This window comes from Macadamia integrifolia, chromosome 7 (assembly GCF_013358625.1).
Source record: "Macadamia integrifolia cultivar HAES 741 chromosome 7, SCU_Mint_v3, whole genome shotgun sequence".
Classification (NCBI taxonomy): domain Eukaryota; kingdom Viridiplantae; phylum Streptophyta; class Magnoliopsida; order Proteales; family Proteaceae; genus Macadamia; species Macadamia integrifolia.
The window spans coordinates 26,862,980-26,934,424 of NC_056563.1; the positions used below are offsets into that span (position 1 = coordinate 26,862,980).

The 71,445-nt window shown below is 40.6% G+C and overlaps 6 protein-coding genes across 8 annotated transcripts in view; 2 read left to right on the plus strand and 4 right to left on the minus strand.

Annotated features, from left to right (window-relative positions):
* Positions 1 to 2,731: 2,731 nt before the first annotated feature.
* LOC122085200 (hippocampus abundant transcript-like protein 1) lies at positions 2,732 to 9,957 on the minus strand. 2 transcript variants are annotated; one of them, XM_042653671.1, is made up of 14 exons: positions 9,521 to 9,957; positions 7,983 to 8,094; positions 7,795 to 7,907; positions 6,288 to 6,410; positions 5,971 to 6,179; positions 5,714 to 5,789; positions 4,555 to 4,641; positions 4,358 to 4,438; positions 4,223 to 4,255; positions 4,091 to 4,144; positions 3,967 to 4,008; positions 3,527 to 3,605; positions 3,368 to 3,438; positions 2,732 to 3,249 (listed from the first exon to the last, which is right to left on the minus strand). In XM_042653671.1, the coding sequence occupies exons 1-14, from the start codon at positions 9,692 to 9,694 to the stop codon at positions 3,157 to 3,159; spliced, it is 1,347 nt and encodes a 448-aa protein (XP_042509605.1). In that variant the 5' UTR covers positions 9,695 to 9,957; the 3' UTR covers positions 2,732 to 3,156. The 2 variants fall into 2 exon arrangements, with proteins under 2 accessions (XP_042509605.1, XP_042509606.1); XM_042653672.1 differs by lacking the exon at positions 9,521 to 9,957 and adding an exon at positions 8,209 to 8,231.
* A 10,992-nt stretch (positions 9,958 to 20,949) lies between these two features.
* On the plus strand, positions 20,950 to 22,331 carry LOC122083056 (24-methylenesterol C-methyltransferase 2). Its single transcript, XM_042650727.1, has one exon. The coding sequence runs from the start codon at positions 21,023 to 21,025 to the stop codon at positions 22,091 to 22,093; it is 1,071 nt and encodes a 356-aa protein (XP_042506661.1). The 5' UTR covers positions 20,950 to 21,022; the 3' UTR covers positions 22,094 to 22,331.
* Positions 22,332 to 28,311: 5,980 nt separating this feature from the next.
* Positions 28,312 to 29,804, plus strand: LOC122083665 (thioredoxin-like protein CDSP32, chloroplastic). The gene has a single exon (XM_042651534.1). It carries the CDS (start codon positions 28,434 to 28,436, stop codon positions 29,334 to 29,336), a length of 903 nt encoding a protein of 300 aa, XP_042507468.1. The 5' UTR covers positions 28,312 to 28,433; the 3' UTR covers positions 29,337 to 29,804.
* Positions 29,805 to 36,078: 6,274 nt separating this feature from the next.
* On the minus strand, positions 36,079 to 37,145 carry LOC122084235 (uncharacterized protein At1g76070-like). The gene has a single exon (XM_042652322.1). The coding sequence runs from the start codon at positions 36,995 to 36,997 to the stop codon at positions 36,296 to 36,298; it is 702 nt and encodes a 233-aa protein (XP_042508256.1). The 5' UTR covers positions 36,998 to 37,145; the 3' UTR covers positions 36,079 to 36,295.
* Positions 37,146 to 38,397: 1,252 nt separating this feature from the next.
* Positions 38,398 to 51,326, minus strand: LOC122084234 (DNA-directed RNA polymerase II subunit RPB1). Of its 2 annotated transcripts, XM_042652320.1 has the most exons (14): positions 50,998 to 51,326; positions 50,607 to 50,870; positions 46,118 to 46,417; positions 45,840 to 45,998; positions 45,427 to 45,588; positions 45,119 to 45,339; positions 44,518 to 44,659; positions 44,090 to 44,425; positions 43,702 to 43,988; positions 43,363 to 43,621; positions 40,216 to 43,277; positions 39,864 to 39,935; positions 38,955 to 39,008; positions 38,398 to 38,831 (listed from the first exon to the last, which is right to left on the minus strand). In XM_042652320.1, the coding sequence occupies exons 1-14, from the start codon at positions 51,079 to 51,081 to the stop codon at positions 38,732 to 38,734; spliced, it is 5,502 nt and encodes a 1,833-aa protein (XP_042508254.1). In that variant the 5' UTR covers positions 51,082 to 51,326; the 3' UTR covers positions 38,398 to 38,731. The 2 variants fall into 2 exon arrangements, with proteins under 2 accessions (XP_042508254.1, XP_042508255.1); XM_042652321.1 differs by lacking the exons at positions 45,840 to 45,998; positions 46,118 to 46,417; positions 50,607 to 50,870; positions 50,998 to 51,326 and having other exon boundaries at positions 45,438 to 45,582.
* A 16,996-nt stretch (positions 51,327 to 68,322) lies between these two features.
* Positions 68,323 to 71,445, minus strand: part of LOC122084860 (T-complex protein 1 subunit eta-like) — an 11,986-nt gene continuing 8,863 nt past the window's right edge. Inside the window, exon 11 of the mRNA XM_042653283.1 lies at positions 68,323 to 68,552. Within this exon, the coding sequence (XP_042509217.1) occupies positions 68,323 to 68,552 (230 nt within the window). The remainder of the gene's footprint in view (positions 68,553 to 71,445) is intronic.

The following is a 71,445-nucleotide window of genomic DNA, read 5'->3' on the forward strand; positions in this document are numbered from 1 at the left end:
AAAAAAAAAAAAAAAAAAAAAATGAAGAAGAAGAAGAAGTTACCCTCAAAACTGAAGAGACTTTTCATTCCTTAACTCGATCAACTCCAAAGTTCAAAGCTGGCGGCTTAATAGAATGAATAGGATTAGGATTAGTGGGTGGGAGTAGCTTCTTTACTTGCTAATCCTACTAATCCTCCACCTGATTTTGTAACAACTTTAAATGTTTCGTGGTCTTAGAAACATGGTTTGAGGAATTGGATCAAAATTAGCCCTGACTGATTTTAATTATCGATCGATACCGTATTAATAGATCTATAAGGATGAAGGACAAAAGAGTCTAAAAAGGAACTTCTTTTTTTTTTTAAGATTAAAAACAGAAGTATTTTTGTACGATCTTAATGTATCTAAATTGATATCAACCTTGATCGATCCATCCCCATTACCAAGTTCACGAACCATACTTAGGACTCATTCAGGTTAAGAGTGGAGGAACCAGGAACTTATACTAGGCAAGGTTCAAAGGATTAGCCTTGACCCACAGTCACATCATGGAGCCCACAAAGGAAGGCTGGAAATGTTCCGGGGATAATGACAAAGACCTTCTCACAAACCCATCACTTTCACGGACTTGGATCCTTTACGACGCAATAGGGAGTCTGACATGCATCCAATGCCTAGAAACTCGTTGGACTGTGTGCAAATATCTTGAATTCTATATTTAAACATTTCTAACCATTAGATGCACATCAGACGCTTCCTCACTTTCACTGGTGCCTTACATTGATGATTTTTCTCTTTTTTGCTTTTCGATGAAAGCTTTCTTTTTCATCCACTGTGATTTGACCTTGTAAGAGAGTGAATCATCAATGTTCCTAAAAAGGTCAAATCATGGCTGAAGAGATTCTTTATTTTCTCGCCTGACCCATTGCCACCGATAAAGAGATTCACCTGGCCAGTTGCTACTTGCTATTTGCATTAGCACTATGCGAACCAGGGATTCAAAAATCAGAATTCGACCTGACCCAGAGCGATTTGGGTCAGAAGCAATCGAGGCCGATTCCTAGTCTGGCCAATTTGAATTGGCTGATCCCTGTACAGAAACTAAGATTAAGGCAGATTAAGGCATAATGAATTGGTGTTGACCAAAAAATAGTGGGAGGATTGGTGGGGGTAGCTCCTCTACCTACTTAGGAGATTACAATTGAAAGATAAGAGAATATTAGAAAAAGAACCACCAAGAATCCAAAGAATTCTCAAGTAATCAGGGTACTCACCCCAGCTGGATACATATACCATAACCTGTCCCCTTGCATTTGTGACCTTGAAATATTTATATCCCTAGGTGGAGACGACCAGTCATAGAGTCCAACCCCAAGTAAGATGCTAGCCATCTAATATCTAGAACGCCCTTTGGGCTTACCTTCAATTACTAAAATTTTCACAAAAGAAAAAGGAACAAAAACACGACTTGCTCATTTCATAAATCAAAACCTATTTTGCGAAAAGAGGAAATAGATAATATTTTTATATTAATAAATAATAAAAAAATTTCTACAAAATCATTTTGATAACAAATCTTTTTAAATTGACAGTTGTAGGTACGTGTACACTTCTATAATTGTCCAGTCACTGGTAACGGAACATTAGTCAACAAGATTAACACTCAACATACACGAGGTCTTTCCATGGATGGATTCCATAGACCTTATTTGTACTGACCATCAAGAGACTAGTCCTCAAGTCTCCCATAGTTTGAACAATTTTGACCTTGTACCCCTCCAACCCATCACAGTCCAACAATGCATATGTAAACACATAATGCATCATGATAGATGCGATCAAGTGAAGGACTACACCGTTGTTCATCCGGATGATCATCCATAAACCAGTCAACTATTCCAATAGACCAAACAACAATGGTACCATTTAATCAATTCCATAAGCGACGAAATATACATGTCACATATCACATGCCAAAAATAAAATGAAAATGTCCAACAATGATGTGTAAAAATAACACAAATAAAAATGTGTTGGGACACAATTCCAATAGAGAAAGCATCAATGAAGAGACAGTGAGAAGGTGTATGATACTGGCAATATGCCCATCATTTTCTTTATTATTTTAAGCAAGAGGGTTCCTTGAAAGGTCGTGGCCTCGACACCAACGCAAGGCCGATGGGGGTGCACAGAAGCCTGAACTAGGCATTGGAGTTTTGCGATTCATAAAGGGTGGGGTGATCATTTTGCCTCCCTCTTTGTCTTGATGTAAGGGTCACGTTACCTTTTAGGCTTTTTTTTTCCTTATTTCAAGTAAAACACAAAGGAAACTGCATCTGAAGTGAACCATTGAGCAGATGGATATTGTTTCAAGGAAAAAGGACGTACATGATGATATCCATTTGCTATATGGTTATGGTTTTGCTTTCATGCTTCGTCCCTGTGTTTCTCAGCCACTATTTTGTCAAAATCTATGGTTCATCCTTCATCACATCTTAGCTACCCATCCTTTTCCCAACCTTCTTCTCAATGTTTGACTTTTCCACCACTTCATAGCACTGCGTGCCATCTGAGCTGATATTTTACCTAACTTATCCTGTCGTTATAATTTGTTAGTTTGGTATGATTCTCCATTACTCCTCCAAGTTGCTTATTGGATCACTTTCAGAAGGAATAAAAAAAAGATCTAAAAATCAGTCATATACCAAATAAAATTAGTCTTGGTTGGAGAGAAAAAAAGGAGGACAAGGAAGAACTAAACAGAGGCATTTATAAACACAACATAAGAGGATGCAACATAAAAGATTTACATGACTAACAGCTCCCAGTCAAGGAAGGCTTCTTTCTTTTCCCCTTCTGAAAGTAAAACCTGAACAAATTGATCTAATTTCCACAGGATGGAGAAGACGCCAACCACCAGCTGCAGCCAAGCATCATGAACAGTAGAAAGATTCTCTAATAAATACAATTGGGTGTGGGAATGCAAACAAAGGCATTGATCAGTTTTTGAGATTGTTCGAACCAAAAAGGTAATGCGTTTTCAAACTCAGCTCTCTTCTACATATAGTATGGCTTTGACCATTGGAATGAGTTAAGGGTGTCCCCAAGAGCAAGATGGCAGCCTCAACTAGAGGTGTTGTTCTATGTTTGAAACTATTTCTTGTTGAATTAACGCTAGGCCTCCATATGGTTGCTGTTGCTACTAATTTTGTGGCTTGAAATTGGAGGAGCCACTCTAATCATTGTACTCTGTATGAAGGCTATCAACTGCGCAGAAAGTGTTCTTTGTCAAAATCTACCCTTGACGGCCTTTCCTTCTTCATGATGATATAACTATTCTAGCATCATAAATGAAGCAACCCCGCTCTAGAATGGAAAAACTTACCAGTGAAATTCCAATGGACATAATGCTAAAGCCTGGGAAGTGAAATGGTGCATTTTTAGATAGGAACAAAGCTGGAAGAACAGAATGGTTGATTGTTAGTATACGAGTCTTTTTATATGCCAAACGCAGTTTTATGGTTTAAATCGGTTTTCCTGTTACCTGTCAGAGGAGTCAAAGCTAATGGAGAAATAATGTTGGCAAATGAACATATGCCTGAAAGACATCCTTGAGCTTTCCCCTGAAATAAGGTTTGATCAGCCATAAAACTGAGTTATGTGTAGCGAGACATATGAGATCAATGTCTATCCTCAATAGTATACCGATGGTATGCATATAGAGATCTTCTCAGGACAGAATATTCAATGGTCCCTAGCTTATTGATCTCAGATTCTTCCTAATTGGATTCGGATGGCTAAGATCATAAACTATGAATAATCAGTACACATGGAAAAATGTAACAATTTTCTTCCAATTTTCAGTGTTCCATAAGAAACTTCTAGACAATTCAAATTGGTGAATTGTATATGAAGAAATTTTCAGCAATCAAAGTATTTAACTAATATAAATTCATCAAACTAATCAAAACCCCCTATAGGTACCTGCTCAGTGGGACCGACTTGTTTTGAAGCAATGCTCCTTAACTGCACAAATTAGAAACGTTGCATCACAAAATGTGATTCCCCACCGAAAGAATAGAAGTTTTGGCAAATGTGAGGAACTCACAGATGGAGGTGCAAAAACAAACAAAATAGAGAACATAGAGGCGACATATGGAACCTGCAAGTAAGTAAAATGTCAAAACAGAAATGTAATGTAACATGTGAAGACTGCTGATTTAGTTCCAAGGAAGGTTACCCAAGAAGACCATGCTATGGCATAAAGAAACATCTGCATTGTTCCAAGAATAGATCATTACAAGCAGGAAAACCAATGGTGTCAAATGATTAACTTGCAAGTAAAACGGGCAACAGAAGGGAACTGGGTACTCACATGTGTGCAACTAGCAAAAAGCCCTATCATAAGCAACTTTTCCTCTCCCAACAATGGTGCTAGTATGGGCATAAGAAGCAGCTGCATGATGAATCATGAATCAATTTAAATAACATATTTCGACTGCAATATCTTGGTAAAGGAGATTGGCAGAAGGATAAAATTGAGCTTCAATGAACAATTTTATGGAAAATTACCTGCGATATGGCCCCTGCGAACCCTGATATCAGCAATAAATCCGCAAATTGATCTTTGCTAAAGTGGAAACGAGACTTCAAAAAGTACTGCACAGTAAGAAAACTTTCACTTATTATTGAGAACCTTTTGAGTATACATGTGAGAACAATGGCTCAAATTATAGAGTGCTGTTAAATGCTTCAAATATCTGTATAGCAGAAAAGAAATAAGGGAAAAGGCTGTACACACTGTCGTTATGTAGAGTCCTCTCACAGTCTCTCCTCCAACTCATTTCCCTCTCATTTTCTCTCTCTTCAATCTCCCCCTACTTGACAAACTGTCTCCTGCCCCCTCATTGGTGAGTTGTGCAGATGCCAATGCAGACAGGTAGCATGTAGATCCCCTGCCTCAGAATAAAATGCTTATACTAGTGTACTTTTTTGTCCAATATGTCCTTGCCAGGAATACATAAATCTCAATATTGTTTATGAGCTTGGGATTCATTGTAAATAATTTTTGGGGAAGAACTAAAGCTTCACTTTAAAATCTATTTGATATCAAATATCATGGTGATCAAAAACAAAATATCAGGGTGATCTAGAGACAACATGTAGTGAAGGTTTTATGATATGAAAGAAAAGGAAAGCTAATATTAATACTCCCATATAGGAAAATTAGTATGTGGAAGTTGTGATTTTTAATTTACTGCTTGACATTTATAAACCATCCCACTTCTTAAGATCCTTCACAAATCAAGTCCGATTAATCTGACTGTTGATATTCTTGATCAACATTAGATGACTTATCATTGTGATGGTTGCTTTCTATTTTTCCACTCATGTGTGTTTCCTACTACTTGAGTTCTACTATATTTTGTTTATGGCATTCTTGTACCAGCACCTCTGAATTAACACCCGAAGTATTAAACTGATTAACACACTCAGTAGTTATTCAAGCAAACGGTAGACAAATATTACTACTCGGTGATCTACTTAAACAGTAAGCACGATTAATGCAATCAGCAATAATGATTTTAGCAGTTGGGGAAATTACAAATGTGGTATCCCTTAACCTGTCAATAACCATATAAATTCTTCCAACGTCAAAATAAAACCCCAAAGAGATTTGTTGTAGATTCTTTAATTTAATTCCTACTAGGGATTCATGGTCAGGAAGTACCAATAAACAAGACTGAAGCCCGCCCTCAGCAAGATTGTTGAAGAATGCAACAACTGCTGCTTGTGAAAACGTTGGGCTGCAAAACGAAATTATATTTCCATAAGACCTAATCTTAGATACTCTGCATATTTGATGGGCGGGTTAAATAACTTAAATTGAAGAAAGCCAAATTCAATCAAGGAAAGCGAGGGTTCCAGTAAAGAGACCCAGGTGATGGGTTGAAAATTTGAACGTTGTGGTGAATAGAATGCAGTTACCTAATCCTTAACAAGTAAAGAATCTCTTTCACCGACGGGATTCTACTAAACAATTGTATCTTCCTGGAGGAGTCGTCATCAAGGTGAACAACAACATTGTTTGTTTTCTTGGAGATTTTCCGCAGCGAAGCCGCATCAATGCCGCCGATTGAATCTCTGAGGAAAACTTTCATGTACAAGGCTGCAACCACCGCTACTGCCGCTGAAACCTGCAAGACATTTGAAATTTCAGCGAGGAATGAACACACAAAAGATCTTCAGTTAGAGAGAAATGGAAATTTAAGCAGAGAAGCGATCGAGGAGCAAGAAAAAGAGACCTGAAACGTCAAAGCAGTGGAGAGGAAGCGAGCAGTGAGAGTTCCGCAGATGAAAGCTATAGAGACAATTCCCGATAGAATCCCGAAAGCTGACGCTCGTCGACCCTCCGGAATGTTGTCCGCCTGCGCCGCAAAAATTTTATTCTGATGGTTGCACAATACTAAAATGCCATATCGGGTCCAAAGAACCATACTGGGCCCTAAGGGTGAAAGTTCGGCCCCGCAAGCCCGAGCCCACCTAAGCCTAATCTGAGCCTGATAGAGTATGGGTTGGGTTGTTTGGCCCATGGGTTGGGCAAGGATTGAGATTTTCAGGCCTGGCCCAAACATGGGATGAGGTCTTGGTCTGAATTTGTTTAAACCATATGAAAATGTATATAATTACACATACGTAATTAAATAGGGGTGGGTTTTTGTATTTCACAAGGATGGGACTGTCATTTCACCCATGTGTCTAGGTGCAATCATCATGTGACTTGGCAAGATCTTTTCCTGAAATTATATTTAGAGTTAAATAACGCTACCTCCTAGTGTAGGGTTAAAGATGTCCATGCCCTGTCTCTATGTCTTTTTTCATTATATTTAATACATATATAAATTTTGGGATTAAGTTTCTTGTCTGGTTGTATAGGGTACACTATTGCCTTCTTGTTTCTATCACTCTCCTCCCACATTAAGGGGTAAATATGTCATTTCATAAGAGGATAGGTAAGAGTGATAGACATAGGGAGGCACTAGCGTATGCTCACATTCGTAGCATGGGAGAAATTTTTCCATGAAGCTAAAGTGCAATTTCCCTACAAATAGATTTTTTTTGGGGGGGGGGGGAAGGGGGGAAGAACACTCCCTAGTTGCGTGGCCCTTATGCCAACATGAGGGTCAATGAGCTTGCACGTGGGTGTCAACAAGGGGGTGGATTTATTGTATTTCACAAGGGTGGGGCAACATTTTCCTCCCTTGCAACCAAGGATCGTTCTTTTGACTTCTTTTGTTCTGAAAATGTGTGTGAGCCCATGTGGTTGATCCACTGGGGTGGAATGCAATTTCTTCCTCCCACTAGCTTTGTGGGGAATCCTCTCCTTAAAATTATACATAATTACGTCATACATAGGAACTGTCACAGTGAATCAGGCCCAACTCAGCCTAGCCTGGCCTAAACAAGGTCATCAGTTCTGGGTTGAGCTAAGCCTGAAATAATTAGGCCTAAGTTGAGATATCCCAGCCTAACTTCTTGCTGGGCTGGGCCTTGGCTAAGTAAGAGGAGGGACCTATGGTTGGGCTCAAGTTAAAAAGAAAAAACTGGGCCCAAACCAGTCCAGTTGCACCCCTAACTGGCTATACAGTGATAGGACAAATCTGACTAGGCTGGTCCGGGCCAGAACCAACCACAGAGCTATAATACTTTAGTCATACCAGCCGCGCCTGAGAACCAGCAGTTTTAAGCCCATTTTGATATAAAGGAATGAAGGTGGTGGTTAAGAGTCATGCATGAAGAGTTACCACATACCACATAGGCAAGGGAGAGGCATTGGATGCTGCCTTCGCAAAGCATAGAAGTGAGAATCCTGAGCACATAGTATGCATAGAAGAACTGCTTCGTCCTTCTATAAGCCAAAATCGCTGTAACCAAACGTTATTATTAAGGAAAGTAAAATTTATAAGCCCCCATGAAGGAAGAAAATGGAAATAAAGTACCTAAGGGAATAATGGTGAGAATCATTGGGAGTGCTAGCAATGTTTTTCTCCCATATTCATCTGATAAGTTCCCAATGATAGGCATCATCACAAGAGTTCCTAACCCTATGATCTGCATCAAAATACAAATATGAAACAGAATAGAAAATGCACCAAATCCATACTTCTATACCACAGTTTCAAAACAACCCACAGAATAAATAAGAAAACACACACACACACTTACACAATGAATACGATAGGATTCGATCCCACGACCTCCTCCCCTGGGTGGAGGCTCCACAAGCCGAATCTACCACCACTAGGCTATCCTAGTGTTCTTGAAAATGCTAACCTAACACTTATATAAGTGTTGTATAGTGGCGTGCGATGGACCCAGATGCTACTTTGGATTGGAGAGATCATTTGGAAGGAAATTCAAGGAGAATCAATAAAAGTTCAATTTTGCGGTTAAATTTTCTCTAAAGCTCTAGCTGGTTGCAAGTAAAGAGACAAGTGGAGAGAACTTTTAAAAATTAAAAGGAAAACTTCATAATCATAATTGGGTAACCTATTTAAAACTCTCGTCATATTTGATAAAGGGTGTAAGTGGGATCTGATGCATGATTCGATTTCATTATTCCACTATGTCTAAAATCATATAAAAACATTCCACCCAAGTGTTCCTTTTATGCCTTTTTTCAACTTTATATGAGCCAAAAAGATACGGTCACAAATATAACTAAAATCCTTTCTACTATTAGATATGCTAAAAGGAAGGTGTTCATGCACGGTAGTCCAAAGGGCATCCATGATTTTTATTGTCCTCATCCAAAGGTCAGGTGGGTGACCATGCTATTGAGAAAAAAACCTTTTGTTAAATACTATAAGAACTTGTGAGAATGCTCCCACTTTGATCACTATCCACTTTAATGGAGATCTTCTTAGCACTTTCTAAATGCGTATCACCTTTTATGTGCTCTTTGTCACACATGCTAAGGTTCTGCTTTTTCTTCTTCTTTTTTTTCCATTGGATATGCTTAGGTGTATGAAGTAGATTCACAAATGTATTGGGACATAAGATTTACCAAAATTGTACACAAAGCGGTACTATAGGTTTCCCTTTTCTCAAGGCCTTGAATTGAGCATGGGATTAGATTTCATTGATTTCGATTCAATCAATCATTCGAAACTCTAAATTTACATAAGAAAGAAGAAATAAAGACTTTTTGTATTTTTTTATTTTTAAAATAAGTTTCATTGATATTTTTACTAAAAGAAATTTGGAAAGGAATATATGTTCAATCATTGCCTCTGTTTTTTTGGATAACTATGATCTATTCCAAAAAAGATTTTTTTAGCCAAAAAAAATAAAAGGGGGGTTTTGAGTATTGAGCATAACCATATTCGAGGTTGGTCAATTCCACTGATTTTGATTCACTTTGGCAAGAACTTAATAATTAAGGAAAACCACTAACCCAAGTGAGAGAGAGGAAGAAGAAGAAGAAGTGAAGAGAGAGAGAGAGAGAGAGTTTAGTTTGGATGAAGAGAAGACATACCGCCTGTTGGAATCCAGAGAGGTAGATAGCAATGGAGCATTCATCCATAGAAGGGCAGAGAGCAGACATTGTAACGTCAGTGATGGCTGGTGTCACCATGAATGTGGCCGAGTAGTGCAGAAACACAGTCACAAAGAGGTGGCTCAACCCTGCAAACACCACCACCACTCCCATCTCTTCAAATCTGATCCTTTTCTTTCTTTCACTCAGAGAGATGAAGAGAAAGATGAGAGACACCAGGAATAATGAACACTCAGACCCATATAAGATCAAAGTAATTAAAGAGAAGGCAAAGTGAAAGAGAGAAAGATACAAATTCCCAACAACCCAAATCTTTAGCAGAGATTCAGTAACGGTAAAAGCCCAAATGAGTGTGTCTTCAATGGTGTTTTAAGGACAAGTCTCTGTAGTGTTGTTTACTCTGTACTGCCATTGTCTGTACTCCACAAACTACTACTGGAGTAAAAAGAGAGTGGTTAAGTGATAAATGAGATTCCAAGTCTCTTTCTTCTTTTCCTTTTTTGTTTTGTTTTCTGTTTTAACTGACCAATCAATTACTAAAGTCAATATGGCAAGTTGGCTACCATGATTGATGGTATCGTAGCTTCCAAGGGCATTCAGGAATTAACAACCAGGGAAGTGGCTCTCTATCATGGAACGCAGCCTAAAACAGGGGAAAAATATCATCTCCAATGTCAATCATTTATCTTCCACCTATTCAATGGTTGGGACGATCTAGACACGAATCCTATGTGTTAGCAAGTGTTTGGACATGTGTTCAAGTGTCCCGATCGTTTGATGGGTGAGAAGGAAATGGTTGAACGTCCAAGTTGTTGGAGAGATCCAAAACGAGGGGCAAAGATTTTTTTTTTCTCCACGAATTTGAATCCTTTTCGCCTGGTTATACCATCCAAGTTTCAAACCCCATCTTACACCATCCAGTCCAAAGGGTGTGGGATAGTCGGTGTTTATTTTTCACATGGGAAAGAAAGAAAGAAAAATACACACATGAGAGCATTGGCATTTAATTTCCCCAACTTCAATTACCAAACACTCTTCTACATACTCTTTTGCCTTTGGATTGTCCAAATGACACCTCTATGGATATATGTGTTAAATTTGAGACATTCTTTTGATCGTCCCTTATTTTAAAAAAGTGTTTTAAAAAATAATATGAAATAACTTATCATTATCAAAAGTTGTCATTGTCTTACATATTTTTTTTAATGTAGAATTATTTTTAATCTCTCATGTGTCTATCTCTCACTTTCATTATTGTGAAACGACATCTTTGCCCTTTATTGGGGGAGGAGAGAGAGAGATATAGGGAATGCTGCCGTAGGCCACACTCCTTGACAGAGAAAACATTCCTTTTTTTTTTTTTGATATACATCTGAATAACAAGTCTACCCTCACTGACAAAATATAATTATATTAAAAAGGTAAATAGCAAGAATATAAATTATTGAATAAGAAAATCCATTTACCTTTTGTACCTATATCTCGTTTATGTTTAACCCTCCCCTCTTATTGTATGGTCCGAAATTCCGAATCCACTCCCTCTACTAGGGATAGGTAGAAAACCAATTCCTCTATCTAATTCTCTCAGATTTTTTATTTTAGTAGGGGAGGAGGAGAATGGATCTGCTGTTTGTACGATCACCTGGTTGTACGAGTCAGAGATCAACACTTATCATTTTTGTTATTAGATATACCCCTCTTTATCCTTGTAATGAAAACCAGTGAAAAATAAGTTGTAATCTTACTTGTTATGTCCTTTTAATATTAATTATAATCTTCTTTTATAAGAGTAAAATATTATCATTTCACATGTGTATTTGTAAAAGTACGTGAAACAATGACAACTCTTAAAAATGACATAATACTAACATACTGAAAATTTTATTTAATGAACTTTTAGAAATAACAAAGAGAACTCCATTTCGTATTACTCTTTACACCGCCCATAGTCCCATATGCTTTGGGACTAGAATCTTCCTTTCTCAAGAGGGCACACTTATTTCCTATGGGTTAATTATCTAGTAGTTTTAGTTGGACCTATCCTAATTAGAAGAGAGAAACGCTACCTAACTATGGAGTATTGGTCCACCCTTGTGTTAAAAATAGGTCCCACAAAAATTCTGCAAGGAAGAGTTCTGCATCTGGGAGCATGGTCCCTATATCAGTGCAAGGCCAATGGAAGTGTGCGTAGAAACATCAACAAGGTGGCATTTTCACCGTTCATGAGGGTGGGGCGATCATTTCACCCCTTGTATTTAGCACAGTAGGTACCCTAGCTTTTGGATAGACTCCTTTTCCTCAAATTCTGTTTGCAATCCATCCATTGTTGGTTGCTCCACTATACCAGATTAATGAATAATGATCGATACTCTTAAACTTTGGTTTCATGGATCTAGATGATTGAATTGGTATTGTGCCATCAACATTCTGAGAGTTATATTGATGTACCTCGATATTTGCTTGTTTAGGTCCTTGTTGCTTTCATATAATTGAGGAACTCTTTTCATTTTATGTCTTAAGATTTGTGTTGGATTTTCTTAAAAAAAAAAAAAACTATTATTTCTTATTTATTTATTTATTTTTTATTGCAATAGTTTGCTCAATCATGAAAACCTTTCATGATTAAAGAGTTCTATTCTTAACCTTTGAGCCTTTTCTTATCTATTTATTCATTCTTTGAGATGAATGTATTCCAACTGATCTCTCCACAAATTTCAAACCCTACAAAATAAAGGTAAAAAAAGAATAATGAAAACCAAAAGTTAAAGCCATATGGAGAAAATAGTGTTCCTGGATGTATCTACTCTACCAAACCCCAAGAGGTTATTTCGTTGGAGAATACCAACACCTCATGATTAAGAGGTCATGAGTTGAATTCTCCTTGGGGTCTACGTAAAAATATAAAATAAACTTCTAAGAATTATTAAAAATGGTGTTTTCACATTTTTTTTGTTTATTTTTTGAGGCGTAAACTAATGCATGAAACTAGGTATGTCAAAACCTAGCCTAAACAAATGAAACTAAATCAAATAGAATTGAAACCAATATGAGTTTATTGGATCATGTTTTGGACTGTGGTTTTTTGAGACAGAAATCAAATATAGTTGCACTGAAACCAATAAGAAATTAAAATTCATTAATAGAAAAACCTATGCACTCTATTTACAAGGTAAAATCAAAACCAAATCGATAAGAAATCAAAACGTATGCACTCTTATTGGATCACATTTTGATTTCACCCATTTTCATTAGTACATATTTTTGTAGGGACCAACTGATATATAAAGACACCTAAGGTCTTAAAATTAATTAATATGAAATTATTCCCAATAAGATCAGTAGAAAACTATAGAATCACAGTTAAGTCCCATGTCGCATGACTCACGAAATACGCATATAAATGACAATTTTCTTTACACTTCAAGACACGATTTAATTCTGTGAAATGGCCCACTTGCCTGCCAAAATGGACAATATCAAGAAAAAAATCTAACGCAATTATAGAGAGAGAGAGAGAGAGAGAGAGGGGGGGGGGGGGGGGGGGAACAACAGGACATACTCACAAGATTAACAAAGGAATATTGCTAAGGAAACCTAGTTGAGACTCCAAATTTTGCTTTCCTCACATGATGATAGGTTAGTGACAAGTATTAGAAGTACATAGGAGAGAGACGCCTAGTGTTTGGATTTTGGAATGAGTTGTGGTTCTCATTCACTCATTCTGCGACAGGAATGATAAAATCCACCTCAGGGTCTCAGGCTCTTTTCAATTCAGGGCCCTCAACTCCTAAGGTGTAGGTTCTACTTCTTCCGTATTTATTGTATGGAAGTCCTTGTTAGCTTGCAATTTATAATGTGAAGAGATGAAGGAAATGGACTCTTCATCAATTTAAGAGTCAGAGAGAAGGGTTTGATTGATCATGTGACATGTGAAGTGTGTCTAGTGGTTCCCTTTACTTTTAGACACTGAAGGCACCCATGAGGCCATGACAATCTAAAGGACCCCAAAGATCAACTCAAGTGGATCACCTCTTGTTTCTGTCATGGAAATCACAAAGTAGTGAGAGAATCCGAATCTTATCTAGATTTGCCATGCCTGGAGAAAGAGTGTCCATCACATTTAATGGGTAGAGTGGTCTCTTTCAAGGATTGAAATTTTCTCCAACACTAACATCCTTCAATGATTCATTCAAGGGCTATAAAGGCTTGGAGACACATCCCTCGGTGTTGGCAAGTGTCAAGATAATGACTACGCCCCTCCCCCAATCCTTGGATGGTCATTGAACGGACGTTGGAGGATGCAGTCATCGAAGAGGAGCCCAATCTCTCTTTTTATGTTGGAGGATTGAAATCATTGTGGAGAGAGTTCCTCAGGTATTTGAAGGCACCAAGGATTTGAACAAACATAAATGGAATTAAAATTCTAAACATCTAAGCACTCCCCCTCATGTACAACTTCGACATACTTGACTCTATGTGTAGAGAAACAACTAAAGTAGATAACAAAGGAACCTAGGTTTTGATACCATTTAAGAAGTTCCAAACGAAAACCTTGAGACATCAAGTGTAAAGAGTTCCTCGACTATATAAAGGCATCATTTGAACAAACTGATGTCAGATTATAAGAGAGCGGTTCAGGTTCACGTACGAGAATGTATGAGAACAATTTTGATCCATGGACATAGAATCAATTTTCTCTATCTTCATTTAATATAGAATCAATTTTCTCTGTCTTCATTTAATATATTCTATATCCATGGATCAGGAGTGTATGAGAATGTTCTCGTACGTGAACCTGGTCCGTTCACAGATTAAACTCTTTAACTCCCAATATTTTAACATTTTAATTAATACTGAACCTTTTCTACTTATTCATTATCCCTTTTGTCAACCGGGCTATGGATTTAGGTCCAGGCCCAATATAAGGATGAGAAACTGGCTTGACGCCCCCGTCTTCCAAGTTAAATGTTGCTCCCAGGCCCACATGGCTCAATCACAATCCTCGTAGCCCATTCTGTTCCCTACAAACCCCAATCAATCCCAACTTTTGGGCTCCATTAATCCTTTTGTTTCAACTTAGAATATAAAGAGGGGTTCCCCACGCCAACGCGGGGGAATCTGTCACATTACAGCAATGATGGCTTGGAGAATGTTGTTATTCATATGGGGCCTACATGATGGGTGGAAGAGTGGAAAAACAAATGTAAAAAGGTCATAATACACTGACGTCATGGGAAATTTTTTTTCTAAAGATTCTTTTATATAGAATTTGTTAAAAATCAATGTAATTAAATGAGAGGGGGAAAACTTCTCGTTACCAAAGGGTAATTTCTCTTTTATCCATAATGTGTGTACTTGTTGTATCCAATGTGAATTGGAAAAATTTTTGTTGTTGTTTGGGTTGTAGTCAAGTAGTTGCAACCCCTATTATCAATCAGGGGGAATGAAATCCTTAGAGGTATGAGTGGAAAAATTCTCTACCGCAGTGCAGATCAATCTGGATGGCTAAGAGCACCTTCGGGGTGTGTGCCCAGGTGCTCCTAGCCATCCAGATCCTCACCACACCAATGCAATGCAACAGAGAATGACTGCTCCATGTTTTCCTCTCATGAATCTTGTGCTAGACACATTAGCATGCACAAAAGTTACCATGCAAACCCAATTCCAGATTTTTAATCCGAAGCAAAACCCTATAATAATAATAATAATCTAACCTCTTAGCCTGTCAGCCGCGAATCCTATAGTGGGCAAACAAGCTTTGTTGTGGATCCAGTACATAATGCTCTGTTTGAAAGACAAGCGCCAAAAATGTAACTAAGAGTATTAATGGTCTAATGATCAATTCGTGTCATATATGTTTTTTTTTCTTTTCCTATCATTCCCCTTTCCCCTTCCTCCGCCTCTTCTTTCTAGTATGCGTGAGTTAAGTCCCTTGTGCAGTTACAAAGACTGTAATAGCTAAAAAAAACCTTGTTTAACTTCAGCTTGCGATGAGATAATTTCGTTTTGGGAAGAGAGAATTAAGAATTCCATGGAGAAGAGGTTGACAATGGGATCGATCATGGATATCCTTCAACAGACACTCTCTCTCTCTCACGAGTCACGACAGCGACATGGCAGATTTGGGTTTCCTAAGCTAAAGTTAAAAAGCTGATCAGAGAGGATAGAAAAAGAAACAAACAAGCAAAAGAAAAGAGAAGAAGTAAGGTTCCTGTGTTTCCTTTTTCTCTCTTTTTTAAAGTTTCTGGGGAACCGCCCTTTTTCTTTATCTCCTTTCTGCGTGTAAAGTGTCAAACGAAAAAGGCCAAAGAAAGGTTCACTGACTTCCACCACTCTTATGCGAGTGTTATGATCCCGAAGCAAAGTGTCGTTGCTGCGGCTGCTTATATAGATCTGGGCCTGGGGTCTCCGAATTGGATCTCTCCCTCTCTCCTGACTCCCTCTCTCCTAACTCCACCTGGCCTCCTCCATTATTATATAATGTTCTTCTCTGTAGAGTGTAGAGTTTGGTGTAGCACAGAGTAGTGTCGCGAGGTTCTTTCTACCCAAGGGATTCCACAAGTTTGGTTATTCATGACTCATGAGATTCTAAATATAACTATTCTTTTGGATGTAACAGTTCAGCTGGCAAGCCTGCCATCATGTCTTCAAAGAAACCTTTGCCCAAAATCTTTATCCCTTTTTGGCCTTTTTCCCACTTGGAAAGAAGATCGTTTCTGTGCAAAGTGAAAACGAATGGACACACGATGTATACTTTTTTTTCTGTCGGATTTTATCAAGGTCGCACAACCAACTAAGTGGTTGGCGTCCCAACTCAAGAAAGGGCGGCCAGGCCTATTAGGGTACAAATGTCAATCCATCAAGTTGGGTCAGATTCAGTCAGGCTTAATCGAGTTTCTTTCATCTCATGATCTTTCAATATCATCGGATATTCATATGCGAGGTATGATCTCCTTTATAAAAGGTCGGTCTGATCTTAATCTTTAATCGGGTTAAATGGGCTTTAAATAAGATAGTCTGACAGGCTTAGTAAATAGGTTCTATCTGAACTATAAATAGATTCAGCTCCTCTTCTTAGCGCCCATCGTTTAGGTCAGTCCATAACTACTTGCGTAAACACCACATGGTAAAACTGTTAAGTTTGTCTCGAATTCTTGACCGTTTTGAAGATTGACACGATTCGACATATTTTGGTGGCTATCCGAATGGGAATTTTTTTGAGATCTGTTAAGATCCGACATATTCTGTGACTTTCTCGCATGGGGGTGCGGGGGTTACGCCCCCGCGGTATGATTCGATCGGATCGATCGTGACCCAATGGGTCGATCCACGATTTTGAAGTATATATAATGTATTGTTGCTTGTTGAGAAAGTCATTGTATTCTAGGGTTTTCACGCAGCTAGGGTTTCAGGGCGAGTTTTTCCTCGCCGCTGTTAGGGTGTAATCTCTATTCTGCATAGTGAATCATCTTCTTCTTCGCCTGAGGACATAGCACACCACCCTGGTGTGTGAACCTCGTTAAATCTCTGTGTCGTATGGATATATTGTCTCTTTATTATTCGTGTTTCTTGGCGTTTGATTTAACAAAAACAATGATCTAACAATTTGAGAAAAGTGCAGAGAATGAGGCGTTGATAAGGGTTCGTAAAATGAGATACCAATAACCGCTCAATCATCATCTCACCCACGTGGCATTTGCCCAAGTGATTATAGGCCGAACTTGGGTGATAAATACTAAGAAGAAGAGGAGAATCCACTACAAATGAATCGTAAACATGTCGGGCCAAGTCAGGTTATTAATTGATAAGTCAAATCTACATATAGTTATTCCGGTAAAAAAAAAATCCTGCACACCCTAGATCCAAGTATGGATGCTAAAATATAACCCGCGCGCACCTGCAATGCTTGTTCATGTCCACCTTATTTATTCAAGTTTTAAATTAGAAACTACAAACTGTTCACAAGGAAATAGTGGTTTTTGGGGGCCAGTGGGATTAGGGTTGGACTTGGGGGTTCGCCTGTCACGTTTAGCCCCCATACAGCTCATATACCTCCAAATCTGTAAGCCATTGTTGCTTAACTGGGGGACACTCGCTAATGAGCATGTGCTGAGCACGAGCAATCTAACATCACATATTGGAGTAATCTCTTGTTTAACCCCAGAAAAAACAATCTCAATTTTTATTTATTTTATATTTTAAATCAAAGAAGGTGGAAAAGCGCAAAATTATTGAAAAACTCTAAAAAAGTCTTCCCTAATCTGTATTACATGAGTTTTCGAATTAAAGCAATGGGGTTGGTAGCTTAAGGGTGAAAATGTTCTTAATTCATCATCGTTTGAATTGATTGGTTATGGGTTTGAGTCTTGGCATGTCCACTATCGCTCAGTGGGTACGAAAGACCCGCTTGCCGTATGGAGGGCAGTGATCATTATCATAGAGAACCCTTTAGGAAAAATTAATGATTATACTTTTTCTATTGCCGCTAGGTACAAGGAAAACTTTCTCCTAAAAAAAATTTGTAGTAGAACAACTGTGATGCTAAGTTGGCAAAACGGCAAAAGTTGATTCGTGTATAACATGGCACATGATTTACAAAGTTTCAACCGTATGATGAATAGAGAGGACTTAGGAGGTCCACTTCGGATCAACCGTTGTGGTTGTGTGATTTTAGTGGTTTGACACACCACGTGGACCCCATTTGCATTGGTTTGTCCATTGGAATTTATAGCCAAATGGGTAATGCGACCTAAGTATATCAAATTCGAGATTTGGAGGAATTAGCATGCGGCATAAATAAGTGGGCCCTTTTGCTTAAAACCTAGCAATCTGGTGCGGGCTACCCAATTATTGACTAGTCGTTTGGTTGTAGCTTCATAGGCAGCCTGATCAAGAACGATCGACACGGAGATCTTTGGCTAAAGAAGCATGTGATTCGGAGTTATTTAGTGCTCTTCATTATTAAGCAGAACGAAGATAGAATATATAATGTACTTCTTCAGTCAATCTAGAGGAGGGGAGGGAGTACTGGAGCTTGGAAAACAAGAACTACTACGGAGGGACTGTTTTAAATACCTAGGATCCATCGTTGACAAATAGGGGGATATCGAAGATGATGTTGCCCCATAGGATTAAAGTGAGGTGGATGAAATAGCGAGGTGCGTCGGGAATGTTATATGACAAAAGAATACCTATTAAACTCAAGGAAAAATTTTACAGGACAATTATACAACCAACTATAACATATGGAGCGGAATGTTGGGCAATCAAGAAGATTACTTTGAATAAATTGAGTGTAGCGGAGATGAGAATGTTGTGAGGCCTGTGCGGCAAGACCAAGAGAGATAGGGTAAAAAATGAACGTATTAGAAATGATTTGGGGGTTCCACTATTCCAAGACAAACTCTGTGAGAGCCAATTGACGTGGTATGGCCATGTGCAACGGAGACCCCAGTAACGAAGAGTGATCAGATTCATTTGGAGGGAGCTAGAAAATATAGAGGCAGGCCAAAGATTACTATTAACGAAGTGGTGAGAAACAATATGCAAACCGTAGGGCTTGACTCTAGTATGACTTCGGATAGAATTATGTGGAGAACAAGGACGCATGTTGCTGACCCCCCTATAGGGGATGTTCCCATGATGCGTCTTTCTATACTGCTGTACTTCTTTCCCTAAATCTCTTATTTACTTATCCTTATTATATCAATGTAGCCGACCCCATTCAGTTGGGATAAGTTAATGATTGTTGTTGTTGTTGTATTATTTTTGGGGGAAAGTTGTATCATGAATGATTCTCATTCAACTTCAATATGATTTGATCCATGCGGTTGTAGGGTCAAGATGGGCATGTGGACTTAGATACCTGTCTTAAAAAAATAAAAAAATAATCCACACTGTGTGGGAAAAATGAAACAAGGACTACCTTTCTCATTCACCCATGATGTCCACCCCCCCCCCCCGCGAAAAGAAAGGAGTGTAATTTTACTTGTACAATAAAATAGATAGTTACAATGATACAATCACATGATCACATTGATACAAACTTGGAAGATCTCAATCCGATAAAATGACTTACAAGATGATTGAATCTAGGACCATGTCAACTCTCATCAATTCTTTTATGAAATTGATTTAAAATCAGTTTGGTATATAATTGATATGAGATCATTACACATCATCACTGGAAAGGATGGAGGAATGTGATTTTTTTATTTTTTGATAAAGGAGTGTGATTGTGTCCTAATGCACAACCTGATGATATGGATTGGGTTCGGTCATTTTTTTCCTGCTTTTAAAAGAAAAGTACTATTATACCCTTGATATGATACAAGTAATTGATTCAAATGGATCAAATATCAATATCAATGTCAACCAATATCGATACAATGCAACAAATATGATACTAATACTTTTTTTTTTTTTTTTTTTGGGATATATGATACCGATACCTGAAACTATGGTATATGGTAAATGAAGAGAGACTGTCTCTTATGCCACTCTCTTTTATTTTTTTAATATTAATCTTCTTCTTAGTTCTTCCTTCCTTATTAAATCCGTACATATTTACGGCCGTGTACTAGCATTGATAATCAAGATTCCGATTGAATGTGTTACAAAACATTTAAATCAAGTAACGATGACCTTATCTCTCTATGGGACCAACAATTTTTAGTAGAAGCGCAACGATTTAACGGTAGTGAAAGAACTAAAGAAGTCCTAATCCAACCACCAGATCTCTTAAGGCAACTGTGGGCCAGTGGTTGATAGTTGATACCGATACTCCCATAGTCCCACTTGATCAGCATCTCTCTATAAAGTAGTCCAGACTCCAGACGGCTATGGCTCACCCAAGTTTGTACTTATCCACCTACCTAGTCCCATTCCAGTCCCCACATGTTGACAGGTCTTCTCTACAGCTCAACACCTCAACACCTCTGTCACTTAACGGAACAAAACTGATATCCGTTACAGCTTAAATTCCACACGGTTTCAAATTCTTAATTACAGCCTAATCAGTCTTCCTCCTCCTAAATATAACGTTAAATATTCAAGTATACGTGATCAGTATGGGTGGCTAAGCTGCTGCGTAGTGCCTAGATTTGTTCGGGTGTGTGCCTTAGATCTCACAATCTGATTATTTGATTGATTGATTATCTTAAAAGAGTAAAGTAAAGACATGAGTCACATGACTCTCACATATGACAATGATCTAAAGACTAGGCACTAGATGCGCTATGGACGCCATCTGTTGGCATGCCAGATGAATGGTGGGTCAAACCCCAAGTACAAGAGTTAATTACCACTAACTCACCTTGATATGGTTTAATATTAAATTAATTCTAATTTTCTGTTTCCCCAACCCCTTCTCTAGTTTTCTTTTTATTTAACACACTTTCCTCTTCCACCAGAATCTCGCCTCTTCCTCTCTCTCTTCTCTTCTCTTTCTTCTTCTTCTTCTTCTTCTGCTTCCATCAAATCATGGATTCTCTGACACTGTTCTGTACAGTGGTTCTTCTCGCCGGCGGTCTCTACTGGTTCGTATGCATCTTGGGCTCAGCCGAGCAGAAGGGGAAGCGTGCCGTGGATCTTTCCGGTGGTTCAATCTCTAGGGAGAAGGTTCTGGACAAGTACAAGCAGTATTGGACCTTCTTCCGCCGACCTAAGGAGATCGAGACGGCGGAGAAGGTTCCAGCCTTCGTTGATACTTTCTACAACCTTGTGACGGACATCTACGAATGGGGATGGGGACAGTCTTTCCATTTCTCCCCTTCCGTCCCTGGGAAATCTCACAAGGAAGCCACCTGCCTCCACGAAGAGATGGCCGTTGATCTGCTCGAGGTTAAACCAGGAGATCGTATCCTTGACGTCGGATGCGGCGTCGGTGGTCCTATGCGCGCTATCGCCGCCCATTCCCGAGCCAATGTGGTGGGTATCACCATCAACGAGTACCAGGTGAAGCGCGCCCGGATGCACAACAAGAAGGCAGGTCTTGATTCTCTCTGTGAGGTCGTTTGTGGAAACTTCCTGGAGATGCCCTTTCCGGAAAACAGCTTTGACGGGGCGTACTCGATCGAGGCGACCTGCCACGCCCCAAAGCTGGAGGAGGTGTACTCGGAGATCTACAGGGTGTTGAAACCAGGATCAATGTATGTGTCATACGAATGGGTTACCACTGACAAGTACAGGGGAGAGGACCCGGAGCACGTAAAGATCGTTCAGGGGATTGAGAGAGGAGATGCGCTGCCTGGGTTGAGGAGGTACGACGAGGTTGCGGAAATTGCGAAGAAGGTTGGATTCGAGGTGGTGAGGGAGAAGGATCTGGCCATGCCTCCATCCCAACCCTGGTGGCAGAGGTTGAAGATGGGGAGGATCGCTTACTGGAGGAACCACGTCTTGGTTACGTTGCTGTCGTGGGTTGGGATTGCACCGAAGGGAACCGTCGACGTCCATGAAATGCTCTTCGAGACTGCCGATTACCTGACCAGAGGTGGGGAGACCGGGATTTTCACTCCGATGCACATGATCCTCTGCAGGAAGCCCCAGTCCTAGTCCTCTTAGGGTTTTTTTTGCTTATTGATTAACCAAGCAATTTCCAATCTTGCTAGCGAAAGTGGATTATTACTGATGGAGGTACCGGTGCCCTGTCTCGCTCCCTTAACCACTCTGTTTCTAGTTCGTCCCCCACCACATCTTCCCCTTTTTTTTGTGTTAATTTATTTCATTATTATCTTTGATGTACTTCTTCTTCTTCTTCTGGATTAATTTTGTGGTTGGATTTCTTTTTGTTTTTCTACTGGTTATGGATGTGGTGAAGGTTGAGGGACGGAGAATTGAACTGAAATGAAATGAACTTAACTGTGGAAGGAGATGGGGACTTTTTTTTTTTTTTTTGGAATTGTAAAATTTTGAAACGTTTTTAAGTTTGATTTGATAAATTTTGGTCTACGGTTGTGGCTGTACAGTTGTGAATCTGTGATGTTTGGTTGTAGACTTGTAACAGATGTAACCAGCTATAGGGGATTTAGATAAATCAGGAGGGTTCTTATAAAAATCTAATTTTATTAACCCTAAAGAGTTCCATTTTTGACTCTTTCGTTGCTTTCTGAGAGAGCTGGTTTTGGATTATATGCCGACTTCCCCAAATTTCCTGTCTGTAACTCTTTGAGGAGTGAGGATCCTGAACCCACACACCCTTTACAGGGCTTTGCAGGTTGCAGCAGCACATAATAAATCTGAGAATGTTTGAATCTAGGTTACATGATTCATGAATCTAGGTTACATTATTCAGGTTTTGAACTTCGAACTGTGAAAGTATAGATTTTTTTTATTCATTTTCCATTTTTATAGGATGGAAGGAGACAATGTGAGATCTTCCCATATATCTGCCCTCCTGTATTTCTCCAATCTCTAGGGAGGAGGGAATGCATTTTTTTGGTTTAGGTTCACACTTCTCCTGGATTAATATAAGATACGGTTCAGTAACTATTGGAATAGGAATAGGAGTAGGAGTAGGAGGACCACTAAACGTACACAGAATAAGACAAAGAGGGAAGAGGGGGGTAGGGCGTGGAGCTGTAGTTGGAGTGGGACACACGACACTAGTCACAGGACTCACAGCGCCACAGTTTCCCTTCGTAAATAAAACAAGAGAGGGAGAGACTCTTGAGTCACCGACGAGGCTCGTCGGTAAGTGGTGGTGTGTTTTTTGTATATAAAATATGTAACGTCTGTCACTTGCCCCCAATTGTATCTGAAGTATATTATAACGCAGGGGATATTTCCAGCATTTGCCAGCTGGCGTAGAGCACCGACGTTTCGCCATGTGCTCCAAAGTCAAAACCAAACGAAACAAATATTAAGAAAAAGGTGGTACGCCTTGGCTGGGCGACCTGATTGTGAGAGAGAGAGGGAGAGAGAGAGAGGAAGTTGGAGAAGGCACTGCCGCATGGGGGGCCGAAGAGGAAGGAGACCAAGGGGTAGGATGGAGAAAGCCAGATGAGGGGCAGGAGATCCGGCCGTCCGCATGTAGCAAGTTAACAGGATGGATGGTGAGAACTGAAAATTACGCAGTTTTATCCCGAGAATGTCGAGATAACGTTATAATGTTTTCTCAACAAATTATTAAAATTAAAAAAAGAAAAGGGGAAATGAGCACCCCTGGTCGTGCGGGCCTTCACACCCTGATAGGCAGTTGGATCTTTACTGTCATTCATTGTTAGCTGCAGAGGATTTGAGTCCATGTTATTATCCATGTTCACCTTCACTGGGCCCATATTGGTCTAGGGGCCGGTCGTCGTTTTCGATAACTACGCCGAAAAGCACAAGGGAAAAGAATTGAAGTTTTGAGGTCGGGTATCAAGGTCCTCGTATAAAGGCTGTAATCGGGCCGAGAGCAGCCTATGAATTTTTTTTCTTACCCCAGATGTGATTGAAACAACTGGTTCATACATTCAAATGGCATGGCCGGGATAGGTTGGGTTCAATACTAAGGCTCAACCCAGACCAATCTGGCCCGATTATGGGCTTAAAAATCGCAATCCTTATACAGCCCATGGGCTAGAAGCCCACCATAGTGTGTTGGTCCAACAGCTTTTTTTTTCCCTTCTAATTCACCACAAAGTTCTTCTAGTGGTATTATAATTCTTAACTAAAATTGGGAAGTTGCTGAAGTATGGCTTACGTACGTTAAGTTAGCCTATTAATAGGAGGCAAGTTGTAGGTGCCACATGGTAACTTCAAACTTCTAAGAATTTAACCTAAATGGATTGTTAGAGATGGTTAAAAAGAGTTTAAACTTGGTTGAAATAGTCAAGGAATGAATATAACGGTTTGACAATTGGAAATAAATGGGGAGTTTTAATACAATACTATATGGTTGAATTTAAACACTAAAATTGACATGTGGCCAATCCGTGAGGTGAACCAATGGTTTAGATCAGCCATGTGATCTATATATGTGCCCATATTGCGTGCAAATTGTGAGTCCTACACAATTGCCTCTTTTTCGTTTAATATTTTTTTTTGGGGTGGGAATAGTTATCGATGTAACAATAGAATATAATGTTTTAAAAAATCACAGGATAAATATGAGTCATCTATTGTTATATATTTTTTTATAAACTTAAATTTTTTATTTCCACTTAGAGTTGCATGCACAATAAAGTATAGAGTATTGGTACATATGCATGGATATACACCGTTATTTGATTGAATTAGACTTTGAGAATGACACATGGTTAATCTGTTGTAACTCGGCAGTCACTGAGAGGGGGGTGATTTAGTGAGTCCAATTTTGATCCCTTAAAACCTATCCTATGTTTGGCTAAGAAAAACCTGATATACCTGTCCCTGTTTGCACACAGTCGTATGCACACTTAACCTCTCATAGACACTTCTAAGTGTGCACACCCATTCCATATTCCATGCACTTCAATATAAAATGCAAACAACAAGCACCCACAACACAGGTGTTTATGAGGTTCGGCAATTTGCCTACATCCCCGGAGTAGTGTCTGTAAAGCTTCGTACCTACTCAATACACTACTTTTGACTGCACCCACAATCGAGAGCATCCACACCCAATTTTTTCAAGCCAAAGCTGAGATGACACTCGCAGTGCTTGTACAATGTGTAACACCCACTACACGGGAGCACCCACTCTCAATGCTTAGCACCCACTAAGCACTCAATAAAGAATACAATTAAATTGGGCTTATATAAATGCCCAACAGTCAAGTTTTGCCTAGCATATACATCCACAACTAGCTAGCATGCTTACAGTTCATCCACAACTAACCTAGCATGTATACATTCATTCAAAACTAACCCTAACATATATACATGTATATAATGTAAATCAAAGGTTAGAGAATCTCACAACTGATTGCCTGAGATGACTGAAAACTTGTACTGACAAGTTTGGTGCTTACACCTTCTCTTTCCTTGGCTTCTTGCTCTTCAAAGCAAACACATCATTGCTTTCTGCTCTTCCTCCTTGGCTTTGAGTTAATGTATCATTAACACACCTCAACCACCTCTTTTACCTCCTTTAATGGCTTAAGAACATTTATCATCAAGTATTAATGTTCATTCAAGGACCAACAAAGAGGGGGAAGCTTCTCTTGCAAAAACTGTACCCTTCCTTCACTCAAAACTCATTTTTTTTTTACTTCCATGGTGTAGGGCTTGAAAAAACAAAGAAAATGCAACTTGGTTCACCCAAATCCGAGTTAAAATGAGGGAGATATGACCATTTGAAGTTGGAGCAATGAGATAGCCTGAAATGAAATCTTCGTAGGAGTGGCGTAGGCTACACCGGCGGCACGCGCAACAGGGGCGCAAATATGGCCGTAGATCTCATCAAGGAGAATCTCTTAATCTAGACCGTCCGATTAAAATAACGGATAGTAAATCTCAACCACAAGATTTGAATAAAATAGTCAACTACTGACGTCATGTTGACGTCATCGGTCAGCATGCACTTTTTGTTGTCGATCTTTGATTGGTTGCTTTTCTGGATTTTAAGGGAGCTTGTCTCCCACTCACAAAGTGAAAGGTTTATCGACCATTGGATCCGAATCTTCCATGATAGCTTTAATCAGATCTTGAGATCCTTAAGATCGGAATCTTTTTTATACTTTCTATGCACGCATCAAACACCACAACATACCTTGATAAAGTGTAGTGCCAGTGCATCAAGGATTATGTACCTAACCAATCAAATCCTACGAGAAAGCATCTATCTCGTCCATGTCAGCGCAAAATTTCAACAGCCTTTGGATGGGCATCAAGCCTACGTGGTCGAATCTGGACCATCTATTTCACTTCCCTTTACTCCTCTTTATTACAATCAAGCCCTTGCCTCCATATATATTTCAGTGCTTAAAGACCCCTTGCAACTCAGACCTTCAAAATCTTAAAATTACACAAAAACCCCTTCAAATTTCAAAAATAAATTCCAAATAATCCACCCAACACCGAGAGCAACTGATGGATTTTTGATTTGAATTTTTAAATCGGCTTTACGGAAACACTTATAACTTTTTCATACGATATCCGCTTGAGATGAAACAAAGTGCGTTGGAACCGTAACTAGATGCTCTACGACTTTCCAGAAGACTCAATCATCTGACTCATTTATATAAAAAGACAAAATTGCCCCTAGACCTTTCCAATAACGTATCTTTCTCATATGGAATCGGAACGCTATGAAATTAGAACCGTTGGAAAGATAGGATTTTTTCCATATTATTACGTGGAGAACACTTCCTTTAAAAAATTCATCTTCAATGCTGAAACTGCCCTCGACTTCCACAAATGCCGTAACTTCTTCATACGGTATCGGAATGCGACAAAATCAGATCCACTAGACTAGATAAATTACAATATATATTTTTTATGAAGAAACAATCTTTCAAAAATGTCATTTTTACTGCTGAAAATACCCCCGATTGTAAATAAACCAATTTTGCCAGTTTTGACCCAAAAACCCGCACCACATACTAAGGATGTTTCAAACCATTCCATGCATATCAAGTAGTTCTATTATCTCATCGGTGACACTAGACACTGTCATGTCATCATTTTCATTTACATCACCCAAATTGGCCACATCATCATCGCCACGTGGTCGAGTTGCCAACAAGGACAACCATAAAACAACATAATCTAGATTATATCCTCCTTATCTAATGGTTGAAATAGACAAATCATTTATCAACGTGGCAAGATAGATATCATGTGATATTTGGAAAAAATAACATACCATTATTGCAATAATTATTCAGCTTTTTTCCGAAATTTGCTAAAGGCAAGTGATTGCAATTAGTAAGGGTGTAAACTGGCTAGGTTGAGTCTGTCTCTATTGAGTGATCTCCCTTTTCCTTAGCCAATTCCAACTAATCACCCTTATTCATATTCCAAAAGTTTCGAAACTATTGGACTCTTAGAACAATGAGTCTCATCGTTAACTCTCGTCCCTACTAACGAAGGTTCTAAATATCATTTATGAATTTCATCATAGAGTCAAATCTAGTGACTGAAGCTCTCTTCACCATGAGTCATGGACAACTTGATCCAAAAGTAAAAAAATTGGGAGATGAAGGTGTAAATCCAAAATCAAGTTAGGAATTGAACGGCTCAGACCATATCATGAAGTTTTTCCTTATCATTTGAACTAAGAAATCAAAACCTAATGGATAAATGAGAGATTGTTGTAGGAAGTCATGGTCAAGAAGAGAATCTAGCCCCACAACCAATATGTTTCATTTCCAATCATCCATTGTCGTCAAATCATATAAGAAAGCCAAATAGCCCAAAGTCTGAATCTCCCCACCACACACTTGGGTTATGTTCAGATGGCAAGAAACGGATAGATGAATTCAGGTCTCTTTTTCTCTTTTTTTTTTTTTATATTGCCAAGCAAATACATCCTTAAGCTGTGTTTGGTAATCAAGAAAAGAAAATAAAAAAATATATATATAATTACACAATAATTTTTTATGTGTCTATCATTACTCAAATTCAAAATTTTTAAAATTTTTCTTTTTTTCTTCTTTTTTTTCTTCTTTTCTTTCCTTCTCTTGATTACCAAACATGGCCTTAATGATATTTCCTCCCAAAAAGAGAATATGCAAAGTACCTCCTCCAAGGTGCAATAAGTAGAAAATCTACCCAAAATACTCCAAATCTGGATAATATTATCCACAAATCAAACGAGTGGACATCCTCTTCCACAACAATAATATCCAGTGTCCACCCTCACCCTCTCCTCTTCATTTGTTGATCTTTGGACCCTCATCTCCAAAGACCAATCACAATTCACACCCAACCCTTCCTTACTTTCTCCCTCTATCTCTTCAATTCCTCAAAAACCTACCTTAACACTTCCATGGCTACAACAGCAAACTTCTTGTCTAGTCTACCTTCTTCTCTTTCAACCTTCCCCAAGACAGACCTTTCTTTCAGTTCCTCCACTCTCCCTATCTTCCCCAAGCCCAGATCACTAAAAAGACTAGAAACAACCCTTACTACTCAAACCCACCACCACTTCATTGTTAAGGCAACCACAGCCTCTGATACCCCCAAAGTAGAGAGTGATGAACGAGTACAGAAGGTCCATAGCATCGAAGAGTTTGATGAAGCTCTTAAAATGGCGAAAAATAAGCTCGTCGTGGTTGAATACGCCGCCAGCCATAGCCATAAAAGCAGCAAGATTTACCCTTTCATGGTGGACCTAAGCAGGACCTGCAACGATGTTGAATTCCTTCTTGTGATGGGTGATGAGTCTGAGAAGACTATAGAGCTCTGTAAGAGAGAGAAGATTGATAGAGTTCCTCACTTCAGCTTCTACAAGAGTATGGAGAAGATCCATGAAGAAGAAGGCATAGGCCCTGACCAGCTTGTAGGGGATGTGTTATATTATGGAGATAACCATTCTGGTGTGGTGCAGTTGCATTGTAGAGAAGATGTTGAGACATTGATGGGGGAACATAAGATTGATCATAAGCTGATTGTCCTTGATGTGGGGTTGAAACACTGTGGGCCCTGTGTTAAGGTGTATCCAACGGTGATTAAGCTATCTAGGCAGATGGCTGATACGGTTGTGTTCGCGAGGATGAACGGTGATGAGAATGATAGCTGCATGCAGTTTTTGAAGGACATGGATGTTGTTGAGGTGCCTACATTTTTGTTCATCAGGGATGGTAAGGTCTGTGGGAGGTACGTAGGCTCTGGTAGAGGTGAGCTTATTGGGGAAATTCTTAGATACCAGGGAGTTCGTGTCACTTATTAAGAATCTTAGTAGCAATAGAAACTGGAGTTTCAAATTGGAATTTTCAGTTTCTTTTGTTTCTTTGTCTGTATAACTCAAAAGACTCAAAAGTGAAAGGGTACATATTAATAATTGCTCATCAGCCCATATTTTCTACTACTAGTTCTATTCATCACCTATGATGATTGGGAGATCTGGGATACAAGTTAGGAGAAGCCCATGTTGGGGTATGATGTCTTGTATTCCGTCAGTTTCATTTGTGGATTGATTCTGAAGGATTGTAAGACTTGAGTCCTAAAGCTCCATAATAGAACTACGTGGGTATTTATGTAATATATATGCCTATGTCACTTTTTACTGTATATTTGAAGAGAGAATGTTATTCTCTGTAATCTGAAAGAGGTGTGAGGATGAGCAGTTGTAATCATATTTTCGTCAAATCATGTAAGCCTTCATATTTACATTGTGTGATTGTTTCTTTGAGACTTCCATTGGTTTCCTGCATCGTTATAAAAATTCGTTTTTCTACAACCCATGTCTATCTTCTCAAGTTTTTATTGAACACAACCATGGACAGTAATTATGTTCATTTAAAGCAAAAGTTTTCCTCAGGTGATTATAGACTTAGGGTATAGTTGGGAACCTTAGGTTATGCAGGGATCCTTAAATCTAGATTTGTCTAATTAATGTAATATGTTGGCAACCTATTAGGAGTATGTGATACATGTGAAACCATTCTTCCAAAATCCTCTTCGGATGACAGGTTTAGTGGAGCAAGATTCCTGGTCTACAGACCTTTATTGTGATACATGTTCCAAGCTAGGCATTCTATTCCCCTGAAACCCTGAAATCCATCTTACAGTAAGGACTAATTAGAAACACTAAACCTGTACAATGTCTCAAAAGATAAAACTCAATTTCAACTTCTTATAAGGTCTAGTACTATGGTTGGACTAAAATAGCTCCCTGGAAAATTATAACTAAAGCAAGAACCATAGTAGGTAGATAAGAAGAAGAAGCAGAAGAAGAAGCAGAAGAAGAAGAAGAAGAAGAAGATCAGACAATCGCGAATTGCGGGCAGCACAATCATAGGAAATTCGATTCCATACCCGATTCAATGAATTCAAACTATTCCATCTTCCTTAAGCAACCACATATTGAATCTGATAAGCTGAGAAATAAACAATTCACATATTATTCTACCACTAACACATCATTTTATTTCATTATCTGCGCAAGAATCGGATTTGCATGTGAGGAGTTTGGAGATGTTTAATTAACTAACTAAAATTTGTCTTATAAGGACACTTCACCGACTTCACCTACATGTAGAGCAATATCATTCTGTAAGTAAAGGATTTCTGTTTCAGAGATGAATCAGTATCTATTGAGGTCCAAAAACTACATTGTTTGACTCTTATAAATGCTTTAGATGTCAACTGAAGGCAAGGCTAGAATTGTGGGCATTTTGGGTCATAAACCAATGAATTCGAATGTTATTTTACTCTTCCTGGAATTAAAAATGGAGAATCTATGAGTATTCTTTGTTTAACTCAAAACCCATCTTGAAATAATCAAAGCCAATAACATGATTGTCTGTGTGCGCCCCTAGATCCTCTGGACATCGTTCATGAACTTGTATATATATATATATATATATATATACAAGTCCCTATTGCTTAGGAGCTCAAAGAAAACAAATAAGCCTTGGAGTTGAGGCTGATAGAAGCAGAAAAGGCTTCTTCTCCAAAGAAAGATTTCCATCTTTTGAGAGTTAGTAATCAGAGACAATGAGGTGCAATAATATATTGGAGTCGATTACTCAAGTAGCTCAAGTACATGGTGGAAGCGTTGTTTCTCGCTGCAATGAAGGCGGGGTCGTGAGGATGAAGATTATGGTGAGGAAACAAGAAGTGAAGCAGATGTTGGCAATGATGGGGAGTGGTGAGAGCAACACCCACCAAGCATCTGTGTCATTAGAACAAAGGTTGCAGGCCATGAGGAGGAGACATCTTAGGAGAGTGGAACATGTAAAGGAGAAAGGAAGCCCATGGAAGCCTGCTCTGAAGAGCATCCCTGAGGAGCATTGAGCCCCATTTAGGTTTTCCACACTTGTGCAGAGTTGAAACAGAACATGCTTGTTTAATCTCTTTGGACTTTGTAAAGCTAGATTTCCCTCTTGTTTAGCTGTTCCCTTTTCCATTCTTCTGTAGATTAAAGTCCTAATGTTTGTTGCTCATGCTTTAAGGTGGTATACATTTTGTTCTTAAGTTACTCTCTCTCTCTCTCTCCCTCTCTCCCCGTTTAGGTGGAGAGAGCTCCACAAGTATATGAAGGCACCAAGGAGCCGAAAAAATTGTTGTGAGACTATAACTTTACAACTCCTAATAATCCCACTCCCATGTAAGTGGAATGGGACGTTTCCGTACGCTTGGAAAGATAATCCAGGCGAAAAAAAACAAGGAACAATTGGTTCTGATACCATGTTGAGCATGGCAAGCAAAGAGAGATGAAAAACAAAGAATAGCAAGAACAGAAAACCCAGATCTGTATACTTTTTTCACTATCACTACAACTCTCAACAGAAACAAAACAGGCATAACACTCCCCAATCATAACACTTGTTGCAGAAACTTCATCTTTGGTTGCTTCATTAAGATTATATCTAGAACCATTGATAAGTAAGAGGGAGTTGTCAATATATTTACAGATGTTTATGGCCTTCTATCTCCACTATATATTTGATTAATAACAGAAAATAAGTTTGCTCAATAACAATCACAGGGAGCCCATATAGTTTTAATGTTCCTTGCCTTCCAGATTGTTGAGAAGAAAAACTTAAACCTTCCTAGGGACTATATGCTTGACACCATTTATAATATATATTGCAAGCTCTGGTATTCAGAACTGAATTCTGATTTCTTTTGGCAAGTAAATTGGAATATATAGATAAGAGTTCAAGACAGAATTCTGTTTTCTTCACCTAATATATATATATATATATATAGACTCATTAATCATGAGTTCAATCACATTAGAGAATGGTCAACAATATAAACTATGAGAACTTGGTTTGGCCCAATGATTACTTTGAACTGAACTGATTTTGCCTTCATTTTCTTTCTGGCCTAGATTTTGAGGTTCATATTCCCAAAATTATTGGATATTTTGTTCATAAACACTCCAACTTTGTACTAATTAGGAGTCTAAGAAGGGTTGATGAGAAACAGGGCAGCGCAACCGTTGACCTTCTTTCTTTTTGTTTTTTAAAGAAGAAACACAATGTAAATTATATTTTAAAAACCAGATACAGAATGAGAATATACCCATAAGAACAGCTGAACTACTAAAACAAATCAATAACCATTGTCATTAACCTCATCATGCAATAGATGCCAATTATTCGATTTCCTAAGAATGTTGAAGGCCCGAAGCAGACATTCAACCATATATTCAATCTCAGAGATAAACAATTCAACAATAGAAGTGCACATTATTGGATTGGAGTTCAACGCAAAAGCAATTATCCTAGATCGGATGTGAATAGCACGATGTGGGCACTCTCTCCTTATTGGCTAGTTTTTAAGGATGAGTTTTATCCGAATTCCATTAAGTATCATTCTTTCACTAATTAACTCACCATTTCATTTCATTTCATTCTGTGTAAACATAATTTAGTTAAACTGGATCAGGTTCAGATTGGAGTTGGATTCACCCAAGTTGCACTTGTATGTCCTTATTAATATAATGCAGTGCATTATAGAGCAAGGTTTGGGTCTTTGGTTTACAGGTTTGTTCATTGGTGTATAGCTTCTTAGTTTTGCCTGCTTGCGGAGCTTTTTGTACCATAAAAATAAAGTTAAAACACGGTATTGAAAGAAAATTTCTTTCACCTGTAGGGGACAGTTCACCGACCATCCTACGATTCATGGGGGTTTTAGCATTTTCTCCAAAATACCTTCCCGATATAAATGCCACAGTGAATGGATTTAACTTGATTCAAGATCGAGCCCACATGAAGACCACGGAAAAGTTACAGAGACTGGGCTAAGCTTTTCAGCCTGTGGGCTGGGCCATAATTAGTATTTTCATGCCCAGTGGGGCCATGCTGGTGGATCAGACTTCTCTCCAACAACTGCATCCTCTATTGCCCCTTTCGATAATCATCCAAGGGTTGGGAGGGCTTGATCACATATCTCAACACCTGTCAACACCTGAGGATGTGTGTCTAAGCCTTTCTCAGCCCTTGGCTGAGTCGTTGGAGAGCCGTGGATATTGGAGAGAATCCTAATCTTTGTTGAGTTTGATGAAGTGGGATTTGATCCCGAAACCCAAAAACTAGGGTTATTGCAGGTCGTGGCTGACTCTAGCTGATTCGAAACAGAATCAGATTAGATCAATCAACTAGGCACATCGGAATCGGCAATGGATCTGATCGTAGCTAGTTCTGCACCGAATAGACAAGAATCAACCATAAGTAACCTAAAAATGACAAAATATCTTTGAACCGGCCAGTCAAATTGCAAATTGCCCCAATAAACCAAATTGACCGGCCGATCCCGATTCCTTGAACCCGTGAATGGATAGGAATGAATGGAGTCTCATTGCACATGGGTACACACAATAAGAACATGCAGGCAAATGGATGTGGGTCCCGCAAAAAAGGAAAAATGTAATTTTTGGGAGAGGGGTGAGCGTTCAAGATGGTAAGTAGTTAACCCCTACTCCCATTGATCAATCAATCCACCAACCATGGATGAATAAATGAATGGATTTTATCTAATTTGTAGGGATCTGATCCTCTCCAATGATTGACGTTCTAATCACTCTTCAATCATACACAAGCATGTTTGGGACTGCATATCCTTAGGTGTTGAGATGCATGCATATTTGTGATTGGAATGTGATTGGAAGTAGCAGTGGTTGGAGAGGAGCTGAATCCAATTTGAGTGGTGCAATGCACCCAATCAGTTACCACACTCCTCCCCATTGTAGGGCGAAGACTGCAGCATGTTATAGTTGGGCTCACCACCTAAGGGTAGTTAATATTTTCTCCTCTATTTTAATGTAATCACTGATATACAAATAACCTATTAATCTGACTCTTCTCCATAGAGTCCGGGGATCACAGAGTGATATTAGGGTTAAGAGGACCCAGGCATGCGTCCCTAAGTCACCCTAGCCCTAGAATCACTCTCTAGTCCCTCACTCTAAAGAGAGGAATTAGGAATTCTATGGTAAGTCAATTGCCCTTGATCCTATTGCAATTATAGTAGCAAACCTAAGACAAGAAAAGAAGCTTTGACTTGAGAGAAGCAATTGAGTAGATGGGGACAAGAGGTATTCATGCTATCTAGAACGCTAGACATTATCATTTTCAAAACATTAACTGAAGGAAAACAATCGTTTATGGTGATAGAATGAAAAAAAGGGAGCAAAGATCATCAATTTAGCATCACTTTTTAGGGATTGGGCCATTAGCTTTTTTTTCTCAAGGATTTGTGCGTTTTCCTTATTGAATTGTTTACAATATAAAACTAGATGTCTTAGAGCCAATGTGATTGAATTGAGTTTTGTTAGTGGACCTCAAATTGGTTCTTTAGATTGGATCAGATAATAGCATGGAGCTGAATGTTGACAATGAAGAAATAACTTATAAACAAATTTAGTATAGTTGAAATGAGGATTTTGAGAGGTTGAATTATAAAATTAGAAAATATAAAATAACGAATGAACAAATTAAAACTAGTTTAGAGTAACCTTGATACATGATACAAGAAAATCGTTTGAGGTAGCATGAACATGTGTAACAGAGGCCTTTGAGTGCTGAGAGGAGTGATTTTATTTATAGATTGAATGAGCTAAAAGAGACAGTGGTATGCCGAAAATGAGTATAGAAGAGGTGGTGAGGAAAGCCATTATAGTATTTTATATTTAAGATTCAAAACTCGTGACCAATGTGTTACTGATGCCAATGGTTATTATCTAAGTGTCGAACATAGAATTCTTAGAGTTGAGCTTTATCAAAGACTCTACGATATGTTTTATATATTGTCTGACATGTCATGAGTTTTATCCAACGCAGATGTTGTTTGGTGAATGCATCGTTAACATCATCATGTCCAAATTTCATTGGATGTTAGTAATAATTAGTTTTTAGTTTCTCTTTGATAGGGAATTCCTCTTTTGGGCCTCTTTAGACAAGTATATCATAAGGGTGTTTCTCCTCTAAATAAAGGACATCTAGAAAACTTCACGAGTTCCCTTTTGTTGTTGACTAACCACAATCCTAGCTCATTCTGACGTATATAGTATGCAAGTGCAATGACTATTGAAAATGCCTATGATATTGTTTTATCTTGAAAGTTGATTCGTAAAAACCCAACTTGCACTATAGAGGACATCTACATTCTTAAGGATAGTGACTAGTGTCACTACTCAGCCCCACTGATTCCTCAAGATTTAAATCCTTTTCGATGCGGGGGTGCTATTATCAACTATGATTGTCTATTCAATTGGAATAAGACTGAGTTTAATTGTATCAAAACTACCCAAAACAATGAGGTTCAAGGCTCCAATGCAAATTCATTTCTAGCATACCCACCCAAAAAAAAAAAAAAAAAAATGGTAATCAAGTAGGAGTGATAGTTAAAATAGGAAACATTGGTGGCCTGATTATGGATCATGGAACACTTTGTCTCGAAGCAAAAAACACAACCCATAATTAATCAGTTTTTTAAGCAAAATAAAAAAGAAAGCATAATTAATCCCCGAAAGAAAAAGAAGTCTTTCTATTTGCTGTCCAAAGAAAAACTCTTTTCTATTTTGTTCTTCAATCTTACATTTTTTTTAAACAAAAAATTAAGCAAAATAAGACAAAAAAGACTACAATCCAAAGATCCTCTCATCACTTCTTGAGAGTGAATTGCAGAAGCCGAGGTGGAGCCATGGTTCTTCAGTTCTCTTTCTCTTCTACAGATTTAACTTCTTTCCTTGCCTCCAAAAGCCACTCCTCCACCAACCACCATTATGGGTGCAGAGTGAGGAATTATTACCCCATCTTCATCACTCTCTCCTCCACCACCTCTCTCCTCGTCGGAATGATAATTCCGGTCATCTGAAGCCGCCGGCATATGTGCCGTCCAATCGAAATTGGCCAGAGAATTACGACCACTTGTGAACCGCTTCATCTGACCCAAAGAAGTCGCCTTACCCTGTACCTGAACTGCTTCTTCTTCTCTATCAGGAACATCAGAATGATCAGATCTCCTAATCCCGAAAATTCTACGGATCGCCGATGAGGGCTTCTTCTTTGCTTCTCCGGGAGACGATTCAAGTTTATAGAAATCCCGAGGAGAAGGCAGACTCTTGGATTTCACAGTGTTCTTCTTCTTGTTCTTGAGCTTCTTGTGCTTGTGTTTGATTTGACCCATACAAGAGACCTTCGGGGATGTGGGTTCTGTGACATCGAAGCTACCACTCCTTGATTTCCTGCGAGCCTCGGCTGGGATAATGGATATGATGGGACCGGAGAAGCCTTTGCCCGGATTGGCCTTGAACTTGTTCCAATTCTCGGGCCTTTTCTCAGGACCAGGACTGATGGGTGGGTTATGGAATGAGACAGAGGTGGCTCCTGGTATGAATGAGAAGATTTTCCCCTTTGATCTTGCTGGTTTCTCCATGGAAGTAATCGATCAGATCGGTCTTCGCTTTTTGTTTCTTTCTCTTCTCTTTTTTCTCTCTCGTGAATCACACAAACTATAAAAAGTATAGATATAACATCATCGGGATTCAAGAATTAGAAAGACTTTGGATATAGTAATGAAAGGGACTAGTTTGTCAAACAGATCATAATAAAATCCAATTAATTATTTACAGTATTAGCTAATCCCCTGATCTACTCAGAGAGAGAGAGAGAGAGAGAGAGAGAGAGAGAGAGAGGTGTTTGGTCAAGAAAGGGATAAGGACCATATCTTGTATGCTAGTCCGCCGACCAGAAATCAATTTCTGGTTTTATCTGTCGGTGCTGAAGTCAGGACTCAGGAGAGCTTTGCTTGCTACGCCGGTCAAATGAACTGATTGGAAAAGGTATCTAAGTGTACTTACGTAAATACACTATATAAATGAGTGTTTCCTATTAGAAAAAAAAAAATGCGTATTTTCAACCGGAGTTTGGAAGTAGGATGTCCTACACTCCTACCTAATTAATTTGAAATCGGTGAGTTGCATCGGAAAAAAAAACCCCAAAACCGACTCCAGCAAGATTCGTTCTCCAAAGGTCATTTCATTTTTTTTTTTCGACAATCCAAAACTTAAAATATCCCATTATATATGTTCTAGTAAATTACTTTTCTCTTCATAGGCCATGCAATTTCCTCTTTAGTTTCCAGATTTTTTTTTTAAACTAATGACTTGACATTCAATCTTTTGGCCTAATTAGCCCTATCGGCTCGGCCCAAATTAACTCCGCAACTTTATGAACCAGATCATACTAATATTAAATAAAAATCATTCAATTTTCATCAAAACTAATGAAGAACAATAAACACCCTCATGTGAATGATCCCAAAGTAATAAGAGTCCCGCTTATTGAAGCAAATAGAACCATTCTTCACCACTAACGGATTTGATCCAAATATATTGGTTTTCACACAGTTAGTCTTTAGAATGATCATAGCTTTTTAAGTTCAATAAAATTGCAGCTGAAGACATTATCAGCGAAAATGGATTTTCCCCCACTGCCGTAGGAAAAGTCTCCAGGTTGCAGCTACCAAATCTTCTTGCCTGGAAACCAGCATTACACTCTCATTTGGGAGTAGCAATCAGTTCAGCCAGGCGTCGGGCTCAACCACCAGCACCATTCCAGAAAGTGGGACAGCAGTATCAGATTAAACAGTAATTAGGTACTCAGATCCCCTTCCCCAGATTTCCATTAGGGTGCTTTCTCGACTATGATCCAAAATTGTGCAGAAATCCAGGGTTTCTCCGTACACAATATCTTCAGATCACAACGATTGAGCAGTCATCATTGCTAAATTTCCAACTACGTGGTTTTTTTTTTGCACAAATAAAAAAATCGATGGGAAGACAACAATATATGATACATTCGAAAAGAGCCGCTTCCCAACAGCATAATAGTCTTCGTAATGGAGTTCTATCGGAGTTCCATTTTTTTTTTTTTTTTTTCCCATGGCCTAAAGCTATCACAATTTCAGTTACAAAACAAAAACAACTTAATAGAAGGATACAGCCGATCAGTTTTCCCCACCATTCCTACCCACCATCCTTAGTCTTTTTTTGAGACTGGGGATGCAATCTCCGGTCCTCAAATGACCAGTTCTATTGGTTTTGAAAGCCTGCATATTTTTGTCCATCTACAAGAGTCAACATTCTATCAACTGCAGAATATGTATGCTTCAGCGGGTGCTCCCTTCATCTTTGTCACCTTGTGGGGTGTATTGGCTGGTAGATGAAGGTGAATAGCCTGGCGCAGTAGGAGAGTAACCCGCACTTGGACTGCAGTGAGTTATGGCAGCAGAGTTAAGAAAACGAGAATAAAATCTGGGATACTTCTAGTTTCAACTACTTCCAAAATTACTGACTGAAATATCTCTGAGTAAAACTAAATTAGACACCCACCTGTATTGAGGAGAACTGGGGCTGTAGTCTGGGGTGACACCAGAATTGTATGGACTGCCAAAGGGGTACAATATATAAATTATTAGTTTGTAAGAAAAATGCAATTGTCAATCAAAGAAATAAATACATGCCCATAACAGCATATATGCCAAAGATATACCCAGCACAAATCTACTTTCTTCTTTTCTGTTTTTTTGGGGGGATTGGGGGGGGGTCTGGGGGGAAAAGTACCACTTAAAAAAAAAATGCTTTCTTTCTCAAAAATAAATGTGGACTATATGGGCTTAATGTTTTCAATTAGGACCAAAACAAAGAACAGGACCAGAAGCAACCTATTAAGATCCAGAACCGGAACCAACCCACCCTGGAGTACCAAAATCATCTGACAGATAAAACAACTATAAGCTACACCAACCATAGTTTCCCACACGTATTGTGAACCTAAAACTAGTTCTGCCTTGCAAAGTAGAGAATCAAAAGGCATGATAGGAAAGCAAGAATTATTCTGAGAGCCATGAATTATCTTAGGTCACCACAATCATCCTGTAATGTTTCCATGTCATTTGCACTCAGTAAGAACAATTGAAAGTTATAATATTCATATCAGCCACAACAGATGTCAGATAATCCATGAAGCATCTTTCCTCAGTTTCAACAATGGAAATATTATATACATAGGCTCACTTTACCTATATTTTCTAATGCATTTAGCCTCCCCAACCCCCCCCCCTTTTTTTTTGTTTTAAGTTTTCGTACCATGCATGCAACAATTCTCAAGTCCTTAGGATGTAACAAAATTCACAGAATATGGACTGAACAAAGATATTACAAATACTCAAAAACTTAAAACGAATGTTAACATACCAATGAAATATAAGCTAGACTAGAAACAGTGAACATAAAGTTTACCTGCTAGGACTGTATGTGGGGCTTGGTGGGGAATAAGATGGAGAAGTTGGCGAATAAGATGGTGACGTTGGGCTGCCAAAAAAAAAAAAGGAGTTGAGCAAACTTATAGCAGCTACTGTAAATACATAGAAAAAAAAATTCATGGCGAAGTTTAAGAACACCCCAAGATAGAGTTTATCAGTAAAACCCAAAAAAATAATCATAATAATATCTGAGGAAAACTAGCTGAATCGAGTTGAATGAATTTATATCTAGCTAATTCGTCAACGGAACATGGTACAAAGCTGTCTACCATAGAAAATCGTGCAGAAAACAGCTTTAAAATTTCATTAGGCAGCACATTGCAACTTACCTGTAATTTGGAGAAGACTGACTATATGGACTGGACGGTGACAGCCTTGGGCTACTTGGGGAGTACGCCAATGATGGACTGTATTTTGCAGATGGGGGATTGTAACTTGGAGATGTAGGACTGTAGCTTGGAGATGTCGGACTGTAACTTGGTGAGGTCGGACTGTAACCTGGAGATGTTGGGCTATATGCAGGAGAGGTCGGACTGTATGATGGAGAGGTCGGGCTGTATGATGGAGAGGTTGGGCTGTAAGATGGCGAGGTCGGGCTGTACGATGGCGATGTCGGGCTGTATGATGGCGAGGTGGGACTGTATGCAGGAGATGTGGGGCTATAAGCTGGAGAAGTAGGACTATAGGCCGGAGAAGTAGGGCTGTAACTGGGAGAAGAAGGGCTGTAACTGGGAGAGGTCGGGCTGTAACTGGGTGAGGTCGGGCTATAGCTCGGTGAGGTCGGACTATAGCTGGGTGAGGTAGGGGAATATGATGGACTTGTAGGAGAATATGCAGGACTGGTTGGACTGTAACCAGGAGAGCTGGGGCTGTATGTTGGGGAAGTGGGGCTGTAACCTGGTGAAGTGGGGCTGTAGCCAGGAGAGGTGGGGCTATAGCCAGGAGAGGTGGGGCTGTAGCCAGGAGAGGATGGACTGTAGCCTGGGGATGAAGTAGGTGAGAAGGCCATTCCACCGACATAAGGAGAAAATTGAGCATCTGAAATAGGCGAAGAACGAATATTTGGGCTCAGCAAATAGCTTGGAGACATCATGCCCTCATTATATGGAGTTCCAGTAATCGGTGAACGGGAAGGTGTCATGCCAAAATCTAAACCTTCCATATAACTAGGGAGATTGATTTCAATGGCTTGCTGCAACATCTGATCATTCAGATACAAGGCACAATCACCGGTGCCGATTGGAGCAAGCTGACCTAGCATAATATTCTCGGTAACACCCCTAAGATGATCTGTTTCAGCATAAACAGCCGCATCGAGAAGAATGTCCACGGTTTCCTCAAATGAGCATCTCATCATTGGTCCAGTATCATTCCGGTTAATACCATGACGGGTGATAGCCATCAAGTGACCCCGATAAGTCATTGTATCACAGAGGATGGCCAGGTGCCTATAATTCACATAAGACCCATCAAAAGATATAACCACTCGTAACTCGTCTAGAAGTGCTCGACGAACAGCCTCGATTCCCAAAACTTCAATCACTTCAATCAAGTGGTTACTTGTAGTCCGTGTGGCATCAACATCCTCATGACACATAACAGCTAAAAGATTAACGCCTTCAGTATCCAGCATCCACTCAACTTCTGGCTTAAACCCTTCGTTCTCATCAAATTTATTTACTTTCCCTGACTTGATAAAAACTTTATTGATATCTGGGATACCACGAAGGGCCATTTCAGTCAGCATGTTACTCTCAATCTTTTTAAGGAAAACATCATCCTCGGCAGATTCATCCTGCAATTCACCCTTTGGAGCCTCATCATTCATTATACGGATGCGGAGAATCAGCTTCTCAGCATTGTCATCATTAAATATACAAGTTAAATCATCATCAAATTCAAGATTTATCTTCTCTGCTATGTCGGCCATACTCAGCTTTTTATCCACCATCATCTCACGATTTAACTCAATGCGAAGAAGCCAAGGCGAAATTTTCTCTGGGGCAACCTCTTCATCTGGCATTTCATAGTATGACTTGACAAAATCAATATCCTCTTCAATTATGGTGCTCATTGGGTCTGGATCATACCAAACTTCAGTAGCTTGGGTTACACTCCGCAGAGTGGTGTATTCCAGAGCACATTGAACATTCTTCGCCCTCTCTTTTGTCTTGTTCACTTCAGGCTTCAGGTAAACAGACAATGAAGGAGTTTTAATTTTCTTAGCAACATTAATAATTTCCCTCAGCCTGGGTACACCCAGAGTGACATTCTTAGCACTCACACCAGCATAATGGAAGGTGTTCAAAGTCATTTGAGTAGCAGGCTCACCAATAGACTGAGCAGCAACACACCCAATCATTTCTCCTGGGGCAACTAGTGACTGTAAGAAACGAGATTCTATCTCACCAATAACCCACTCAAATGCTTCACGTGTAAGCCTGTATTCTTTCAACACCCTTTTACTGGCAAATGTACTGCGCAGCAAGATGTTAAAAAAAAGGGTGGCATTTTTCTGGGCTTCCATACTCAGAAAATCATCACCAGGAACAACCTTCAGCCTCTCCTGAAGTTTATCAACAGCCTCCACAATCTCCATAGGGTGCATATCAGATGGCCTTCGCAAGTCAACCTTAAATGTCTTCTGTGCATTCCATATAAGCCTCTTGAGGTTCACCGGCATAGGCCAGGAGTTATCACCCGTGGTGGCAATCTCTGTGCCAAGCTGGTACCTATCTGCTTCCAATTTCTGAACTTCTGCATCAAAGACATTGCGGAACTCCCGAATGGTTTTCAGATCTTCGACATGTTCAGGTAACATATAACTGGGGTTCCAGCTTTCATCATCAATCTCATATCTGAAAACCTTATTAAACTCAGATTTCTTCATTTTTAGGGAGTCCAACTTCTGTGTTTCAATCCAAACAGCATCCATACCATCTTCTCCATAAAGAAACTGAATAACATCCCCCAATGAGTTCCTGACAGTCCCATCATATTTGACCATTATATCCTCCATAGCCTTCACAAGTCGCCTTTGGATATACCCAGTTTCAGAAGTCTTGACTGCAGTATCAATCAAACCTTCCCTACCACCCATAGCATGGAAAAAGAACTCTTGTGGGGTCAACCCACGCAAATATGAGTTTTCCACAAATCCACGACTTTCAGGCCCATAGTCATCCTTGGTGAAATGGGGTAATGTTCGATCTATGAAGCCAAATGGGATCCGCTTACCTTCAACGTTCTGTTGTCCAACACAAGCAGTCATTTGGGAGATATTAATGAAACTACCCTTTGACCCAGCAGTTACCATTGCCTTGAGATTGTTACTCTCTGACAAACTCTTCTGGGCACTACTCCCAGCATCATCACGAGCTTTGTTTAACACCTGGAAACAACATATTTGTCAGAAAAATAAGCAAAGTAGTGTAGCCAATGGGGGAAACAACATTTTCTAATTTCCAGCCACACACCTGGTTTACTCTGTTTTCAAATGATTCCATCATTGTTCGACCAGGTTCAGGCTCCAGCTGCTTTTCCTGAGCAGCCCTGATAAGATCTTTCACTTCATTCTTTGCTTTAGAAATTGTTTCATTGATTTTCTCCATGGTTGACGCATCAGCAATTGTGTCCCCAATTCCAATACTAAAAGCATTCTGCAGAAGCCAATAGTTAACAAGCCATTGAGTATGTCCCAAAAATTTGCGGGCTGCGTCTGGACCGACCTCTTCCCTGTAGAGAAATAAATATGTAAAAAAGCTAGAGTACCAATCGTTATGGTTTCCAGGTCGTCTTCTAATAAAAACACTTACCAGATGACATGAATAAGACTTCCAGTGGATGTTCCAAGTGTCTTTTTACAAAGAGTGCCTGCCAGAAGTTCCCCTTTCTCTATTCTAACTTGTGTATCACCTGGAGTTATAAATCCTGTTTCAGACTCCGAGTGCCAAGCTGAGGTCCTCATGAGATTTATCTGCTTTGGAATGATAAGATTAAACACTTGCTTTCCCGTCCAAAGAGGTCTAGGCTTCAAAATTGCTGGAGCAGGTATTTTTCCGTCAAAATCCTCCCACCACATCAATATATTCATAAAAACATCCTGCAGAATTCCAAGAAAATATCAGACTCAGAAGGTTGGTAAAGATACATAGTACAGCAAAGGAAGCAAAAGTGCAACTGCCTGCTGGCTGCTGTCATCACCTTCTCAATGAATGTGTCTCTTTTGGTTATCTTACGGCATCCTAACAGTGTATCCTGGACAATACCCATAACAGGCCTATTCGCCTGAGGCGACACAATACATTTAGGTACCATCATGAGCTCCAAGACTTCTGCCCTTGTTTCGAATGACTGAGGAACATGCATGTTCATTTCATCACCATCAAAATCAGCATTGTATGGGGAGGTCACTGACAAGTTCAAGCGAAACGTTGAGTATGGCATAATCTTGATTCTGTGTCCCATTATAGACATTTTATGGAGACTAGGTTGTCGATTAAAAAGAACAAAATCTCCATCTTGTAGGTGTCTCTCAACCTGCAACAGAGATGTTTCAAGTTCAAAGAACATGAAAGAACCAGGAAAACATCAACAACCTCTGAACAAAAGTCAAAAAAGCAGCAACTTTCCTTGTAACCAAGCTCCAGATGGTGATCACTACTTTTCTTCAAGTACCGAAGATCTAGCCTCTGCCCATCTTCTCTAATGATATACTTGGCACCGGTTTTTCCGGGTGGAGGATGAGGCCCAAATTCAACAAGTTCTTTCAACCTGGCAAGTATAAGGACTACTTGATAACAAAAGATATAGGCAGACAAGTATGTACAAGTACAACCATAGTTAGCAAATTCGGATTCGGGAATTATTCGGACAGAGAATTATTCGGAATAATTCGGACGATTAATTTAAGGATTCGGTCAAAAAAGCGGTCAAAAAATCTTATTGGGGTTTTTTTTTTTTTTTTAATTGTTTTTTTTTTTTTTTTTTTTTTTATTTTTGGTTTTTTTTTTTAATAATGTTTAAATGGACCGAATAATTCGGTTTAATTCGGATTCGGTCCGAATTATTCGCGATTTATATTCATTTTGGAAAAAGTCGCGAATTTTAAAGAATTTTATTTTTAATTCGGATTCGGTCCGAATTTTTTGATAAAATTCGGAAAAATTCGGTTCGGCCGAATTGATAACTATGTGTACAACTACTGAACAACATGCATTAAAAACCTCATACCTTTCAATGTTATACGGAGTCACAGTTTCTGGATATGTTAAGTTTAAAGCAATGCTCCATGGCACCCCCAGCTCATCAATGTTGATGGTTGGATCGGGTGTAATGACGGTACGTGCTGAAAAATCTACACGTTTTCCCATCAAGTTACCTCTAATCCGACCTTCCTTGGCCTTAAGTCTGCTACATATTGATTTAATAGGCCTCCCAGACCGCTGTGTAGCCTGAACAATAACCAAGATTCTCAAATGATCCTAATCAAATGTCAACAAAGTACGAACTAATGGAAGTACATATACAAGAACACATACCCTTGGCTGACCTGGAAGCTCATTATCAAAATATGTAGCTATGTGAAATTGCAATAATTGTGCAAATTCTGAGATGATGTGTGCAGGAGCTCCATTTCTCTCCTGTCTTCTCAGATTCTCATTATGTCTAATGATCATTGCTAATTGATGGGTCAAATCATCCTGATTCAAGGAAAGAAAAAGAGTGGAAAAAAAAATTTCAAGATTTATGAGGCAAAATAATATTACAATGTCATTACACAAATTCCCTTAAAAAATAAAACAAATAAACTGGCATTTGTCATCTTGAATAATGTCTAAGACCTAAATACCATCCATCGATCATTAACTAGGATCACATAGGAATGCTATGTGATCCTAAAGCTAACATTTTGAATTTAAGATTTACATAAAATGGGAGAAAGGGAGCTTGCCTCACTCCTTGAAGAAGTATCCATCATAACAGAAGGTCTCACAGGAGGAGGAGGAATTGGAAGGACTTGTAAAATCATCCAATCTGGGCGGGCATATTCAGGATTGAGACCTAATTTTATACAATCTTCGTCACTTATCCTCTTTAGAACACTTAGAACCTGGAACATACAACAGAACATTGTCAGGAATGAGCTTCAGAAGAAAAAAAAAAAAAAAAAGGATTAAGAATATGGTAACATGAGGAAGCATAACAAAATGCATTTGAAGAATGAGTTACCCTTTCTGCAGAAAGCTGCTGTTTTCTTTCAACAGGTTCAGGAAGCTGATCCTGGTCATCACTTTTCTTCCTCTGAGCCTTGTATTCCGCAATCATTTTCATACCTTCAATGGTGAGCTTTGGTTGTTGGGCCCCACAGCCTCCCCGACTCTTCTTCACTGGTTCTTCAGACTCTTGACCTTCAACGTTTATTTCATCACCACCTTCACATTTGGCCTTGTTCTTACTGGCATCCAAAATCTTCTTCAGTCTATGTTTCGGATTTCTAATTCGAAGAGCTTGCTTAAACTTGTGATCGTCCTAGAAAATCCATTACCAAAGAAAGTTGAAAGAAACAATTATATTGATTTCAGAACTGAAAGAACACCATAAGAAAATCCAAACACATAATCGTAACAGAAACAAGAGTGGGAAATAAAGACAAATAGAATCCATTTTGTTAGAAGCCATGATGCAATACCGGATTCGAAAACCCCCTTAAGGATTGTATGGGCCCACCCGAGTGCCTAAATAGATCAACATGTAATGGGAGTGTCAATCTCATAATTAACCAGATTCTTCAAGGGGTCACATGGTAAATAAAATGCCTAAGGACACAAATGGAAAGAGTATTTATTGAATAGGGATAACTTGTTCGATACAAGCCCCTTCCAAGGTGATTTTAAACATAGGCTCGTAACATCTAACCCTATTAAATCACCATTGGTTCGCAAAGTCAACTATTAATTTAACAATAAAAACCTGAAACACAAACTGGGGGTAACAGTAAGAAGATCTGAGATTCCAGATCTGAATCTATCAGCAGAAGAAATTGTAGGGGCCAAAGGGCAAGAGATTAGGTCTCTTCAGGGAAAGGAAGTAAGCCGCCAAATCTACATACAAACTGAGAAGGTTTAACAGAGTTCTGGAATTTTATCTTCCAACTAATAGTACTGTGACTACTGTCAAAGAAGAGAGATGAAATGAAATAGAAAAAGTGGATGAAGAATGGAACACAAGAGAATAAAGACAAAAGGGGCAGATCAGTAACAGGAAAAGAAGAAAGGAAGAGGGAGAGGAATAAGGGAGAAGAAGAGAGAAGAAAGTTCACCAAGGGAGATGAGGATTTGGTCCAATGAGGGGATATATATATATATATATAGAGAGAGAGAGAGAGAGAGAGAGAGAGACCTTGCAATCAGAAGACATGCCACACCCAGATTAAACAAACTCAATAATCTTCTATATTCAAATCCGTCCATCGATGGGTATATGCTTGCATTTATAAAGAAAAGAAACAAAGACTCCTAATATAATATTAAGACTAAAATGAAATTGAAATCTACCACCTATGTAACCTAACCAAGTAAAACATGGTAAAATAAAAGAATAAAGATTACAAACAAATCTCTCATAAAAAAAATAAAAAGATTACAAATAAACCCTACCAACCCTTCTTGTTTCAAAAGCCTGGGTTGGCCGGTTATGTCTGGGCTTGGTTTTCCAAACCAAGTCGTGTTGGTCCAACTACTGTAGTGCTGGGATCAAGCTACCACATGGAAAATAGTGTTCAGCATTGTACATTATAACCAACATAACATGCCGCCTGTTCTGCTAAAGGGCATTAATTGGCAATAAGTAAGACCCAATTCAGAGTAAATACAAACAGATGTCAATTGAAAAACACCAAACTCACACCCAGAATTTAAAAAAATAATAATAATAATAAAAACAGGAACATCAGAAAAGAGCCACCCATGTAAGAACAGGATTAGAGGGTTAAACACACAGCATAAGCAAGAATATCAGCACCATTCTCTCTTTTCTTCTTCTTCTTCTTTTTTTTTTTTTTTTTTTTGGGGGGGGGGGGTGGGGTGAGGGGAGATGTTAAACAGATCACACTAATCTTTCATAAAGTCTCAGTTTCCTTTATCCTTTATTATTTTAGTTTAATAGTCAATCTTTGTTACCTTACCAGTTCAGGGTTGATTTAAGCCTTTCCTTTTTTGAGTGACTCTGTTATTGTCTCTTCTATAGTTTGTAAGGGGATAAAGCTCTACCCACGAATTTGATGAATGAGTTATTGCTTTTGCCTCCATTGTTATGTGAGATTTAGAATAAATTGTTCTGAGATGCTAAGGAAGGCTTGGTGCGATGCCAGCTCTAGAGATCAGGTGGGATTCATGATTCGTATCTTCTCTTATATTATCTTCTTCTTTATTCAACAAAAAAAAAAATCCAAGTATATGCGTATTCCTTGTTTCAGTGTTTTCGTTTCTATTCTCATCTTGCGCATACTCAATGCAATCCAGGGTTCCAAAATCCTGATTCGGATTGATTATGGGCTCACCCAAACAATTAAAACCAAATTATAAGGAAGTAGTGGCAATTTGGTAACTGCGCTGGATAGTTTAGGACTAATAAGTGAAGGGGAACAAATTATGGACTTCTATCGAAAAGGGAGCACGTTTGGCAAGCAGATCCATGCCTTTAGCACCACAGCACACTCAAACTTGTCAATTCATTCGATTCTAAGAATCCATGGTTACATGGCGATATAAAAAAAGGCATCCACAGTGCACGAGACTCCCTCTACTGCGGGGTCTGGGTAGGTTCATAATGTATAAAGTGTTACCCCCTCTTCGCAGAGAGGCTGTTTCATGACTCGAACTAGTGGCCACTAGGTCGCAAAGAGGGGGGGGAAAAAATGGAAGTTCCCTAATTGTATTCTAAAACCAAAATAGAAATGAAAACAAACTCTATCACCTACTGTATCTAACCCAATTTAAAATTTCCCATATATAAAATTAAAATTCAACTTACCAGAATAACCCAAGTAAATACATAAACCCCTACATATCTTACTGGACCAAATCTAAATTTGGACATCATTCCATCGGTATGCTCCCAGGTACCTGTAATTGTGATCTGTTTGCCAGAACCAAGGGGTCTTTCTATGGAAACCTCCACGAACAATCGTCCTTTTTTTATGGCTTTTCCACTTCTCACAGCTGCTCTTTCCACACCTCCGGATATCTGGTGCCATCCTATTGCGCTCCCAAACGGGTACAGGCTGGCCCATAGAAGTGATACTGCAGTAATATTGCACTTGCTGGAATTTCAATTTCTCCATTATTTCCATCTGTGATTCCAAATCTGATTTCATAGTTGGTAATCGAATAGTATTCTAAACACCCCCACAGTTTCTTTTTTTTTTGGCTAGTTTCATAAAGTCCTACTTAAAGTTGGATTTCTAATTCTACTTTATTTTATGATCAGAATTGATTTTCAGTTTCAGAATAGTATCCATATATTATAGTTGAAGTCGTTGATGTTTCGAAGCACTTTTGATTGATGTTTTGAGCCCATTAAGATCTGCTGTCAATAGACAATGTTGGAATTCTGTTTTTAAGAAAATCCTATCCCTACTAGGACAACTTATAACTGCATATCAGACTATTGAATCAGACTCATATTTTGAGTTCCCTCAACAAATCAGACCTTCGACCAAGGTTTCTGATAACTAGATGTTGAATTTCCCTTCAATTGAGCCTTTTTTCTCTTCACTTCAACTCTGGTTTTTAACTGAGTTTCTGAACCTAATCCCTCAGGCAAGTAGAAACCCATCAAGAAGACTTAAGAATCATTCTATCAATGCAGTCCTCACATAGCCAACATCATAGAACAAGCCACTTCTCCTCCTCACAAATATGCACTGTGAATAAACTATCTGAATATACAACATAAATACAGCACCATAGAAGTAATTTAGTATTACACGTGGAATTCCTTCTACCCGACTCCCATTTTACCACAACCAAGAAGTAGACCCACTGATAGTATAAGCACGTAGTATTATCTGATAAAACCACTAATGCACCATGCATTAGGTCCACAAATTAGCAAGGCATGTCGCAGACGAATGTTTTAACCATCTTTTAAAGATCTTTCGTTGCTTTTGCCAATCATTGAATCGGTCGTGGGTATGACTCCAACTAAGAAGGCAACTAAGAAATATAACAGAGAAGCATCGCTGATCCCCACATCAAAAGCCTTGCCACTAAGAAGAAAGCAGACAGCTCACTGAGCTCAGACACATAAACCAGAGTGAATACCATATCATCATTCAATGCCAATGCCAGACCGTAAGAAGTTAGCAAAAAATGGGAGAAAACTACACCCAAAACAATGGAACCAGTAAATGATTGTCCCGTTTTATCCACTGAAGTGTCCAATTGTTTTCTCCATTGGAATTAAGCCATTGCCGGGGCAACTATCATGGCTTTCTTCAAAAAGCAATAAGGACTTGATAAACAGCTTCAAGGATATCTTATAGGGTAGGGCATTAGATTTCAATCGAACATGTAAAATCATCCTTACAAGGTAGTTTGTAGAAGAATATCCGCATATAAACCCCTCTAGAAAATTCAGGCACAAAACACAGTGAAGAATCCATCAAAATTTACAGTAACTAGAGGAAACGTGGAAAGAATAACTAGCCATGGTATACCTCGTCGATAAGAATTTTAGAACAATTGAAGCAAACACATCGCATGATACTGAGTACAGTCTTCATGAATCCGATATGAAACATAGGCTTAGCAAGCTCAAGATGCCCAAAATGCCCAGGACATTCCGCCATGTTAGCATTACAAGTCTCGCACTTCACCTTCCGGTCAATAGTACCGAGTCGAGGGTCGCTCAAACCACCAGGCTTCGGCTTCCCCTTCTCAGTCGTCTCGCTGTGCTCGATCTGCACCACTGACATTTGCCTCTGCAAAAATAAAACATAAAAATGAAAACATCATTACAAAAACGATAAGCAAGAATCAAAAACCAAACGAAAAACCCTAAAAAACTAATTAATCGGAAGAGAGAACGCGAGCGTCATGGAAAATTACAATTTCATCGGGACTTAGTATGCCGAACTGAACTCGGCGTACTTTCTTGACCTCCGCCGGAGAAAACTGGTATCGCGTATCCATCGCGAACAGATCAACAGAGAAGAAACTCACACAAAATAAAAATAAAAAAGTAAAATTAAACAAAACTAGGGTTTCAGGTAAGGAAAGAGACTAAGAGAGCCTGCCAGTTATTTCTCTGCTACAAATCAGTTCTAAATTCTATTTTCACTTTTTATTAACTTATTTTCTTTTTCATTTTCAGTTAACACATAGATCTCTCCCTCATCCTCCTTCCTCAGAGAAAGAAACCCAATGGAGTTTGAGAAACAAAACGAATGTAAGGACGGCCCTGCGAGGGTATTTATAGAAAGGGAACGGCCGCCCTAAGCGCGCCTACTCTTTAAAATACGCTGGGTGCGCAGTTACGCATCCTGTAACCGTAGCTCCTCATTTCTTGCTGTATGACTTGAAAAAATTTGTAAACGTGTATAGATTCGGATACGGATCGGATTTGACCAATTCTAGATATTCTATTTCTGGATTTGGATACCCTTAAATGGATACATATATAGATCAAATTCAGATTTTCAATATCTTTTTACTCTCTGACTTATATTGTAATACCCTACTTCTTAAATCCGGTCTGATTACGCGGTTGATCCGGTTTAACAATGCAGGAAACGAACTAGAGGGAGTTAGAGCAGGTTCCTTATGGGCTATGATGGTAAGGGTGACCTTAAACACCGGCTGGCCGGACAAGTCCGAGCCAGTGCCAGAAGAGACGGGAGTGCCCAAGCCGTGTACATGCACCTACCATAAGGTCATGTACGGATAAAGCAGGTATTGTAGTCGTATATTAAGGTATATACGTATACTACATCGTATGCCAGGGGTGGGGTTCGCGCCAGGCCCGAACTCTGTCAAAATCCCAAGTTTTGGCCCTCAGGTGGACGGACAGGTGGGTGCACCCACCCTCCTGAATGACCCATCCATGTGCACTATTTAGTTATTTAGGAAGTATACATATAGCATTTATGACTTTATTTTATTTTCATTTATGACACCCGTACGTTGGTGAGAATAGTAAAGAGGAGAGAGAAAAGAAAGGGAAGAAGAAGAAGGGAAGAAAAGGAAGAGGAAGAAGAGAAGGATTTCAGTGGCGCCGAAGCATGATCTTTCCTTTCCGGCGCCGGGAGAGTGATCTTCAACTCTAGATCTACATTTAGAGGTAAGCAAAGTTGGGTTCTTTGAACATTCACCATACCCAAGCTTAAACCCTTGATTCGAGTAGGGTTTCTTGAGATCTTGTAAATCCCCTTTGAAATGATTAATCTAAGGTTTAATAGATGATTTATGTGTTGATCTTGTAGGATTTGAAGAGGTATTGACAAGGTGGAAGAAGCATTATGGGTTTGAAGTGATTTGGAGGGTTTGAAGTTGTTCTTGGGCAAAGAAGGTAAGATGGTTTCCCATCACTTGAATCTAACCTAGATCTAGGTTAAAGTCATCCTATAAGACTTGAAAGTGTGAAGAATGGGTTGAGAAAAGCCCCCATTTGAATCCCCAAATAATGGAGGGTTTGAAGTGATTTGGAAGGTTTGAAGTTGTTCTTGGGCAAATAAGGTAAGATGGTTTCCCATCACTTGAATCTAACCTAGATCTAGGTTAGAGCTATCCTATAAGACTTGAAAGTGTGAAGAATGGGTTGAGAAAAGCCCCCATTTGAATCCCCAAAGAATGGAGGAAGTTGGGAAGAAAAACAATGTTTTTCCCACCAAGATCGGTGGGTGAAACCGGTGGGCCCCTACCCGCCTGTGGGCACCCACCTGAGAGGGCAGGGGCCTTCGAGCACAACCAACGGGCCCAACTGGCGGGCCACCCTACCCGTCGGTCCTAGCAGGGGCCCCTGGCCCAACCGGCGGGCCAGATCGATGGGCCCTATCGGCGGGCCCCTACCCGTCGGTCCAAACCGATGGGTAGGACCGGTGGGCCAGACATCCCACCTGTCTGACCCACCTGTGTGGCCAAAGGTGTTTCTTACGTCTGATTGGACCCAAATTGGACATGCGACCTTCTTTTAACGTTCTAAACATTATTGTGTTATCGGATCGTATTAATTTTGATTCCAAAATGGTGAAGTACTAACCCTGCTCAATTATGTTAGGTTCACCAAATCCTACCCGATTCGCACCGGATCTCACCCGTACCGAACGAGAATCCTTGTACGCTACAGGTAAGTGGGGAGAGGATGTTTGGCCTTGTTTCAAGGTATTGTTTGACATTCATTTAATTATATCTAGTATAGTCATGCCATCATGAACATGCTATTGTAGATTAGTCATTCCTCACATTGTTATGCATGTGTGCCATGTTTACTTTCTAAATGCCAATTGGATGAGATGTTTATATGTTGAATGTGGACATCATTGTGCATGATGCATTGATAGACTAGATGTTGTAGTCGGCTAAACGAGTGCATTGGTGGCCCGTGGTATGGGACGCGGTGGCACTATGCAATCATACTATTGTCATATAGAAGCATGCGGTATTAGGATTTTCACCATTCCGTGCTACGACCCTTCCCAACAGGGGTTGAGGTGTTGGGTTATCATTTAGGGGGAAGCAGTGGTCGCGGTTGTCGGGTCACTGTGGCGGTTAGACATAACGTCCGGCGGGTCAATAGGACAGTCGGCAACCCCGATGGTACATTCAAGAGGGCCAATCGTACTGCTTTTAAATTGCTGGAGTCAGCACCTTTAATTTCAGTCATTTACATTTCTATTGAGAGCCGGTGGACGACATTGTCTTTACTTTTTCGAGCACTCACGGTGGGCCTTCTCCGACAGCCCTATAGGCGTATCGCGGGATGGAGTTTGCGGCTCGTACTCGGAGTATACACGCACTGTGGCTGTAGTAGCACTAAAACCGAAGACTTAGTAATGTTGCTTAAGTGGATGTGATTTAAAATGTATTGCATCGCATGTAGTGCATATGATTGTGTTTTGATGTGTGGACTGCTGTGTGGTCCATCTTATCACTTACTGAGCTAGTGAGCTCATCCCACGTGTACACCCCCTTTTTAGATGATTTTGCAGGTCATACATCTGAGGAGCATGGGGTGGGTCCCACAGTCGAGTTTCCTTAAGAGGATTGGTGGACCCCTGAGGAGTTAGAGCATGGCACTGACTGCTCGTGCGAAAGTTGTGCTGCGGGATCGCAGTTCTGAGGCCGTGCTGAGCTCCACTTATGAGGCCGAGCTGAACTCTACTATGTGATGCCGAGCTGGGCTCAACCCTTGATGCCGAGCTGAGCTCTAGCCTTTGTTGCCGAGCCGAGCTGTGTACTTTGATTATTCTGATGATTTCCTTTACATACTTGATATATGAATTGTACTTTTATTGTGTAAATATCATGCCTTCGGGCCCACATGTATATAATTATTGTATCACAATTCGGGTATCAAGTATTATGGGATTATTCACAGGTTAAACTTAGTCTTCCGCTGATTTGATGAGCTTATATTAGTTGTGTGTATGCTGTGGTGGAATACAGTATCTGATGATCCTAGGAGGTTTGGGTTAACCGGTGTTAACCCGATCACTGGCCCAGTTCTGTGAGAACGGGGTGTGACAACGGTGGTATCAGAGCGTGATGCTCTGCTCCACTCACAGTATACCATTAGAATCCCGTAGACTCTATAATAGGGAAATGGAGTTGGGTTAATGTAAAAGCTTTAAGGAGTTAAAATCCAAAGAAAGAAAGTATAAAAAAAAAAGAGTTGCATTTAGGGATTGCATTCATGGCATACGTGAGTGTAGATAAAAGATAATTAAGTTGGTGATATAACCTATCGCGTACTAGTTTGACGAAATTTCGGCAGCATAACGGCGTAAAATGGGATTTCCAAAAATTTTACACACAACACCTGATAAACAACATATTCAATACGACAAAGATAAAAGCAACTAGAACCATCACAACCAAACTACATAAGAACTCAACAAATAAATGCACCACAGACAAAAAATCACTATCAAAAGATATTATTCCATAAATGAGTCCAGTTACAGTACAAATACAAGGGATGAGAATAAATGAAATATACAATAAGGTCCACAAGAAGGAAAATGGATAAAGGCTGGTGTGGGCGAGCTAAGCCCTCACTGGTCATCGTCGTCGTCATCAATGATCACCACGTTCGCCGGAGGCCTAGAGTTGACGTCAAGGCGGTGATCGTAATAGTCAAACCTCGCGTTCACCAGCCGTACCTCTCTCCGAAGTCGACCAAAATCTGCTGAGATAACGTTGGTCGTGGTGTCCAAGTCCTGACCCAGCCTGAGGAAGGAATCCTCCAAAGTGGCCTACCTCTCAAGGATGCGTTCCTCCCTAGAGGCACTCTCGTCCAGCCTCCTCAGTAGCTAGACTTGGCCATCCTACAAGGCCCGCATGGTGGACATCATGCCCTCGAAGTCGTATGCACCACTCGCAGGTGGTGGGGCTCTATGTGGTGAGGCTGCAGCTCTGGAGGAACTAGGACCGGGGCCTCTCGACTCCTGAGGTATGTCACCACCCACCAGATCGTCCTCCTCGTCTTGAGGAACGTAGTCCTCATCCTCCTCGCTGGACTCCTCCTCCATGTGGACATCCCCCATAGGGGCAGCCCTCCTACCCCTACCTCTCTGAGCTCCTGCTCTCGGAGGTGTATCCATGAGGGTATGGAGACCCATCCTCAGGAGGTTACTCCTGTCGAACCTACCTGCCGGAGTCTTCCCCTCCTCGCCGCTCAGGTCCACCCCGAAGAATTCGAAGACCCTAGTGAGGATCCTACCATAGGGGAATCCTCCATCCTCAGGGTGGGAAGTGTGGTGCTCCATCGTCTTGAGAATGATGTACGGGAGGCACAAGTGCTCGACACCTCCCTCTGCGGCCGTGTAGATGCAGAACACGATGAAAGCCGCCATGAAACCCACCTGGTTTCGATGACCTCCTATGGGGAGCAGGTTGAACTGGACCAACCGAGCAAATAAACGAACCTCGGGGTAGAAGGACATCTCGGACTCCGGACGGGTGCTGCTACCATAGATAGTCTCGTAGATGAAGTCTGACGTCTCCAAGCTCATGAATGGTCCCAGAGGCTTACTCCTGAGAGGACTGTATTATCGGTGCCCAGCTGCCGATATGCCCAAGATGTTGGCCAAAGTACCCACCGTCAGCTGTATGTCTACCCCCTTCACCAAGCTGCTTATGGTGAACTCCCCGTATGGATAAGACACCTCCAAGTTGCAGTAGAACCGGCGAACTAGCTGCTCGTAGCATGGTCGGTCTACGTGAAGGATAGAATCCCAGCCCAGTGCTGAGAACCTCTCCTGAAGCTGAGCCTTATGGAAGTCCTCGACTACCATGGTCTTCTCCATCATCACCGACCTCTTCAGGAAAATCGGTCAGTTGGATGCTGCCTCTGCACTAAGGAAGTGCTCCTCATCATAGTCTGTAGGGTCAGACCGGGCAGGTCCGGGTCTCCCTGTGCGGGGGGCTGAAGAGCTGGTTTCCGCACTCTTCCGCTTAGTAGCGGTCGTCTTACGTCGAACGCCAGAGGAAGATGGTCCCTTGCCGGTGTGAGATGACATCCTGGCAAGAAGAAAAGAGAGTGGGGTAAGTAAAGAATGGAAAATGACAGCATTAAAAAGGGGGGGGACCCAAAACCCAAATACTCGCAAAATGGGAACGGCGACAAGCTAGAAATGATAGGGAGCTAATGGATATGATGCACGGTAGGTGACAAAGCGGGGAAACATGCCAAAACAGTAAAATAATAGCAAGAAGCATATTTAACATGAGGGGATTCGATCCCAATGCGCAAATTCAAACACAATGGAGTACAACTTGAAATCATAGGACTAAGACGAAATGCATTGGTAGCGGGATCATGAAAGTACCAAAAACATACCCAAATAGGCTGTGGAGGTCCATGAATACAAGTACGTGATGAAAACCAAGGAAACCAATACAAAAGAGGGGTTTTTCATGGGAGTACATGGGGATTCCAAGCATAATGGACAATTCATGAAATCTATGGCATGTTAAGCACAAATCAAGTGAAATACATCACAAAGGAATCATCAATTGGAGAAAAGGGGCGAGAATTGAAGAAATCCCCAAATTTGGAAACCTAGGGCACGATTTGGGGTTTTTCTCCAAATGAGGAGATAAAATCCTAATAAACTACAAATGACCACAAGAGAAGCATCATAATCACATGGCAACACTATTCTATGGAGAGGAATATGGAAAGAAAGCCTAGACTAAGATCTACACATGCATTTTTACCCCCAAATGAAAATTCGGAGAAAGGAGGAGAAGAAACTTACTTGGAAGTGAGAGTTGAATCTTCTCAAAAAGGCACCGAGTTGATGAGTAGACTCACGAGTAGAAGCGCCAAGGAGACCTCCAAAAACGCCCAAGGAAAAGAGGAAGAAAGAGAAAGAAGTTGGGGAAAGAGACAAGACAGAACAGGGTCTGTAGGGCCCTGTTCATGTTTTTACTCGGGCAGGACCGGCGGGCCCGACCGGCGGGCCCGACCGGCGGGAACCTACCTGCCGGTGCCACCCGCCGGTTTGAGGTACTGGGACCGACGGGCTCGACCGACGGGCCCCTACTTGCCGGTGCAGCCCACCGGTTGTGAAAATTTGGAAAATTTTGAGAAATTTTCCCCCTCCTCCTAGCATGATTATATTGATTCTTATTATTGATATTATTCCTATATTAATGTGTTATGGTCAAGTGGGACCATTGACACACCTGTTGGGGCATTGGCCCTGTATCTCGGAAATTAAGTTACGGTTAATTTCAGACTATCAAACACTACAATACCTTATGTGATGACATATATTTGTGTGCCGAAATCAATTCTACGGTATTTAACCAATATGGTGTGTGATATGTTCCAGGTACAGGGATACGATGGTACGTACTAGATCCGGTAGTAATGCCCGAGGTACCTCGCGGGGTCCTCGTCCGGTCGGTTGACCACAAAATCCCAGGGGGTCCCGCTCTATGGGGCAAACCTCACCTCCACCACCTCCAGAGACCCTTGGTCAAGGTGGGGCACATGGGGACCCACCTATGACTACACTCCTGGACCCTCCACCGGTTATCACACCGGAAGATGTTGCTACCATAATTCAGCAGTCACAACAGGCTTTTCAGCAACAAATGCTTCAGCAACAGCAAGCATTTATGACTGCTATTCAGCAACAGTTGGACTTTTCTCAACCGGGTCAACCTCCCCTGGTACTCACTCCACAGGACCCGCTTGTAGGGTCGGGAACGGGACCACAAGTGGGGGGTATACCTCCAATCCCACCATTTGGTGTTCCTCAGTATGGGATACCTCCTCCATACTCTTACTATCCAGCTTATGCACCTAACTTCCCACCGACGAATAATACGTCAAAGGTAGTGGAGTCATTCAAGAGGAACTTACCACTTGTATTCTCTAAGGTGGGGAGTGATCCTTTGGAACCGGACCAATGGATCCAAGAATTAGAGAAGATATTTGAGGTGCTTGAGTGCACGGATGCACAGAAACTCATTTGTGCTGAGTTGCAACTCAAGAAGGAGGTAAATTCTTGGTGGCAAGCCTCCAAGCCCATATTGTTGTCTGCCCATCCAGAACCCACTTGGGAGCAGTTCAAGGAGTTGTTCTTGGACAACCATTATCTGCGCAGTTTCAGAGACCGCAAGGAGACGGAGTTCATGGCCTTAACTCAAGGAGGTAAGACTGTCCTTGAATACTAACAACAATTGGAGAGTTTATTCCATTTTGCCCCAAGGCATATGAGGACAGCTGAAGAGAAGGCAACAAGGTTCCTAAAAGGCCTAAAAGCATCTATTGGGTCTGTACTTGAGGTCTTGGATTTGACCGAATATGGCCAGATTGTGCAAAAGGCCAAGACCATGGAGGATAAGCAAAGGGGAGAACAATCCCTCACCCCTGGACTGTGGAAGAGAACAAACCCATTTCCGGACATGGGGAGCTCCTCCAAGGCATACCGCGGATCATACAGTTATGGGCCTATGTATAGGCAGCCCTATAGGCCATCTGGCTACCCTCCTAGACCAGTTGGTGGTTCGGGTTCCACCTCTTTTCGCCCGAACACTAGTGCGACACCTACAGCTCCAAGGCCACTTCGACCTCCATCTGCAACGGGTCAAGTGCAGAGGGGCCCCGCCCCAGTTCCGACGTCTCAGATTCATTGCTTCAACTGCCATTCTTATGGGCATTATGCAAAAGACTGTCGGGCCAGACTAGCCTTGCCTTCCAGTCAGCCCTCTGCGTATCGACCTCCCTTAGCTCGAGGGAGTCAACCGCAGGGAAGGATGTATGCTCTATTAGCCGAGGAAGCTTAGGCCAGTACAGAAGTAGTAGCAGGTACATTTTAAATTAAGAAATTCATTATGATTAATATTGATGACCTGCTAAAATTATATGCATTGTTACACTAGGTATCCTACCCATATCAAGCATACCAGCCTATGTTTTATTCGATTCAGGAGCTACTCATTCATTCGCATCTAAGAGATTCGCAGAGAAACTTGGGATGTCACCCAGGATCTTAGATCACTGAATGATGGTTAGTATGCCTACTGGTAAATTTATACAATTGAAGGAAGTGTATGGGTCGTGCCCAGTGGAAATTAGTGGAAAGAAATTTGAGGCACAACTCATTAAGTTCAATATGCAGAATTTTGATGTTATACTGGGTATAGATTGGTTGTCGGCTCATCGAGCTAATGTGATGTGCGCTGAAAAGCTGATTAGAGTGACAGATGACGAAGGGAAAGAGTTGGTATACCGAACAGATAAAATGAAACGGGTGAGGAAAGTCCTTGTCTCTGCTCTTCAAGTGGTAAAGTTGCTAGAAAGTGGATGTCAGGGATACTTAGCATCGGTACTTGATGTTGATGCAAGGATTACACCTCTAGAAGAGGTAAAGGTGGTTAAAGAGTTTCCCGACGTCTTCCCAGATGATCTGATGCATTTACCACCTGATAGAGAGTTGGAGTTTGCCATAGACTTGACTCCTGGAGCAGCTCCAGTATCTAAGGCTCCATACAGGATGGCACCAGCTGAATTGAAGGAGTTGCAGATGCAGTTGCAGGAATTACTAGAAAAGGGGTTTATTCGCCCAAGTGTTTCACCTTGGGGTGCCCCAGTGCTGTTTGTCAAGAATAAAGATGGCAGCTTGCGTATGTGCATCGATTACCGAGAATTAAATAAGCTAACCATTAAGAATCGGTATCCATTGCCACGTATTGATGATCTATTTGACCAGTTGCAGGGAGCCAGAGTATTTTCAAAGATAGACCTTCGGTCTGGCTATTATCAGCTCAAGATAAAGAGCGGTGATATACCCAAAACAACATTTAGGACTCGATATGGTCACTATGAGTTCCTAGTGTTATCTTTCGGGTTAACCAATGCACCGGCAGCATTCATGGATCTAATGAATCGAGTATTTCAGGATGTGCTCGATAAATGGGTAATTGTTTTTATTGACGACATCTTAATCTACTCCAAGACCGAAGAGGAGCACACTCAACACTTGAGAATGGTGTTACAGAGGTTGAGAGAACAATAGTTGTTTGCCAAATACAGCAAGTGTGAATTCTGGCTTGAACAAGTTGGATTCCTGGGGCACGTAGTGTTTAAAGCCGGAATCGAAGTGGATCCTGATAAGGTGAAAGCGGTAGTGGAATGGGAAAGCCCCAAGAATGTCACCGAAATTAGAAGCTTCTTGGGTTTGGCAGGATATTACCGGCGCTTCATTGAGAATTTTGCTCGGATCTCAGCACCAATGACCAAGTTGACTAAAAAGGGTGTGAAATTCGACTGGGTAGAGGAATGTGAGAAGAGCTTCCAGGAATTAAAAGAAAGGTTGGTGACGGCCCCTGTGTTGACTATTCCTGAAGGCACAGGTGGAATGACGGTCTATACCGATGCTTCCAAAGTTGGTTTGGGTGGTGTTCTCATGCAACGCGGTAAGGTAATAGCGTATGCATCCCGACAACTAAAGGAGTATGAGAAGAATTACCCCACTCATGACTTGGAACTAGCTGTAGTCATTTTTGCCCTTAAGATCTTGCGACATTATTTGTATGGGGAGAAGTGTGAGATATACAGTGATCACAAAAGCTTGAAGTACTTCTTCACCCAGAAGGATCTGAACATGAGACAGAAGAGATGGCTTGAACTCATGAAGGATTATGACTGCGACATTCAATATCATCCCGGCAAGGCTAATGTAGTGGCAGATGTATTAAGTTGGAAGACACAGACTGTGTCGCTCTCATACTTAGCAATCAGCCCACCACTCGTGCAAGAGGCGATGCTAATGGATGAAACCCTCTTATATGAAGGGGCAACCTTAGAGCTTGAACCTCAACCAGAAAACCTTAAATGGTTGACTGTATCCTTGACGGCTCTACAGGTGCATCCGGCAATTAGGCAAGAGGTGATAATGAAGCAACCTTTGGATCCTGAATTGCAGAGGATCAGAGTTAAGGTTCAAGATCAAACAATGAACGACCCAGATTTTGCTTTAGCCAGTGATGGGGCATTGATGTTTCGAGATAGATTGTGTGTACCCGATGATTTGGATATACAAGACAAGATAGTGCGAGAAGCACATAGCTCCGAGTACTCACTTCACCCAGGAAGTACCAAGATGTACAAAGACCTCAAACAAAATTACTGGTGGCCAAGCATGAAAGTCACAATAGCTCTGTATGTGGTGACTTGTCTCACATGCCAAAAAGTAAAAGCTGCGAGGCATCGACCTTATGGTACTCTTCAGCCACTCCCAGTACCAGAATGGAAGTGGGAGAGGATTACAATGGACTTCGTCACCGGACTACCATGTACACCTAAGGGAATGGACGCGATATGGGTGATCGTTGATCGGCTTACCAAGACTGCTCATTTTATTCCCATCAAGACCAAGTTCTCCATGGCCAAACTAGCACAACTTTACATGGACAACATAGTGCACTTACATGGAGTGTCAGTGAGCATTGTTTCAGATAGGGACCCAAGGTCACTTCCAAATTTTGGAAAAGCTTACAGCGTGCCTTGGGATCACAATTGAATTTGAGTACTGCTTTTCACCCACAGACGGATGGTCAGTCGGAGCGAACCATACAGATATTAGAGGACATGCTCAGGGCATGTACAATGGAGATGAGTGGCAGTTGGGAAAAATATATACCTCTTATGGAGTTTGCATATAACAACAGTTACCAAGCTACAATTGGGATGGCTCCGTATGAGGCGTTATATGGCAGAAAGTGCAGAACTCCTTTGTATTGGGACGAGGTAGGTGAACGTCGAATGTTAGGACTTGAGATGATACAGATGACTTGTGACAAAGTCGACGTTATTAGAGAACGGATTGAAGCAGCTCAGTCCAGTCAAAAGAGCTATGCGGACACCCGCAGAAAAGACATTGAATTTCATCTAGGAGAAAAGGTATTTCTCAAGATCTCTCCTACTAAAGGGTTGCAAAGGTTTTACAGAAAGGGGAAGTTGAGCCCAAGATACATTGGACCATTTGAGATCTTAGCCCGGGTTGGCTCAGTAGCCTACATGCTTGCTCTGCCACCTTCACTTGGGGATGTTCATAATGTATTCCATGTATCCATGCTGAAGCGATACGTTCATGACCCCTCTCATGTATTACCCATGGAGCCAGAATACCTTGAAGCTGATATGACCTATACAGAACAGCCAGCTAAAATTTTGGACCGGAAGGTGAAAATCCTTCGCAACCTCTCCATTTCCTATGTAAAAGTGCGATGGGCTGATCATTCACTTGAAGAAGCATCTTGGGAGGTAGAGGATGAAATGCAAGCTAAGTACCCTCATCTTTTTGATCAACCAGGTACGAAATTTCGAGGACGAAATTTTTCAGAAGGGGGGGTAATGTAATACCCTACTTCTTAAACCTGGTCTGATTACGCGGTTGACCCAGTTTAACCATGCAGGAACGGAACCAGAGGGAGTTAGAGCGGGTTCCTTATGGGCTATGATGGCAAGGGTGACCTTAAACACCGATTGGCCCGACAAGTCCAAGCCAGTGCCAGAAGAGACGGGAGTGCCCAAGCCATGTACATGCACCTACCATAAGGCCATGTACGGATAAAGTAGGTATTGTAGCCGTATATTAAGGTATTTACGTATACTACATCATATGCCAGGGGTGGGGTTCGCGTCAGGCCCGAACTCTGTCAAAATCCCAAGTTTTGGCCCTCAGATGGGCGGACAGGTGGGTGCACCCACCCACCTGAGTGACCCATCCATGTGCACTATTTAGTTATATAGGAAGTATACATATAGCATTTATGACTTTATTTTCTTTTCATTTATGACACCCGTACGTTGGTGAGAAGAGTAAAGAGGAGAGAGAAAAGAAAGAGAAGAAGAAGAAGGGAAGAGAAGGAAGAGGAAGAAGAGAAGGATTTCAGTGGCGCCGAAGCTTGATCTTCTCATTCCGGCACCGGAAGAGTGATCTTCAACTCTAGATCTACATTTAGAGGTAAGCAAAGTTGGTTTCTTTGAACATTCACCATACCCAAGCTTAAACCCTTGATTCGAGTAGGGTTTCTTGAGATCTTGTAAATCCCCTTTAAAATGATGAATCTAAGGTTTAATAGATGATTTATGTGTTGATCTTGAAGGATTTGAACAGGTATTGACAAGGTGGAAGAAGCATTGTGGGTTTGAAGTGATTTGGAGGGTTTGAAGTTGTTCTTGGGCAAAGAAGGTAAGATGGTTTCCCATCACTTGAATCTAACCAAGATCTCGGTTAGAGCCATCCTATAAGACTTGAAAGTGTGAAGAATGGGTTGAGAAAAGCCCCCATTTGAATCCCCAAAGAATGGAGGAAGTTGGGAAGAAACAACGTTTTTCCCGCCAAGACCGGTGGGTGGAACTGGTGGGCCCCTACCCGCCTGTGGGCACCCACCTGAGAGGGCAGGGGCCTTCAGGCACAACCGGCAGGCCCAATCGGCGGGCCACCCTACCCGCCGGTCCTAGCAGGGGCCCCTGGCCCAATCAGCGGGCCAGACCGACAGGCCCTACCGGCGGGCCCCTACCCACCGGTTTGGACCGGTGGGTAGGACCGGTGGGCCAGACAGCCCACCTGTCTGACCCACCCATGTGGCCCGAAGGTGATTCTTACGTCCGATTGGACCCAAATCGGACGTGCGACCTTCTTTTAACGTTTTAAACATGATTGTGTTATCGGATCGTATTAATTTTGATTCCAAAATGGTGAAGTACTAACCCCGCTCAATTATGTTAGGTTCACCAAATCCTACCCGATTCGCACCAGATCTCACCCGTACCGAACGGGAATCCTTGTACGCTACAGGTAAGTGGGGAGAGGACGTTTGGCATTGTTTCAAGGTATTGTTTGACATTCATTTAATTATATCTAGTCTAGTCATGCCATAATGAACATGTTATTGTAGATTAGTCATTCCTCACATTGTTATGCACGTGTGCCATGTTTACTTTATAAATGCCAATTGGATGAGATGTTTATATGTTGAATGTGGACATCATTGTGCATGATGCATTGATAGACTAGATGCCGTAGTCGGCTTGGAAACGAGTGCATTGGTGGCCCGTGGTATGGGACGCGGTGGCACTATGCAATCATACTATTGTCATATAGGAGCATGCGGTATTAGGATTTTCACCATCCCGTGCTACGACCCTTCCCAACAGGGGTTAAGGTGTTGGGTTATCATTTAGGGGGAAGCAGTGGTCACGGTTGTCGGGTCACTGTGGTGGTTAGACATAACGCCCGACGGGTCAATAGGACAGTCGGCAACCCCGGTGGTACATTCAAGAGGGCCAATTGTACTGCTTTTAAATTGCTGGAGTCAGCACCTTTAATTTCAGTCATTTACATTTCTGTTGAGAGCCGGTGGACGGCATTGTCTTTACTTTTCCGAGTACTCACGGTGGGCCTTCTCCGACAGCCCTATGGGCGTATCGCGGGATGGAGTTCGTGGCTCGTACCCGGAGTATACGCGCACTGTGGCTGTAGTAGCACTAAAACCAAGGACTTAGTAATGTTGCTTAGGTGGATGTGATTTAAAATATATAGCATGACATGTAGTGCATATGATTGTGTTTTGATGTGTGGACTGCTGTGTGGTCCATCTTACCACTTACTGAGCTAGTGAGCTCATCCCATGGGTACCCCTTTTTTTTAGATGATTTTACAGGTCATACATCTGAGGAGCACGGGGTGGGGCCCACAGTTGAGTTTCCTGAAGAGGACTGGTGGACCCCTGAGGAGTTAGAGCACGGCACTAATTGCTCGTGTGAGAGTTGTGCTACGGGACCGCAGTTCTGAGGCCGTGCTGAGCTCCACTTCAGAGGCCGAGCTGAGCTCTACTATGTGATGCCAAGCTGGGCTCAAGCCTTGATGCCGAGCTGAGCTCTAGCCTTTGTTGCCGAGCCGAGCTGTGTACTTTGATTATTTTGATGATTTCCTTTACATACTTGATATATGAATTGTACTTTTATTGTGTAAATATCATGCCTTCGGGCCCACATGTATATAATTATTGTATCACAATTCGGGTATCAAGTATTATGGGATTATTCACAGGTAAAACTTAGTCTTCCGCTGATCTGATGAGCTTATATTAGTTGTGTGTATGCTGTGGTGGAATACAGTATCTGATGATCCTGGCAGGCTTGGGTTAACCGGTGTTAACCGGGTCACTGGCCCGATTCTGTGAGATCGGGGTGTGACACTCTCCCCCTTACCTATTTTCATAGAAGAATCGACACTCGCGGTATGGGTAAGATCCAGAGTGAGAGGATGAGTTTCTTGAATCCTAGCACAGATAAAGGATTTAGAAATACGTATAAATTGGGACCATAAACGACATAGGATATGGTCACTATGCGAATAATAGTGTAAGAAAGGTTATCGATGAATTTGGATTCAATCAGAACTCATTTGGGCTATATGTAGGTCATACAGGTGGGTCAGGGAACCCACCAGTGAAATCTACAAGACCGACGGGTCATACAGGCGGGTTAGGAATTCACCGGTCTTACCCGCTGGTAGAATCAGAGGCGTAGGAGTGACTAGTAGGTCACACCGGTGGGTCAGGCACCCATTGGTCACACCATGGGTAGAACCCGAGGGCTCAAGTGTGATTGGTAGGTCTTCACTGGAGGGTCAGGCACCCACCGGTCTTACTCGTCGATTTTCTCAGATTTTACTATTTTTCTTCCTTCTTCCATTCCAACACTTGGAACTCCAATGGGTTGATTCCCACATCATCCCCCACACCTTCTAATCTTTATCTACTGGATTTCATCATAGATCTAAGACAAATACAAGATTTGGGGGAAGAATCATACCTTTGCTTGTAAAAACCCCAAATCTTGAAACCCTTTTCCCCAAACTCAAATGCCACTTCGATAACCACTAATCTTTGTTCCTCTCCTTAAGTACTTCAAAGAAAGTCACACACAATGGCTTTGTTACCCTCTAGACCAAACATATACAAAGAGGTTTTCATCAAACCTCAAGATTCATGGTGTTACTTACCTCAAAATGAAGATCTCAAGTCATCGGACACTATTTCGGCGACGAAAAGGCGAGGTGTGGCTCCAGAATCCAAGGGGTGAGCCTCCTTTCCCTTCCATCTCTCCTTTTTCCTCTTTTTCCCTCTTCTTTACTCCTCTCACCCACTTTGCTAAAAACCATAAATGAGGGAGATAGAGAGAGTTATAAAGGCTATTTATACCCTAGTGTTATAAATATCTTGTAAGGCCTGTTTGGTTTTTTCCATTTATGGACCAAAACACATTAAATCGCATTTTCGGGCGATGTAGTCGACATCTTTGGGCATACATGACCTCATTACGAAGAGGAGGTTGAAATGCACGAGCTCATCCAAGTTGGGCATGCTGGGGTCCACAAAACCCCAACAGGTGGGTCACACTGGTGGGTCTTGCACCTACCAATGACACCCACCAGTTGGCCAAACAAGCCAACCTTGTTGTATTTTGGAGGAAAACGAAGTCTTAACATGTACTTCACTCCTGCCACATGTTATGGGTCAAGTTCTTACCATTCAAGTACGACAATGTATCTTTTCTATTCATACATGGCCTTGTGATATGTGCAAGGGCATGGCTTAGGCGTGTGGATCATCTCGGGTACCAGCTCAATCTCATCTGGCCACCCCGTATTTGATATCACCCTTGCCATCAGTACCATAAGGCACCAACATCAACCCTTTTCAGTTCAGGCCTTGCAAGACCAAACCGAACCAATCGATCAATAAATCGGGTTTAAAGAGCAGGGCTCTACAAATATAATGTTGAACAATAGAAGGACTAAGTCCTTTGATGTCAGCCACAGTCCATCCTATGTCTTCCTTATTTTCCTTTAGAAGCTCGATCAACTCCTCCTCCTGACTTGAAGTCAAATCAGAAACAATGATGACTAGAAGAGTGTAATCCTTACCTGAGAAAGCATACTTAAGATTGGAGGGTAACTCCTTCAACTCAAGCTTAGGGGGTTCAACAATGGAAGGCTTGGGGTAGATAAAAAGTCCAATGGGCTCTTCAGGTGGTTGAAGACTCCAAACCTTAGACATAATTCCCTCATCAAATTCACCCAATAGTTCCATACACTCTTGAAATTCAGAATCAAAGTCAAGATCAAAATATGTCTCAATGGAATATGGAATTTCCTGGAGCATATGAACTTCCTCCTCATAGAGATTTGGTTGCTTACCCAACTTAAAGACATTAAAGTCCACAGAAGTGTTGCCAAAAGAAAGTTTCATGATACCGTTCCTGCAATTAATTATGGCATTGCTGGTGGCAAAGAACGGTCTACCAAGAATGATTGGGATTTGGTCCCGAATATTGGTAACCAGTTGGGTGTCTAAAATAATGAAATCAACTGGGAATAAAAACTCCCCAACTTTAACTAAGACATCATCAACTATGCCTTTGGAAGTCTTGACCGATCTATCAGCTAACTGAAGTGTGACATTAGTCAGTTTTAGCTCTCCCAAACCTAACTACTAGTAGACAAAGAAAGGAAAAAGATTAACACTTGCTCCAAGATCAAGAAGTGCATGGTTTATCTTTGTGTTACTAATAACACAAGATATAGTAGGGCAACCAAGGTCCTTATATTTAGGTACCATCTGATGAGACAGAATGGATCTAATATTTGCAGCTAAAAAGACTTTCTTGGGCACATTGGTGGATCACTTTTGAGTGCATAAGTCTTTGAGGACTTTAGCATAAGTAGGGATCTGTGAGATTGCATCCAATAGAGGAATGTTGACCTGCGCACTCTTGAAAACATTAAGGATTTTATCAATGGAAGGAGTTTTCTTGGTATTCACTAATCTCTTTAGGAATGGGGCAGTAGGCACAAACACTCGCTCAGGCTGCTCATCCTGAATAGTAATAGTACCAGATTCCTCAAACAAACCTGGGAAAGGAGATGGAGTACTACCTTAACAGAAAGGTTCTCAAGATTCTCAGATGAATCAGGTATATCATCCCGAGTGTACTCATTGCCACTCCTTAATGCATAGATGGCATTACAGTGATTGGAGGGCTCTCCTTGGTGTGAACTTTGTTGAACTGAATTCAGTGAATTAGGTTGTCCTTGTTGATGGGATTCGGATCAGGTTGACTTGGCAGCTTCCCTTTTTCCCGTTCATGTAAAGCCATAGCAAGTTGGGAGATTTGCTTCCCCATATTATGTTGGCTTGTCATGAAGGTACTCATAAGAAGTTCCATATTTTTCTCTAAAGAACTGATCCTAATTGACTCACCCACTTTTGGAAACCTAAGGGGTTGCAAATTAGGATTTGGGGTCGGTGGCCTAAGAAAATTAGAAGGAGGGTTGGACCTTGGGGGACCAAACTGACTTTGATTCTGGAAATTTGATGGTCCAACTTGGTTATTCCCTTGGTTCCAACAGAAGTTTGGATGGTTCCTCCATCCTGGACTGTAAGTGCTACTATATGGATTATTGAGATACATTGCACTCACATTCTCACTACCATTGCTACCTCTAGAAAGATTAGGGCATTCCTCCATAACATGGTTTGGAGCATGGCAGTAACTGCACATACGGATGGTCTGATTAACTTGACATACTTGGGATGGTCCCTTAACCACTATGGCTTCTAGACTCTTGAGAAGACTATCTAAATGAGCTTCTTTTGGCACAACACTTTTAGCAAAGTAACCTTTGGTAGTGGCTCTCTTACTCTCCTGAGTTGATTCTCACCCACGAGTCTTTTCAGTCAGGTCGACTAAAAAGTTCCAAGCAATGTTGGCATTAGTAAATGAAGTGAATTCTGTAGGCCACATGGATCCCAACATCTGCTTTGTGTGGTAGTCAATTCCCTTATATATGATTTGGCACAAATGCCATGTGTCAAGTCTATGGTGAGGGCACTCTTGGAGAAGGTCTTTTAATATTTCCATGAGCTTGGAAAATGATTCACTGGGTTTTTGCCTAAATTGAAGAATATCATTCCTAATCTTATTAGTTTTGTGCAAGGGAAAATATTTCTTAAAAAATTCCACTGTGAATTTTTCCCAAGTGGTAATGGAATCAGTAGGCAGCCCATATAGCCATTTCTTCGCTCCATCTTTGAGCAAGAGAGTGATAAATCCCAGTTTAACAGCATCATCTATTAATTGCTGCATCTTTATGAGGATACACACTTCCTCAAATTCCCCAAGGAAAAGGTGACATCTTCAGATGGGAAGACCGTGAAAATGAGGTAACATGTTAATGAATTGAGATTTAAGCTCATAGTTAGTAACTTGGGCAGCTAACAAACGAATATATGAAGGTTGTGCTGCCCAGGCAGGGTAGAATCTGTCCTTAAGGGTTTTGGGTATTTCCTCAGCCATGTTGTGTAAGTTTATATGCTCTAAATGACCTTTAGAGTTTCTGGACCTAACACTTATGCACCGCACAACACAAAGATGAATCCTAATTCTAAACTCTTTTTTATTTTTTATTTTTTATTTTTATTTTTACGTAAACTAAAATAGAAAATAAAGACACTTTGAATCAGTCTAAAACTGAACAAGAAGGCATCGCCTCCCCGACGACGGCGTCAAAAACTTGTGCAAGTCTTCCTGTGTCTGATTCTTCTTTGTTGCTCAATCTCTTGTTCAAACTTCTAAATTGAGGTGAAATTCCTCATTTGCTCTCGATTACAGTGAAATTTCTTTCCATCTTGCCCTTGTCACATGTGAATCGATCCACCGGTGTTTCGATTGCATTGGATCCTCCCATTTAGCATATTTTATGCACATGATTCTATAGCCTGCAAATGTGAGAAAATCACATTATTTAGTCACTTTTATCATCAATCTAGAATCAAAATGCTCAATTAAAATGGTCATGGATGTATAAAATATGGTCTAATCAATTGTCTTTTGACATATTTATATTTTGGAAAAAATAACCTTACTGATCTGGAGTAGGAAGTGCCCAGACATAGTAGGCATGAAATGACCATGCTACTACTCTCTTTATCACATAACATGTGGATGATGCTTTTGAAGAAGAAACAATCTTTCATCCCTTCTTTATTTCACTTAACATTTTATTTTGACATATTTATATTTTGGGAAAAAGAACTTTACTGATTTGAAGTAGGAAGCGCCTAGACACAACAAACATGAAATGACCGTGCCGCTCTCTCTACTGTGCGTTAAAGATGCACCCACACACCTTCCCATTGGTCCGTACATCTGGCGTTTCCTATGCTAGACCAATAGGATTCTTTTGCCCTCACATTTTTTTTAGCATAAATTTGACATATGGGAGAAAGAATTTTGTCAGTCTAGTATTACCTATTCCAGTCACAATCAAGCGCAAAAATACCATGCTACTCCTCATGTGCTGAAGATACTCCTACACACCCTCCCATTGGTGCCACGTGGTGGTATTGCCTACACACCAGACTAGTAGGGTTTTTTCTCCCTTAACATTTTTATGTCTTTTCAGTTTTTAGTGGCTGGAATTTATTTTATATATATATATATATATATATATATTTTTTTTTTTTTTTTGGGCAAGAGGATGGAATTTACTGAATGGATGGGTCATTCCATTATCCTGCAGTTTTACGAAGCCCAGGAGAGGGGGCCAAAAAACATCCATGGATGGGCCATATTTGCCAAAGGCCACATGTTAAAGGACCAAAAAGATAGGAAAAAGATAGGCCCAAAAGGGCTAACTCTGACAACTCCCACCCCTTCGTTCGACTTCGCTTTCTCTGCGCGATCGGAAGTCTTATCGTTCTTTTGTTCTCGGCAGATCAGATTTCAGTGGTGGCGTTCTCCGC

Excerpts from the sequence above, each read along its gene's own strand:
- LOC122085200 (XM_042653671.1), bottom strand. The coding sequence starts at position 9,694 with ATGGGAGTGGTGGTGGTGTTTGCAGGGTTGAGCCACCTCTTTGTGACT. Across the intron at positions 4,256-4,357 it reads TTTTTGCTAGTTGCACACAT|ATGTTTCTTTATGCCATAGC; the intron begins GTGAGTACCCAG and ends GGAACAATGCAG. Across the intron at positions 3,439-3,526 it reads AGCTTTGACTCCTCTGACAG|CTTTGTTCCTATCTAAAAAT; the intron begins GTAACAGGAAAA and ends CTGTTCTTCCAG.
- LOC122083056 (XM_042650727.1), top strand. The coding sequence starts at position 21,023 with ATGGATTCTCTGACACTGTTCTGTACAGTGGTTCTTCTCGCCGGCGGT.
- LOC122083665 (XM_042651534.1), top strand. The coding sequence starts at position 28,434 with ATGGCTACAACAGCAAACTTCTTGTCTAGTCTACCTTCTTCTCTTTCA.
- LOC122084235 (XM_042652322.1), bottom strand. The coding sequence starts at position 36,997 with ATGGAGAAACCAGCAAGATCAAAGGGGAAAATCTTCTCATTCATACCA.
- LOC122084234 (XM_042652320.1), bottom strand. The coding sequence starts at position 51,081 with ATGGATACGCGATACCAGTTTTCTCCGGCGGAGGTCAAGAAAGTACGC. Across the intron at positions 43,989-44,089 it reads GAGACACATTCATTGAGAAG|GATGTTTTTATGAATATATT; the intron begins GTGATGACAGCA and ends GGAATTCTGCAG. Across the intron at positions 43,278-43,362 it reads TTGAAAACAGAGTAAACCAG|GTGTTAAACAAAGCTCGTGA; the intron begins GTGTGTGGCTGG and ends TGTTGTTTCCAG.